Genomic DNA, 72089 nt, shown 5'->3' with positions numbered 1-72089 from the left:
AATGTCAGAGTTAGTTTTGCTAAATCAAGATTAAGCACAAAAGTCAGAGCTGGAATCTGTCCAGTAAGCACTCTAACTTAGGGTCTCAGGTGAGTTAAGAATGGGACTTTTATCAGAAAAGGATTGGGGGTTTTAAATACCTGACCACAAATGATAGCATCTTCTATTTTCATTCACCCAGATGCAAACAATGACTCCTAGTGCTCAGTCTAGAGGGTTGCTCTTCTAGAGGGTTCTGATACTTCTAGTAAATCACCAAATACTATTGTATACCTGCAATATCAGGCACCAATGATATAGCAATGAATAAAAGAGTGACCCTGCTCTAAGTAGAAGTTTATACACATAGGAGTTATAAGCCATATTTACAAATGATGTACTTGCTTGGAAAACCTAGTCCAAAGAGGGGATTGAGGAATGGGTGGAGGAGTTCCCATTGTGGTGCAGCAGAAATTAATCTGACTAGTAACCATGAGGTTGCAGGTTCTATCTCTGGCCTCACTTAGTGGGTTAAGGATCAGGTGTTGCCATGAGCTGTGGTGTAAGTCACAGACTTGGCTCAGATCTTGCGTTGCTGTGGCTGTGGCATAGGCAGCTGTAGCTCCAATTTGAGCACTAGCCTGGGAACCTCCATATGCCGAGGGTGCAGCCCTAAAAAGTAAAAAAAAAAAAAAAAAAAAAAAAAAAAGAGAGAGAGAGAAGTGGGTGGAGTGCCCCAAATCTTTTGCCTATTTGTCACTGACTTTGCTTGCTAAGTCAAACCCTAATCTGAAAGTGGAAACTTAATTCTTGAATATGATCTTTTCCTTTATCCAGACCTTAAAAAAAAAAGCACAATTCAAAGACCCAGAATTGCCAAAGCAATCCAGAGGGAAAAGAACAAAGCTGTAGGTATAATCCTCCCAGACTTCAGAAATACTACAAAGCTACAATAATTTAAAAATTGTTGTATTGTCATAAAAAAAAGCATATGGACAATGGAACAGAATAGAGAGTCCAGAAATAAACCCACACATTTATGGTCAACAATCTTTGACAAAGGAGGTGAGAATATGCAATTGATTCTCTGCAGCAAGTGGTGTTGGGAAAGTTTGACAACCACATGTAAATTAATGAAGTTAGAACACCCTCCCACATCATACACAAAAATAAACTCAAGATGGCTTAAAGACTTAAATATTAGACATGACACCATAAAACTCCTAGAAGAGCACTTAGGCAAAACATTCTCTAATATAAACTGCAGCAATGTTTTCTTAGGTCAGTCTCCCAAGGCAAGAGAAATAAAAGCCAAAATAAAAAATTGGACATAATCAAACTTACAAGCTTTTGCACAGAAAAGGAAACTCTAAAAAAAAAATAAAGGCAACCTACACAGTGGGAAAAAATATTTGCAAATGATGAGACACACAAGGGCTTAAATTCCAACATATACAAACAGCTCATACAACTTGATAACAACAAAAAAAAAAAAAAACAGCAACCCAACAAAATAAATGGGCTAAAGACCTAAACAGACATTTCTATTACAAATGGCCAATAGGCAAATGAAAAGATGCTTAACATCGCTAGTTATCAGAGAAATGCAAACTGAAACTATAATGAGGTACCACCTTACACTGGTCAGGATAGCCATCATTACACAAGTCTACAGATAGCAAATGCTGGAGAGGGTATGGAGAATAGAGAACTGTCTTACACTGTTGTTGAGAATGTAAATTGGTACATCCACTGTGGAAAACAGTATGGAGGTTCCTTAGAAAACTAAAAATAGAATTGCCACCTGATCCACCAATCCCATTCCTCGGCATATATCTGAATAAAACTATAAGTTAAAAAGGAATATGTACCCAAATGTTCATAGTATCACTATTCACAATAGCCAAGATATGGAAGTAACCTAAATGTCCATCAAGAGAGGAATAAATAAAGAAGATGTACATACATACCATGGAATATTACGGAGCCATAAAGTAGAATAAAACAATGCCATTTGCGGCAACATGGATGGACCTAGAGATTATCATACTAAGTGAAATAGATCAGAGAGAAAGGCAAATACTGTTATGATGTCACTTATATGTGGAATCTAAAATATCACATAAAAGAACTTATTTACAAAACAGAAACAGACTCACAGATGTAGAGCAAAGACTTGTGTTTGCCAAGTGGGAGGAGGGTGGGAAAGAGATGGATTGGGAGTTAGGGATTAACAGATGCAAACGATTACATTACAGAATGGATAAACAATAAGGTCCTACTGTATGGTAGAGAGAAATGCATTCATTATCCTGTAATAAAACATAATGGAAAAAAATAAGGACTATTTTTAATTGAATCTTTTGTTGCACATATAGAATTATTGCTTAGAACATGTTAAAATATTTACTGGTACATAGTTTAATTAGTTTTGCTTTGTTTTAGTAGATGATATAGGGTTGTAAAATATGTGTTTAACTTATTGCACTGTCAAATAATGTTTATTGTACAACCCAGTATTATCTCCCCTGTCCTTCATGCTATTCTTAGGATACATTTCACTTCTATATATATTTTAAGCTTTATAGTACATTGCTATTCATTTTACCCTCAAGCATCTATTATCTTTTAAAGGCATTGTTTAATTACAAAAATACCTTTATATTTATCTCCATATTTTCACTTCTGGTGCCCTTCATTCCTCTCATAATGAAATGATCTAATTATTCCACTTGGTAAAACTTTCCTTTTTCCCAGAGAAATTTAACACTTTTTTTTTTTTTCATAGTGAAGCTCTGCTAGTGAGGAGTTCTTTCAATTTTGGTTGTCAGACGGTGTCTTTATTTGACTTTCAATTTTGAAAGTTATTTTCACTGGATATAAAATTCTAGGCTGATCTTTTTCTTTAAGTGTTTTGGCGATGTGCTCTAGTGTCCTCTAATCAGCAATCTGTTATCAATCTTATCATTTTACCTTGTACACAATGTGTCTTTTTTTCTCTGGCTACATTTTTTCTTCTATGGTTTTTTTTGTTTGTTTGTTTTTTTAATTTTTTATTACTCAAATGAATTTATCACATCTGTAGTTGTATAATGATCACAACAATCTGATTTCACAGGATTTCCATCCCACAGCCCAAGCACATCCCCCCACCCCCCAAACTGTCTCCTCCAGAGATCATAAGTTTTTCAATGTCTGTGAGTCAGCATCTGTTCTGCAAAGAAGTTCAGTCTGTCCTTTTTTCAGATTCCACATGTCAGTGAAAGCATTGGATGTTGGTGTCTCATTGTATAGCTGACTTCACTTAGCATGATAGTTTCTGGGTCCATCCATGTTGCAAAAAATGCTGGTATTTCATTCTTTTTAATGGCTGAGTAATATTCCATTGTGTATATGTACCACATCTTCTGGATCCACTCCTCTGTCGATGGACGTTTAGGTTGTTTCCATGTCTTGGCTATTGTAAATAGTGCTGCAATGAACATTGGAGTACATGTGTCTTTGCGAGTCGTGGTTTTCTCTGGATAGATGCCCAGGAGTGGGATTGCTGGATCAAATGGTAGTTCTATGTTTAGTTTTCTGAGGAATCTCCATACTGTTTTCCACAGTGGTTGCACCAATTTACAATCCCACCAACAGTGTACTAGGTTTCCTTTTTCTCCACACCCTCTCTAGCACTTACTGTTTGTAGACTTTTGGATGATGGCCATTCTGGCTGGTGTAAGATGGTACCTCATCGTGGTTTTGATTTGCACTTCTCTAATAACTAGTGATGTTGAACATCTTTTCATATGATTTTGGCCATCTGTATGTCTTCTTTGGAGAACTGTCTGTTTAGATCTTCTGCCCATTTTTTGATAGGCTTGTTTGTTTTTTTGGTATGGAGCTGCAGAAGGTGTTTATAAATTTTGGAGATTAATCCCTTGTCAGTCAATTCATTTGCAAAGATTTTCTCCCATTCTGTGGGCTGTCTTTTTGTGTTGTTTAGGGTTTCCTTTGCTGTGCAGAAACTTTGAAGTTTGAGTAGGTCCCATTTGTTTGTTTTTGGTTTTGTTATCAATACTCTGATAGGTGGATCTGAGAAGATGTTGCTGTTGTTTATGTCAGAGAGTGTTTGGCCTATGTTTTCCTCTAAGAGTTTTACAGTGTCTGGTCTTATATCTAGGTCTTTAATCCATTTGGAGTTTATTTTTGTGTATGGTGTTAGGGAGTGCTCTAATTTCATTCTTTTCCATGTGGCTGTCCAGTTTTCCCAGCACCACTTATTGAACAAACTGTCCTTTCTCCATTGTATATTCTTGCCTCCTTTGTCATAGATTAGTTGGCTGTAGGTGCGTGGGTTGAATTCTGAGCTTTCTATCCTGTTCCACTGATCTATATTTCTGTCTTTGTGCCAGTACCACACGGTTTTGATGACTGTAGCTTTGTAGTGTAGTCTGAAGTCCGGGAGCCTGATTCCTCTAGCACCATTTTTCTTTTTCAGGACGTCTTTGGCTATTCTGGGTCTTTTGTGCTTCCAAACAAACTTTAAAAATTTTGTTCAAGTTCTGTGAATAATGTCCTTGGTAATTTGATAGGGATTGCATTGAATCTGTAGATTGTCTTAGGTAGTATAGTCATTTTGATAATATTAACTCTTCCAATCCACGAGCATGGTATATCTTTCCACCTATTTGTGTCATCTTTGATTTCTTTCATCAGTGGATTGTAGTTTTCAGAGTCTTTTGTTTCTTTAGGTAGGTTTACTCCTAGGTATTCTATTCTTTTGGATGCGATGGTAAACGGGATTGCTTCCCTAATTTTCTTTTCTGCTCTTTCATTGTTAGTATATAGAAATGCCATCGATTTCTGTGTATTGATTTTTGTATTCTGTGACTTTGCCAAATTCATGGATGAGCTCTAACAGTTTCCTGGTAGAGTCTTTAGGATTCTCTAGGTATAGTATCATGTCATCTGCAAATAGCAATAGTTTTACTTCTTCCTTTCCAATTTGGATTCCTTTTATTTCTTTTACTTCTCTGATTGCTGTGGCTAGGACTTCCAGAACTATGCTGAAGAGCAGTGGTGAGATCCGACATCCTTGTCTTGTTCCTGATCTCAGTGGGAATTCTTTCAGCTTTTCACCATTGAGAATGATGTTCACTGTGGGTTTGTCATATATGGCCTTTATCATGTTGAGGTAGGTTCCTGTTATGCCCACTTTCTGAAGGGTTTTTATCAGAAATGGGTGTTGGATTTTGTTAAGGGCTTTTTCCGCATCTATTGAGAGGATCATATGGTTTTTATTCTTCAGTTTGTTAAAGTGGTGTATCACACTGATGGATTTGCGGATATTGAAGAATCCTTGAATTCCTGGGATAAATCCCACTTGATTATGATGTACAATCCTTTTAATGTATTGTTGGATGCGGTTTGCTAGCATTTTGTTGAGGATTTTTGCATCAATGTTCATCAGTGAAATTGGCCTGTAGTTTTCTTTTTTTTGTGGAATCTTTGTCTGATTTTGATACCAGGGTGATGGTGGCCTCATAGAATGAGTTTGGGAGTACCCCTTCCTCTGAAATTTTTTGAAATAGTTTCAGAAGGAGAGGTGTTAGCTCTTCTCTAAGTGTTTGATAGAATTTGCCTGAGAAGCCATCTGGTCCTGGACTTTTGTTTGTTGGAAGTTTTTTAATCACAGTTTCAATTTCAGTTCTTGTGTCGGGTCCATTCATCTTTTCTATTTCATCTTGGTTTAGTCTAGGAAGATTGTACTTTCTTAGAATTTGTCCATTTCTTCTAGGTTTTCCATTTTATTGGCATATAGTTGCATGTAGTAGTCTCTTATGATCCTTTGTATTTCTGTGATGTCCATTGTTCCTTCTCCTTTTTCATTTCTAATTTCATTGATTTGAGTCCTCTTTTTTGCTTGATAAGTCTGGCTAGGGGGTTATCAATTTTGTTGATATTTTCAAAGAACCAGCTTTTTGTTTCATTGATCTTTTCTATGGTTTTCTTTGTTTCTATTTCATTGATTTCTGCTCTGATGTTCATGATTTCTTTCCTTCTACTAACTTTAGGTCTTGTTTGTTCTCTCTCTAGCTGCTTTAGATGTAAAGTTAGCTTGTTTATTTGAGCTTTTTCTTGTTTCCTGAGGTGGGCTTGTACTGCTATAAACTTTCCTCTTAGAACAGCTTTTGCTGCATCCCATAGGTTTTGGAGTGTTTTATCTTCGTTTTCACTTGCTGCCAGGTATTTTTTAATTTCTTCTTTGATTTCCTCAGTGATCCATTGGTTGTTTAGTAGCATGTTGTTGAGTCTCCACGTGTTTGTGTTTTTTGCAGTTTTTTTCTTGTTGTTGCTTTCCAGTCGTATAGCATTGTCATCAGAAAAGATGCTTGATATGATTTCAATTTTCTTAAAGTGACCGAGGTTGGATTTGTAGCCCAGGATATGATCAATCTTAGAGAATGTACCATGTGCACTTGAGAAGAATGTGTATTCTGTTGCTTTCGGATGAAATGTCCTATAAATAGCCATTAAGTCCATCTGGTTTAATGCTTCATTCAGGGCCTGTGTTTCCTCATTGATTTACTGTCTAGTTGATCTGTCCATTGCTGTAAGTGGGGTGTTAAAGTCCCCCACTATTATTGTGTTATCATCAATTTCTCCTTTTAAGGTCGTTATCAGTTGCCTTATATATTGTGGTGAACCTGTGGTGGGTGTGTAGATATTTAAAATTGTTATAACATCTTCTTGGATTGATCCTTTGATCATTATGTAATGTCCTTTTTGTCCCTTAAAATATTCTTCATTTTTAAGTCTATTTTGTCTGATATGAGTATTGCTAGTCCAGCTTTCTTTTGATCCCTGTTTGCATGAAATATTTTCTTCCATCCTCTCACTTTCAATTTGTATGTGTCCCTAGAAGTGAAGTGGGTCTCTTGAAGACAGCATATATACGGGTCTTGTTTTTGCATCCATTCAGCCAGTCTATGTCTTTTGGTTGGGGCGTTTAGTCCATTCACATTTAAGGTAATTATTGATATGTATGTTCTTATTGCCATTTTATTAATTACTTTGGATTTGTTTTTGCTGCTCTTTTTTCTTTCCTTCTTCTCTTGTTCTTTTCTGCCTAGAGAAGTTCCTTTAGTATTTGTTGTAAGGCTGGTTTAGTGTTGCTGAATTCTCTCAGCTTTTGTTTATCCGTGAAAGTTTTGATTTCTCCTTCAAATCTGAATGAGAGCCTTGATGGTTAGAGTAATCTTGGTTGGAGGTTTTTTCCTTTCATCACATTAAGTATATCATGCCACTCACTTCTGTCCTGCAGAGTTTCTGCTGAAAAATTTGCTGATAACCTTATCAGGGTTCCCTTTTATGTTATTTGTTTCTTTTCCCTAGCTGCTTTCAAGATTTTCTCTTTGCCTTTAATTTTGGTCAGTTTGATTAGTACGTGTCTCAGGGTGTTCCTCCTTGGGTTTATTTTATATGGTACTCGTTGTGCTTCCTGGATTTGAGTGAGTGATCCCATCCCCATATTAGGGAAGTTTTCGGCTATTATCTCTTGGAATATTTTTTCTGTCTCCTTCTCTCTCTCTTCTCCTGCTGGCACTCCTATGATACGGATGTTGGTGTGTTTAACGTTGTCCCAGAGTTCTCTGAGATTCTCTTCATTTGTTTTCAGTCTTTTTTCTCTTTTCTGTTCTTCATCCATAATTTCCACTAATCTGTCCTCCACCTCGCTTATTTGTACTTCTGCCTCCTGTATTCTGCTGTTAACTGCTTCTAGTGAGTTTTTTTATTTCAGTTATTGTATTTTGCATCTCTTTTTGTTTAAGTTTTATATCTTGTATCTCTTTGCTCAGTGTTTCCTGTAAGTTATCCATCTTTGCCTCCAGTTTATTTCCAATGTCTTGCATCATCTTCAGCATAAACAGTCTAAAATCTTTTTCCTGGAGGCTAAGAATCTCCTCCTCATTTAGCTGTTTTTCTGGGGTTTTTCCTTTCTCCCTCATCTGAGTTATAGTCCTCTGTCTTTTCATTTTTATAAGTTTTTGGTGTGGTGACTTTCTTACAGATAATAGAATTGTAGCCTCTTACTTCTGGTGTCTGCTCCCCTGTGACTGAAGTCAGTATGGGGGCTTGCTGTAGGCTTCCTGATGGGGGGGGGGCTGATGCCTGCCCCCTGTTAGGTGGAGCTGATTCGAATCCCTCTGGTGGGTGGGGCTTAGTCTCTGGATGGGATTAGAGGCAGCTGTGTGCCTGAGGGGTCTTTAGGTAGCCTGTTTACTGAGGGGTAGAGCTGTGATCTCACCTGGATTGTTGTTTGCCCTGGGGCTTCTGTTCTATTTTTTGGCTGGGCCCAAGGCATGTGGAAGTTCCCAGGCCAGGGATCAAACCCAGGTCACAGTAGTGACCCAACATGCTGTTCCATGAGAGAAATCCCTCTGGCTAATTTTTTTTTTTTTTGTCTTTTTGTTATTTCTTTGGGCTGCTTCTGCAGCATATGGAGGTTCCCAGGCTAGGGATTGAATCGGAGCTGTAACCACCGGCCTACACCAGAGTCACAGCAACACGGGATCCGAGCCGCCTCTGCAACCTACACCACAGCTCACGGCAACGCCAGATCCTTAACCCACTGAGCAAGGGCAGGGATTGAACCCAGAACCTCATGGTTCCTAGTCAGATTTGTTAACCACTGCGCCACGACAGGAACTCCCCTCTGGCTAATTTTTAATTTATTTTAATTTATTCCTGGTTTTCAGCAGTTTGATTATGATGTACCTAGATGAGTAGGTAAGTTTGCTTTAAGTTTTTTTCAATTTGGGGTTTATTGGGCTACTTGGATAATTGGGCTTAAAGTTGATATTAAATTTGAAATTTTCTGACCACTATTTCTTTACCTACATTTTCTGTCCTCTTCTCTTTCTTTTCAGTCTGAGACTCCAATTACATATATTATATTGCTTAATGTTTTCTCATAAATCATTGATACTTTGTTCATTTTTTCCTGTCATTTTTTCCCCTCCTTCCCTTATTTGGATAGTACTGCTATGCCTTCACTGATCAGTGAAAAAGAAATTCACTGATCTCTTTTTCTGCAGTATTTATTCTGCTATTAACCTCAAATATGCATTTTTCATTTCACATATTGTACTTTTCAACTGTAGAAATATCATTTGGGTCTTTTTTAGGTCTTCTGTTTCTTTTCTCATGCTTATGTTTTTCTCTACATTTTCTGCTATGATAGCTATTTAATTTTTTTCTTTATATCATCTCTCATTTTTGGCAAAAAATATTTAAAAAATTTTTCTCCTGATTATAGTTCTTATTTTCCTGCTTCTTAGTATTTCTGATAACTTTTTTTTTTCATACTGAACATTTAGAGTTTATGCTTCAGGCTAGGAGTTGAATTGGAGCCACAGCAGCTGGCCTATGCCACAGCCACAGTAATGCAGGATCCAAGCTGCATCTATGACCCATACCACAGCTTATGGCAATGCTGATTCCCGACATATTGAGTGAGGCCAGAGATCAAACTCACATCCTCATGGATACTAGTCAGATTCATTTCCACTGGGCCAAACAGAAACTCTTCAATTTAATTCTTTTGTGAAAAATTAAGTTTTGTCAAACTAAGTGCCTATACTGTTAGGACAGTGACTATTAGCTAGGCATCAAGAATATTAATGTACATAAGAAATGAAAGGCACAGTGCAATAGGAAGCCAGTACCAAAGAAAAATAACTCTACTTCATGAGAGCATGACGGTTTGGTCAGGTAGTAACATGCTGTTTCAACATCATCACACTATAGATGGGCAGCCAAGTGACACTGCCCTATTTGGACCTTGTTATATAAGGGCACTGTTATAGTCTAGCCATGGCTTGTCTCTTATTGAGTCATATATACCGCTAGGAACTCTGGTCCTAAAATATGCTACAAACACCCAAAACTTGAAAACCAGTGGCAAAGTTTTGGGCAATCTGACAATCTTAAGTTTCTAATAAGGTTTCCACAATGTGATAGTTGTGTGACCTTAAGGACCTGGGACAAGTTATTTAATCTTTCATCATATGAAAAATGGGCATAATAATACCGACCCCCAGAACTCTTGTGAGGTGTAATGACATACCAAGCATGGGGAAAGTGCCTACCTTTCAAAATATCTGTAACATAGTATCTGATAAATTATGTCTATTCTTTTAGAAATGATGTACATCTGTGGTACAGCTTAATAAAAATATTGATTTGGGATTCCTCCCTGGGGCATTCTGATTTAGTGAATGAATCCCAGAGAGATATTCACCATTTACTTATTTTAAGTACCTTATGATTCTGATGCTTGATTTAGTGAATTAATCCCAGAGAGATATTCACTATTTACTTATTTTAAGTACCTTATGATTCTGATGCTCAAATATGTTTGAAAACCATCAAAATAAATAAAGTAATAAAAAACTAAGGGTGTAGGTTATGTTCCATTTTTGACAGTATCTTTAAGTATAGCTTTTTATCTAAACCATATCATAATTCTATGATACAAGTATTCATATATTATCCTTCCTACTCTACAGATTTTTTAAAAGGAGGCAGTTCTCTAATTCACACAGGTGATAGCAAAAACTAGAAAGGTGAGAAATTCTTCTGACCTACATGATTCAGTTCTTTTTCTATGTGCAATGTTTCTAACTGTTTCATTTTGAATATTTACTTCTGTTGAAACAGATGGATTTAGCTGTCTTTAAGGAAAGAAGCATCATGTGACTATCAATTATCTATAAATGATAGTTAATATTATAGTCAAATGAACTATATACATGTGTGTATGTAAATTAATTACTTAGGATGTAACAAGAAAATTAGCTTCCCGTTTTTACCTTTCTGCACTCATTTCAGGAGGTCTCAAAGAAATTTTAAGATATCGATGTTGATTTTTAAGGATGGTACCTTCTCCATATCCCACAAAGTCACTAAAAAAAAAAAAAATCCCCTGGGTCACAGACTTTTTACCTTGCCTATTCTTAATTAATTATAGTAACCACATTAACCATTAAATAGGCTTACTAGCTTTAATTAACTGAAGAAATATTAGTGATGATTTTAAAGGGCTAAAATATTTAATAAGTTATTAAGATGCTTCATAATGTCACAATTCATTATCATGAAACAGAAGGCAAAAGTTCATTATATAAGCTTCCAATTTATTTTTCATTACCCATAAAGTAAAACTTGAGTCAGCACCTATGAACATGAATGTAGGAATTTGGGGTGGATTCAGTCCTTTGAATCCTCCCATAATTAGATGTACCATAAGCCATTTCAGAAGTTTGCATTTTGACTAAGGACATAAGCCAAGATCAGATGCTGGACACAAGACAGCTAGAGTGTTTTCTGTAGGCTCAACACGCTTATTAGTACTTTTATTCACCATGTGTCCTCAAACTTTTGATTTCTAAACTGTTTTGATATGCTTTCACCACAGTTTTAACCCCAAGTGGGTCCCTACTCAGTTGAAGGTCAAAACAACCCTAGGTCAGCACTCTTCCTGATTCTTTCTTTTCACCCAAGGAATTGCTTCCTTTGTTTTCTGTATTACACTTGCTGATACTTATTTTATTTCTAGGGCTTCTTTGTGGAGTGGAATATGGAATCATTAAATAAGTAAACAAAATTAAGAACAACAAACTTCCCATTTGCCTTTGCAGACTCCCTGTACCTAGACAAATCCTGCATGTAGTAGGCGCTGAATATATAACCTATTATAAGGGGTTTGACATGCTCATTGAAGTGGCTAACATTTTTTAAAAGAAAGTGATCAAGGGGTTGGGTTGGGATCTTCAGGAATTTTTGACCTCTCAAGAAATAGGCCTGATTGCCAAGATGATAGTTCAGGCTGTCTTTAAAATATTAAGGATACATATGTGGTAATTCTCTACTCACTAAAAAGCCTGAGTGTTTAATGTCCTTAACGTCAGCAAGTGTTGTCTTGTCTCTTTGTTTTAAATAATTTAATCATTGAGTAGTAATTTTCTATTAAAGTTTTTTCAGCATAAGCATAAGCATCAAGGGAAAGTTTCCTATTATATTTTTATATTTCCATCATAAAAATAATATAATATAAAAATTTTAGGCATGTGAGAAAAAAATCACACATGATCTTACCACTCTAGCTTAAAATTACAAGCATTTTAGTATTCTTATTTCAGTCTTTTTTCTTATGTATTTTTAACCTAGCTATAACCAAGGGATATATGGAGTTTTACATTCTGCTTTTTTCTTAATGTCATATCTAAGCATTTTTTAACATAATCACATAGTCCATTCAACCATTCCTTTAGGCCTCATAATTGTGATACTTAATTTTATGTGTCAACTTGGAAAGGCTATGTGATCAAACACTCATCTAGAGTTGCTGTGAAGCTGTGAAGGTATCTGTTTAATGTGATTAACATTTGCAGTCAATTGGCTTTAAATAAACATCTTCCTTTCTGTAAGGTGGGTGGTCTCATTCAATCAGTTGAAGGCCTTATGAATAAAGATTGAGGTTCCCCAAGAAAGGAGAAATCCTGCCTCAAGATGGCAAGATTGAAATCCTGCCTGAGTTTCCAGTCTACTGGTCTGCCCTATTGATTTTGGATTCAAGACTGCAACATCAATTCTTACTTGAATTTCCAAACTGCCAGCCTGCCCTATAGATTTCAAAGTTGCCAGATCCCACAAATGCATGAGCCAATCCCTTAAAACAAATTCCTCTCTCTCATTTCTCTCTCTCTCTCCGATAGAAGACTGCATATACATGTATATATGTATACATGTATATGTGTATTTGTATTTATATATGTATATAAAACAATCTCCTACTAGTTCTATTTATGTGGAAATATTTTTAAAATTTATTTTAAAGAGAACAGGGAGAATAGTCTGCATGGGTTATGAGAACCCCATGCAGGGTACTCACCTCACATTGAACTCACTTGGGTGCTGGTCATGAGTCTGTTCCAAGCTCTGGCTAAGGAGGCATTTGCTGGGCTCTTCCATACGGGCAAGGTCCATGGCCTCTCCTGCCCAGTCTGCCCTTGCTCAGAGCCCATTATCTCAGAACTCACCTCCTCGAAGCTCTGGGAAGACCCTGTTAGGGCCCCTTTTGGCCCTAGTCTTAAACCTTCCCAGGGGACACGGGATAGAGTGGCTAAATGCACTCAGCTCATGGCCTCACTGATAAGCTTCCCTCAGCCCCATGTGAAGAATCTGGCCTGACACAAGTATAGTCCCCTGAGTTGTTAAATTTACACTACTTTGGATATTTAATTTTTTTCCAAAGTCTGCTACTAGAAATAACACATTAATAAACATATTTATGTACTTCTTTACATTTTGGATTACTTGATCTTTGAAGATTCTTAGAAGTGGAATTATGCATCCTAATAGTACGCCTACATACTTCAGCCAACTATATAATCATCAACCCATTGATTACAACCTTTTAAAAAATGTGGGCCACGTCAATGAACATGTCAAACTTTTTACTATAGGTTATACATTCAGTCGGTGCCTACTACGTGCAGGCTTTGTCTAGGTACAGGGATCCTGAAAAGGTGAACAGATAATTGTTTTTACAAAAAGAATCTCCCCTCTGTATGCCAGGTAGAGAAACAGGAAGTGCAAAGGTAAGTCCTTAAGTAGAAATCAAGCTTTGCTTGATGAAAGAAGACCAGTCAGGCTGGCACAGAATGAACAATGGAGAGAGTTGCAGGAAATTGCCTGGATTGAAGGTCTCTGGTAAGGTTGTGTGGGTTATATTTCAGAAGCCATTGGAGAATTTCAAGCCCATGGTTCTGACATGATCAGACTTATACTTTTAATGACGACTATGGTTGCTGATTGAAGAAACAAGAGTGGAGGCAGGGAGGCCAGTTAGGAGGCTCTATAAGTAGGCAGGTAAGGGTGATAGTATTTAAAATAGAGGAGGAGAGATGAAGATGGCAAGAAGTGATCAGACTGGAAAAAAAATTTGAAGGTAGAGCTGAAAGAACTTGCTGTTGGATTGCATGGAAGTGATGGTAAAGGAAAGATAGGAAGTGCAGTCTGTAGATTTTTAGTCCTTACTCACCCCTGGGGGCTTGAAATGCCCATAAGCTGATCAACAACAGAAAAGTACTATCTCCCCACCCCCACAGACATACAGTGGAGATAATGACCAGCCTACTTTCTCCTGAATCAAGCACATACCTATCAGGCCCCAATGAAATTTCAAATAGTTTTTTAGTAAAGAGTTTACGTAGTTATTTTCAAGCTGTATAGATTTGGGAGACAGGAAAGACCTTATATCCATTATAGGGCCTGCTCTTTTATTAAATGACCACTGCCAAAGTCTTTTGCCTTGGATGCTGGTAAGGAATAAAGGCTGGGTTTTATGGGTATGCTTTTGTTTCCTGTCTCCTCATCTTTTCCTCTGTCCCTGAACTTTCTCTCTTTAGTATTTACTACAGCTTATGCTTTCCAACAAGATCTGCTGATCTTCATCCTAAAATCAATTCTCAACCCCAACAAACACTTCCTTATGTCTTAATCATTTAGCCATATTAGGCACAGACAACTTATCAGTGAATTTTTTGCCCAATTACTGCTATTTCACAAAGGGAAGATGATTGAATTTATCGTGAGTGAAGACTGAATTTTGGTCATTTGTATAGGTCTAGATGTGAAGGTAGAAATGAGGATGAGATTGTGGTAGTAATTTTATGTGTGTGTGTGTGTGTGACATGTAAAGGATGAATTAGTGACCCTTGCATTCTAGAATTAAGAAAATCTTATTCTTTCTTATTTGGGGCTATATTGCTAAGATTTCTGCATTATTTAACAGTGAATGGTATCATTCGCTTCTTTTTTTATGTCTTCTTTCTAATTACTTCTTTTTAATTAGTAATTTCTGCCCATCTAAGAGAAAAGGTGGACCACAAGTGTTTGGACATTTTACTGTGTATGACCCAGAGATTCTCACCTCTGCAGACATCACAAAATGCCATCTGCATATTGCAAACCGAAGAAACACTGTGAAGGCTATTTGGTGTCGCAAAGTCCATGATGACTGAAGTGAGCAAAAGTTTACATAGCATGAACCTAGATCAAGAAGGGGATTGAATACAACTTATATCTGTTCTTGGTGTAAGAGGAGTAGCTTCTTGAGCATCTCAGAGAAGAAATGACAAAGAGATAAAGCTGGAACTTTTCAATTCCAGTTCTATTGCCACTTCAACTCAGATAAAATATCACTGGAGTAATTTTGTATTTTTAAAAAAGGATTTTTTTCTTTTTTTTTGGTCTGAATCTTAAGAATTAAAATATTTTTTCTTAAAAATATTAGGCAGAAGGCATGTCTACTTAATTATAATCCAATACTCAGTGTGGCAGAGTCAGCTAGCTATTAACCAAAATTCATCTACTGGCTCACCTTTCAATATTATTCCCAAGTTTTAGATGGGTAAATTGATTATATAACTAAAGATTACATTTCCCAGCTTCCCTTGCAGGTAGATGTAGCCATTGGATTAAGTTCTGTCCAATGGATGTCAGTGGAAGTGATGGGTGCCACCTCCAGGTTGTATCCTTAAAGAGAATGAGCAGCTTGGCCTCAATTCTTCCCTTCTAACCACCTGGGACATAGATGAGCTTATGAGACCTATACAAAACACCCTAGAGCCAAAGAAGAAATCCATGTGTTGAGGGTGGTAGAGTTGCCCTACCAGCACTGGGTTGTCTGTTTCTCATTGTTGTATGAAAGAGATAGAATTCTACCTACTTAAGCAACCCTACTGCAAAAACCTAAAATTTGAAGGCATTGGCTAGATGATTGGGCAAAGATCAGTGATAACATAGGTACTGTGGCTGAAAAGCATATGATCTTTTAATACACATAAAAGCAAAATAGTTGTTAAAATTGTCATCTTTGATACCTTGGAAGGATGATCACATTCTTGACCTTTAGTTCTAGAGAAAATCATTGGAAAATGTAGGGGGTTATTTTTTTGGCTTTTATAATAAAAATTCTCCATTGTAAGAATTAGCTATTTTTCAAGCAAAAGGAAAAGATATACAGCTCTGCTAAAGGTGGCTCATACTACCTGGAGCCCAAAATGTAAATACTCCGTAATGTCAGCTTCGGGGTGGGAGGAAATGTTCTCTACCACCAACTTAGGACAAAAGACAATGTCATTCTCAAGACTGTGCCTCCTTCTAAACTCTGGGAGGCAAAGTGATCCAGCCCAGAGACACATTATCAGATTAAGGGTGTTTCCTTCCTGCTCAAGCCTGTTGTTGCAGGTAACTTCAAGATAGGCACCACCAAATTCAGTGAGAGAAGGATGGGTAAGGCACAAAAACCAGTGAATAAGAGGAGAGTCAGCAGGCTTAAGAAGGTTGTCTAGGGAAGCACATTGATTATGGTTATTTACATCCTTCTGTATATAAAATATGCCAGAAACTAATAAACTAAAAATTTATAAAGGTGTTGAAGAGATTATAATACCAAAGGAAATACAAACCTTATTTATAAAGGTCTGTGACTATTCAGACCTTTGTAGTGATGATAATGCATTCAAAGAACTAACTCTAAAACATCACCTGGGCTCCCAAACCTGTATCATCAGAAAGTGAGTTGTGAAATCTGAGAAGCCCCTTCAGAAAGTATATTCTTCAATGTCTACTCCAAATGTAGCTGTGGAGCACAATGGAGAAGAGAGTCCCACGAATTATAGAGGCATGGTCTAAGCAAGACACCTTTTCCAAACCTCCACCTAACTCATTTGTAGCATGGTCAGAAGGACAAGAATACTGGAGCTCTAATTGCTCCTATTCCCAGTTCCTGCTCACAGGGCAGAGATTTCATGCCATGAAGAGCAAATGCCAAAAAATGTGTCCATCATCATCTTGTATCTCCAGTTGGTAGGGTATGGTATTATTCTACAAGAAGTAGGCCACCAACTTATCCTTATTTCCACTTCCAACACAGCATCTGCCCGAGGAGAAAGACAAGACAAGAAGCTCCAGAGCTTTGCTGAAGGGGCTTTATCTGTTTTGGAACAGAGGGTAGAGGAATTCATGGAGAAATTAAGAGAAGGCTGACCACTTCATGAACCTAGTAGCAAAAAATAAAGTAGTAGACCAGCCAGAATTTTATACTTGTCCCTGGAAGAACATGGGAGACAAATCCATCAGAAAAGAGCATAAGCCTTGCTGACTCAAGGAGCTTAAGCATAACCTCCTGGCTGAAAATTAAGCTATCCTGAATCAGAAAGCTAGGCTTAAAATATAAAAGAAGGGGAAAAAATTGAGCAGTGACATCAGATATTGCACACTGAAGGGAAGATAGACTTCACAGAACTAGTTCACAGAAGCCACTGAACAAACAAAACTAATAAGAAAAACAGCAACATCAGTAAGCCCTGGAGTGGGAGTGGGGAACTAATCAGAATCCAGACTTATTACAATATATTACCTTAAATATCAAATTTTCAACGAGAAATCACGAGACATTTGGAGAGATAGGATAGTATGACGCTTGAGTGGGAAAAAAAATAGTTTGTGGTCACCCTCCCCACCTTTGAGGGAACAACAATGTCAGACATAGCAGATAAAGACTTCAGTGCAGTTATGATAAATTCATTCAAGGATCTAAATTAAACCATATTTAAAGGAGTTCCCACTGTGGCTCAGTGGTAACAAACCTATAATATCCATGAGGATGCAGTTTCAATCCCTAGCCTCACTCAGTGGGTTAAGGATCTGGTGTTGCCATGAGCTGTGGTGTAGTCTGCAGATGTGGCTTGGATCCTGTGTTGCTGTGTCTGTGACGTAAGCCAGCTGCTATAGCTCTGATTCCTAGCCTGGGAAATTTCATATGCTGTGGGTGTGGCCCTAAAAATTTTTTTAAAAATTTAAAAAGAATACTATTGAGGGGAGTTCCCGTTGTGGCTCAGTGGTTTAACGAATCCAACTAGGAACCATGAAGTTGCGGGTTCAGTCCCTGGCCTCACTCAGTGAGTGGGTCCAGCATTGCCATGAGCCGTGGTGTAGGTCACAGATGCATTGGATCTGGCGTTGTTGTGGCTGTGGTGTTGGCCAGCAGCTACAGCTCCAATTAGACCCCTAGCCTGAGAACCGCCACATGCCATGGGAGCAGCTCTAGAAAAGACAAAAAAAAAGAATATCATTGAGATAAAAATGCTAAAAATGAACAAAATAGAAATTTTATAGGTGAAAGTACAATAACTGAAATGAGAAATATACTAAAGGGCTCAGTACTATATTTGAGCCGGCTGAACACAAAGACAGTGAAAGAACGATCACTCAAGACAATATACCCTAAAGACAAGAAAGGAAAAAAAAGGAAGGGAAATAAACAAAGCCTCTGAGACCTCATTTAATGCACCAGCATTTATGTAATTAAAGTGTCAGAAGGATTGAAGAATGAGAAGGGGGTAAAAAAAGAATTCTAATAAATGACCAAAGATTTAACAAATATTATGAAAACACATTAATATACATTGCCAAGAAGTTCAACAAATACTAAGTAGGATAAACACAAAGAAGCCCATATCTAGACATACTATCATTAAAATGTTCAAAGTGAAAGCCAAAGAAAAAAATCTTGAAAGTGGCAAGACAAGACTGACTCATCACATATAATGGGACCCCAATAAGATTACTAGCCTATTTTTCATCAGAAATAATCAAACCTGGAGACAGTGGGGTAATACATTTAAAGTACTTAAATCGAACAAACAAAAAAAAAAACCCTGTCCACAAGAATCCTATGTTCAGTAAAACTATGTTTCAAAAATGAAGGTGAGGAGTTCCCATTGTGGCTCAGCAGTAATGAACCCAACATGTATCCATGAGGACACGGGTTTGATCCCTGCCCTTGTTCAGTGGGTTAAGGATCTGGCCTTGCCGTGAGCTGGGGCAGGCACACCTCAGATCCTGAGTTGCTGTATCTGTGGCGTAGGCTGGCAGCTGCAGCTCTGATTCAGCCCCTAGCCTGGGGAACTTCCTTACACCATGGGTGCAGCCCTAAAAAGACCAAAAAAAAAAAAAAAAAAAAAAAAAAAAGGTGAAATAGAGACTTTTTTTTTGCCTTTTCTAGGGCCACTCCTGTGGCATATGGAGGTTTCCAGGCTAGGGGTCTAATCAGAGCTGTAGCCACTGGCCTACATCAGAGCCACAGCAATGCCAGATCTGAGCTGTGTCTGCAACCTACACCACAGCTCATGGCAACGCCGGATCGTTAACCCACTGAGCAAGGCCAGGGATCGAACCTGCAACCTCATGTTTCCTAGTCAGATTCGTTAACCACTGTGCCACAACGGGAACTCCTAATTGTTTTTTTAATAAAGACATTTTTAAACAAGGACTGAGGAAAAAAAATCACTAGCAGATAAATCACCTTAGAAGAAATACTATAAGAATTTCTTCAAACTGAAAGGAAGTAATATTAGACAGTGAATCTACATTAAAAAATACAAAGAGTGCCTCTATAGGAAATTATGTTAAAATAATAAAGATAATATTAAAAAAAGTGAGTGAAGAGAATGAAGCTATAGAGGAGTAAAGAAACAATAATAATAACTTGAATCCACACAAAGAAATGAAGAGTACTAGGAATGATAAAAAGATCAATATGAAAACTTTCTAAAGCTATCTTTTCTTAGTTTCTTTAAAAGATATGATTATATAAAACAACAATTATAACATTGTATTTTTGTGTTTGGAACATGTGTAGACATAATATATATGACAATAATAGCACAAAGGGACAGGGAATGGCAATATAGTAGGATAAATTTTCTATATTTTACTGGAATTAAGGAAATGTAAAATCTCAAGCAGCTTCTAAGGTTTTTAGTTTTGCTTTAAAAAAATTTTTTTTGTCTTTTAAGGGACACACCTGACTTATATGGAGGTTCCCAAGCTAGGGATCAAATCGGAGCTGTAGCCACTGGACCATAACACAGCCACATTGACACCAGATCCGAGGTGCAGCTGTGATTGACACCACAGCTCACAGCAATGCCTGATCCTTAACCCACTGAGCAAGGTCAGGGATCAAACCTGCATCCTCCTGGAAACTAGTCAAATTCATTTCTGCTGAGCCACAACAGGAATTCCTTTTTTCCTTTTTTTTTTTTAAAAAAGGGCTGCACCCAAGGCATATGAAGATTCCCAGGCTAGAGGTCAAATGGGAGCTGTAGCTGCTGGCCTACACCACAGCCACAGTAATGCCAGATCCAAGCCACATCTTCGACCTATACCCAGCTCACAGCAACGCTGGATACCAGACTCACTGAGCGAGCCCAGGGCTGAAAACTGCATCTTCATAAATACTAGTCAGGTTCATTTCTGCTGTGGCACAACAGGAATTCTCTTTAATAAGATTTTTGTTGTAATCCCTATAGTACCCTTTATGAAAATAACTCAAAAATATCATTAACAAATAATAAATGAACTAAAATGTTTATTAGAAAATATTCCCTTACTAGAAAAGAAGTCATTAAAGGAGAAACAGTGAAAAATTAAATAAGGTATGTGGAAAACAAAGTAAAATTGTAGACATAAAATCAATTACACTAAAATAACATTAAAAGTGAATGAATTAAACAATTCAATCAAAAGGAAGAGGTTGTCAGAAAAGAAATAAGATCCAAAAAAAAATAACAAGATCCAACTGTATGCTGTCTGTATTTTAATGCTTTACATTAAAAAATACAATAGTCTAAAAGACAAAAAAGGATAAGATATACCATGAAAATAACAGCTATAAGAAAGCTAGAGTAACTATACTGATACCATAATACCAAACAAAATAGAATTTTAAGACAAAAATGTTGAGACAAAAAGGAGTCTATTTATCAGGAAGATATAATAAGTATATGTGTATATAACAACAGGGCCTAAATATACTTTAAGCAAAAACTGACAGAATTGAAGGGAGATATAGAAAATTCAATATTAATAGTTGGCAACATCAATATACCATTCTTAGTGGTAAACAGAACAACTAGAGAAGACATCAACAAGGATATAGAAGACTTCAACACTAGTAAGAAATCAGACATAATCAACATTGGTAGAACATTCATTCCACTCAACAATAGAATACATAGGCTCCAGAACACAAGGAACATTCTCCAGTATAGACAAAAGTCTGGCTATCAAAGAAATATCAACAATTATAAAATAACTGAAATCATACAAACTGTATTTTCTTCTGGCAATATAATTAAATTAAAAATCAACATGAAACAGAAATTTGGCAAATTCACAAACATGTTGAAATTGAAAAACATACTTTTAAGTAATTAATGGGTCAAAGAAGAAACTAAAAAATGTTTTGCGATGAATGAAATTGAAAATACAGCATTCCAAAATATTTGGGATATACCAAAAACAATGTTTAGAGAAAAATTTATAGCCATAAAGTCCATATTAGAAATAAGGAAAATAAATAACTTCCCGCCTTAGGAACTTAAAAAAAAGAAGGGCAAGGTAAATACAAAGCAAGCAGAAATATGGGAATAGTAAAGATTAGAGTAAAAATGGATGTAATAGAATATAGAAAAACAATAAAGAAAGTCAATGAATCAAAGTATTTTTTGAAAAGATCAACATAACATACCTTTAGGTAGACTTTAGGTAGAAAAAAAAAGACTGAAATTACTGAAATCAGGAATGAAAGAGGGGACATTACTACCAAACTTAAAGAATTTTGAAAAGATTATAAAAGGATACCATAAATAACTTACGCAAACAAATTTGAAAATTATTTTAAAAGGAAAATTTCCCAGAAAAAATTAAAATTACCAAAATTGACTCAGTAAGAAATTGAAAATCTTAATAGAGCTTTAACAAAAAAAAGATTAAGTTAGCCATTGAAAATCTTTCCACAAAGATAATTCTAGGCCCACATAGCTTCAGTGATGAATACAAATTATCTAAAGAATTAACAGTAATTAAATTAATAAATAAAAACTCTTGCAGAAAATAAGGAGGAAGATTTCTAATCATTTTATGAAGCCACTATTACCCTAATATCAAAAGCAGGCAGAGATATCATAATAAAAAAATGACAAGCCAATGTCCCATATGAATATAGACATAAAAATCTTCAACAAAATATTAGAAAATTGAATCCAACAACATATAAAGAAAGTTTATACATCATAAGCAAGTGAAATTTTTCATAGGCACAAAACATTGTTTCAATTTCTCAAAACTAATGTAATTCATTATAATAGTAGAATTAAGAACAAAAACTATAATCTTCTTTACAGATACAGAGATATCTTTAACAAAACATGACACACCATGATAAAACTTTATGTAACTATGATTAAAATTCCTCAACCTGATATTTTTTCTGAAAAAACCTACAATCAATATCATAATACTTAATGTAGAAAAACCATGTTTTTCCTCTGTTACCACTTTTATTCAACATTGTATTGAAGAATATGTTTGGAGCAATTAGACAAGAAAAAGAAATAAAAGGCACTAAAACTTCTGGAATTAATAAATTTGGCAATATTGTGGGATAGAAGATCAACATACAAAATTTAATTGTATTTTTACACAATAGGAATAAATACACTGAAAATGAGATTAAGAATTCCATTAACTCTTGTATTAAGAAAAATAAACTACTTAGGAAACAAATTGAATGAAGTGGAAGACATAGATTGAAAACTATGAAATATTGTTGAAAAGAAATTTAGGAAGATAAAATAAATGACAAACATTCCATTTTGCATGGACTTAACTGTATTGGAAGACTTATTATTGTCAATACAGTTCTATTTCCTAAATTATTGTACAGATTCAACACAATCCCAACGAAAATCACGGGTGTTTATTTTTTATTTTTTTTTTCCAGAAATTGACAAGTTGATCCTAAAATTCGTACAGAAAGGCAAGGGATACAGAATTACCAGAACAACATGAAAAAGAAGTGAAAAAGTTGGAGGACTTAACACTTCCCAATGTCAAAACTTACAACAAAGCAACAGTCATGAAGTCAGTAACAGTATCTTACTAGCATTAAGTACAAACATATAAATTGAGAGTCCAGAAATAATCCCTTACATTTACAGTCAGCTGATTTTCAACAGAGGCCAATAAAATTCAAATGAAAAGTAGTCTTTTCAATAAAAAAAAATGGGACAATTGGATATTCACAGGCAACAATATGAATTTCAGTCTCTACCTCATACCATACGCAAAAATTAATTCATAATGCTTTACAGACCTAAAATTACAAAACTCTTCCAAAAATATAGGAGTGGATATTCATGTCATACGTTGGGCGATAATTTCTTAGCTATGACACCAAAAAGCACAAGTAATTAAAGAAGAAACTAGTAAGTTAGGCAATAAAAATGTGAAATGTTTGCATTTCAAAAGGCAATGTCAAGAAAAAGAGGGAGCTTCCCTGACTCAGTGGAAACAAATCTGACTGTCTCCATGAGGACACAGGTTTGATCCCTGGTCTCACTCAGTGGGTTAAGGCTCCAAAGTTGCTGTGGGCTGTGGTGTAGTTTGCAGATGCAGCTTGGATCCTGCTGTGGCATAGGCCAGTGGCTACAGCTCCATTCACTCCCTAGTCTGGGAACCTCCATAGGCCATGGGTGTGGCCTCAAAAAGGAAAAAAAAAGTGAGAAAGATATCTATATTGAATTTATTGAGGTGTATACTAATCAGGAATGCTTGCTTATGCTCATTATGAATATATGTAAGAATATTTATGCCAACATTATTCATAGAAGTCACAAACTGGACACATAATAATGAAAGAAGCCATACACAAAATAATACTATTTAATTTCATTTATTATTTGGTCACAGTTGTAGAGACTAACATGTGGTCACTGTTGGGGGAAAAGGTGAATAGAGATTGAAAGTGCATGAAAGGAGCTTCTGTCCTCTGAAAATCTTTTATTCCTTGACTTGGATAGTAATTATAAGGGTATTTGCTTTGATATAATTCATCATCTTATAATGTATATTTTCAGCACCCTTTTGTGTGTTTATTTACTTCAATTAAAACAAAGCTGACTTCAAAATATATATCAGCCAAAATAAGAACGAAAGTATAGGGAAAACATGGTACAGATGAATTATTAGCAAATAGTGAAACAATTCATATAGTCCAACCTTCATAATTGTTCTAAATACAGTCTCAAAAAATATGAAAATGGCATTAATTATTTTAAGAGATGATTATATAAAGGAATTATAATTTGTTTAAACAACTAGTCTGAAAAAAAATCTAAATGAATATTAGGAAAAGCAGTGGAAAATGCAAAAAAGTGAAATTGTGCCCATAGATTCAGCCTGTCTAGTTGAGAAGGTCAGTAGAGAATTATAGATTATGTTTTATTTTGTTTTGCTCTTGAGGTATTTAAAAGCAACATATACTTTTAAAGAAAATCTAGCCATATATTCCTTTTAAGAGATATACTATAACGTAGGGCCAGGGAGGCACCAGCTACTGCACGGGTAGGAGGCCCAGGCCGCTGCTTGAGGGAGACCCTGGCCCCTCTGCGCCTGTCTGGCGGAGCTGGTGACGAAGAGACAATTCTTCTCAGCTGCCCAGATAATCAAGAGTTTGGGCCAGACCTTTGAGCACACACCTAGACAGTGAGGAGCCAGATGAAAAGCACAGACTATGGCGCTGAAACGTATTGATAAGGAACTTAGCGCCCGTGACCCTCCAGCACAATGTTCTGCAGGTCCAGTTGGGGATGCTATGTTTCATTGGCAAGCCACAGTTATGGGACCTAATGGCAGCCCACAACGAGGTTGTGTATTCTTTTTGACAATTCATTTTCCTACAGACTACCCTTTCAAACCACCTGAGGTTGCATTTACAACAAGAATTTATCATCTGAATATTAACAGTAATGGCAGCATTTGTCTTGATATTCTAAGATCACAGTGGTCTCCTGCTTTAACTATTTCTAAAGTTCTTTCATCCATTTGTTCACTGATATGTGATCCAAACCCAGATGACCCCCTAGTGCCAGAGGTTACATGGATCTATAAAACAGACAGAGATAAGTACAACAGAATATCTTGGGAATGGACTCAGAAGTATGTCATGTGATGCTACCTTCAATAGTTGCTACCTTCAATAGAATAACCTGCATTATAGTTGGAATAAACTTTAAATTACTGTTCTTTTTTTGATTTTCTTATCCAGCTGCTCCCCTATTAGACCTCATCTTTTTTAATTTTATTTTTTGTTTATCTCCATATTCATTCGCATGCTCATCTGAGAAGACTTAAGTCCTTCCAGCTATGGACGATAACTGCTTTTAGAAACTGTAAAGTAGTTATAAGAGAACAGTTGCCCAAGATTCAGAATTTTTTAAAAAATGGAGCATGTGTATTAAGTGGCCAATGTCTTCATTCTAACTTGGTTATGAGACCAAAATCATTCCTCACTGCTCTAACATGCTGAAGAATCATCTGAGGGGGAGGGAGATGGCTGCTCAGTTGTCACATCAAAGGAAGCAGCGTTATTCTAGCATCATCCATTCATGTTTAAACCTTCCACTGTTAGAGATTTGAGGTTACATGATATACTTTACGCTCATAACTGATGTGGCTGGAGAAGCGGTATTGAATTTATAGCATCAGCAGAACAGAAAATGTGATGTATGCATGTCAAGAAAGGAATGACCTGTTTAAAAAAAAGAGAGAGATACTATAATAAAATGACTCAGGTAAAGTATAAAGACTTACGTAAAACATGTGAACAAATGTAAACAAAATCAATTTCAAAAGAATAAGTAGAGTGGAGTGCATGCAAAAATATAAAGGATTCATAAGTCATTTTGTACACAATGAAGAGCTTGATCCACAATGGAGGTGTATTAGAATTGTGTGCTAAATAACAGAATCAAAATATGTGAGGCAAATCTAATTAAAAATATACTACTAACCTGCCAATAAATATTTTATTTATTAACAGATAATAGGGATAAATTAAATAAGAACACTAAAGAAAAGAAACATATACTGAGTTCAATCCCTAGAAAAAACTACCTTTGTTTTAGAGCTCATAATATATATAATGTATATACTATAACTTAATTATAAGTTATATTATAATTTATAACATGTCATGTATTAAAGTATCAATAAATCAGTCAATTGCAATTATTTAGGCAATATTTTTGATAACTGCGCAAGTGCAATTAGAATTTAAGAGCAAAAGTGCAAAAAAATAAAATGAAACAAAATTTTAAAAAATGAGCTGGCAAATAATTCAAGTTAAAGGTGAGAAATTTGACCAGAATTACACACCACTTAGAAAATAATGAACTAACGAATATTATATCTTAACAACTTAAGAGGGGACATGCCTAATTAAAGGAAAATTTATAAACAGAAAGAAAAAAAGGATACTAAAAATAAATAAGGTAAATATATCTTATGGATAAGCAATGGGATCCTGCTGTAAAGCACTGAGAACTATGTCTAGTCACATATGATGGGGCATGATAATGTGAGAAAAAAGAAAGTATGCATGTATGTGTAACTGGGTCATCTTGCTGTGCTGTAGAAAACTGACAGAACACTATAAACCAGCTATAATAGAAAAAATAAAAAAATCATTATAAATAAAAAAAGGAGAAAAAATAAGATAAATAAAAACAAATCAAGAAGTTAGAAAATAAGATAAACCTAAGGAAAATATAAAAGAAATAAAAATAAAAGCAGCAAATGAATTAATAAATCAAGAATTGTAGACTTGATGAATTAATTGAAAAGCTGATTCTGTATGGAATGCAAAGTAAAATAAAATAAACGAGGTTCTAGCTCAGTGTGGTTGTATTCGCAAACTGATTGTAATTTATCTACTATGAGACAAGGAGTTCTGCAAAAGTGTAAATTGACTAAGTCACCAAAGACACTGATGATGTTCCCTAACATTTTTGATGGTGTTGTAATTCTCTCTTGAAACCAACCATGCATTGATTTATATCCTTGTGCAAGCTTCTTATCTCACTGTGGACTGGTTGGATAAGTTCTATTAGTTCAAAGTAAAATTAAGCTAACACGCAATATACAAAATTAATAAAGAACAACATAGGGATATTTATAAATTAACAGAATGGTAAAAGTCATAATGGTATACATAATAGCAGGTGAAACCTTTGAAAATCATATAAATGAATAATCTTCAACAAAAAGAATAATTAACAGCATTGGTACATGAAAAATATATAAATCCTATAAAATGCAGAGTTTAAAGAAGTAAAAGGAAATAACCGGGCTCAGTTACCCAGGAAAATGAATGTTATTCTTCAACATATAGATGATTATTATACTATAGAAACCGTGCAAAGTATAAAGTAAATACAAAAGCTTTTTCATAACCTTGATAACAAAGATAGCATAATCATGATGAATATAGCACAAAAAAGTAGTAATAGGCCAATCTTATGTATAATTTTAAATGCAAAAACTCTTACTAAAGTTCTGAGAAATAGAATACAACATTTCCTTTTTTTATTTTTTATTTCTTTTGGTCTTTTTAGGGCCACACTGGTAGCATATGGAAGTTCCCAGGCTAGGGGTGGAATTGGAGCTATAGCTGCCTGTCTATACCACAGCCACAGCAATGTGGGATCCAAGCCACATCTGTGACCTACACCACAGCTTACAGCAATGCTGGATCCTTAACCCTCTGAGCGAGGCCAGGGATCAAACCTGCATCCTCATCCTCAAGTTTGCTACTGCTGAGCTACAGTGAGAACTCTCAACATTTTTAAATATTAGGATATCAAGACCAAGTAAGATTTAATGTAGAAATAACATGATTCAAGTGGGGAAATCTATTAATAAAATCCATTACAGAAATAGATGAAATGAAAAAAACTGTATGATTATTTTAACAGATGCAGAAATATACTCAATAAAATCAATACTGTTTTCTGATTAAACACAGACAAATGTACACATGCATGTGTGTGTACAGACACACACAACACACACACACACACACACACACACAGAGCTATCTAGAAAGAGAAGAATAGTTCCTTAGTATGACATAACGAATGTTCTTCAGACCAAGAACCAGCATCATACTCAAGGGTGAAACACACAAGAGAACATGTTCAGTATCGCCTCTGTTGGAAATTGTTCTGAAAATTCTAGGCAACTCAGGAAATGAGAGGGAAAATACAGTTATCAGAAATACCGGAGTTCCCGTAGTGGCACGCACAGTGGTTAACGAATCCGACTAGGAACCATGAGGTTGCAGGTTCGGTCCCTGCCCTTGCTCAGTGGGTTAACGATCCGGCGTTGCCGTGAGCTGTGGTGTAGGTTGCAGACGCTGCTCGGATCCTGCGTTGCTGTGGCTCTGGCGTAGGCTGGCGGCCACAGCTCCGATTCGACCCCTAGCCTGGGAACCTCCATATGCCACGGGAGTGGCCCAAAGAAATAGACAAAAAAAAAAAAAAAAAAAAAAAAAAAGAAATACCTATCAAAAAGGGAGAAACTAAATTATATTATCATTTTGATTCTTTGATTTTTTTATGGGGTCTGACATGAGAATTTATGAAATACTTAGAATGAATGAGAGTTTGAAATTACTGAAATTATGTTTGTACATATGAATTATTAAAAGAATATATATAGTTTTCTATATAATATATACATACCTTATATATATATAACTACTAATTAATATGCCAGCAGTAAGTTTAAATATATAATGGAAAAATTAACATTACCAATAATAATAAGATATGTAGCTAGAAAGCAACAGTAAAATTTGTGAGCTCATGTAAAGAAAATTTTACAATAGGATACCAAAAAATATGAATAAATGGAGATGTCTTATAAAGATGTCAATTATACCATAATTAGCTGATAAATTTAATAAATATTTTATTAATATTTATTAAATGAAAAATTAATACAAGTTTGGTTCATTTAGAAAAATAAACAATAGAAAAGTCAAGAAAATATCAAAAAAAGAAGTAACAATTTGATGCTGCACCGGGAAATATCACACATCCTTTAAAACAGCAGTAACTAAAGAGTGTGATTTTGATATCTGAATGTAAAGAAGTACCAGTGGAGCAAAAACTAAAGACCTACAATAAAACCAAATGTATAAATATTGAATATATTATAAAAATGGCATTTCTAGTATGCTAGGGAAAGGATGATTTGTTCAATAACATGGGCAGAGACACCCAGTGAACAACTGAAAAAAAGGATTGAGTTGAAGTATTGACTTAAACCATATGTCAACAGTGAACTCTGGAAATACCAAAGAGTTAAATAAAAGCATAAAACCATAAGAAGAAAACTAATATAGATGAAAAATTTTACAATCCCGAGATAGAAAAGACTATGAGTATGACACAATATCCACTAACTCTAAAGGAAAAAATATGTATCACTTGATCAAAACGGAGGAAAAATCTTATAATTTTTAAAAGCTAATGACAAAAATGAGAGAAAATAATTTGGGAAATGTATGAGAGGAAAAAGGGTTTCTATTTATGACATAAGGTGTCCTTTAAACAAAAAGAATAGAAAATGTAGAAATGGTATTCATCTAATTCACCAAAGAAATACAAATGGACAAAAAATATATGTGCAGAGTTTAGGCTTACTGATATTCAAAGAACGGCAGGTTTCATTAAGAAAATGGAATATTTTGTAATTAACAAGGAGAAGTAAAGGTATTTTCAAACATTTTTATTCATAATGAAACTGCCTTAATTTAATCTGTATAGGAAACGATATACTGAATATCAGAACAACTGTTCCTCAAATGCCTTTTGATTCAGCCCTGGAAGTTGCAGAAATTCACCGTAAAGAAATCAGAATCATACAAAATGTTATGTACAAGGATGCTTTTGTTCAGTTGCTCCCATTTCCTATTATAGCTTTGGTGAAAATGCTCTATCAATTGAAATGTATTTACTTTCATTTTTCTATCACTTCAGGAGGTAAAATATTTCCCCATATTTTCCAAGTTTCATTATAGATCGATTCATTAGCTATGCACTGTCTTAAGGAAATTCTTTCTGGGCTTCATCATACCTTGATTTAATTAGAATTTATGAGACCAACAAAATTACTGTTCAGCAAAATGTAGAGTTCCTATCGTGGCTCAGCGGTGATGAACCCAACCAGTATCCATGAGGATGCAAGTTTGATCCCTGGCCTTGCTCAGTGGGTTAAGGATCTGGTGTTGCTGTGGGCTGTAGTGTAGGTTGCAGATGTGGCTCGGATCCTGTGTTGCTGTGGTGGTGGCGTGGGCTGGCAGCTACAGCTCCAATTTGATCCCTTACCTGAGAACTTCAATATGCCGCTGGTGTGGCCCTAAAAAGACAAAAAGAAAAACAAAGAAAAATGTGATGACACGCCAGTTTCTTTACCCCAGTTTTAAAAGCCAGGTGAAAAGGAAAGAGGCACTGGGAGGAGTTTCCCAAATCAGCCATCATATAAAACACCTTGGTAGACTATCATCATAGCAGAGAGCGAAGAAGAAAGCAGTGGTCTCTTTAGGAGATAAGTACACTGTTGCTCATTTCTTACCTCGGAACCTGGAGACTTCAAGAGAAAAATCTGCTTTTGTTTTTCTTCTTGCTACAGGTTAGATATATGACTTTTATTTCCTCAAATACCCTGGAGCTTAAAGAGTTTTTTTTTTTTAATTTTATGCCATATAATTGCATGATTAGAAAAATATCTGTGTATTCTATATATGCAATGGAAAGAAAAAAGGTAACTAAAAGGAATATTGACAAGGGAAAGAAAAAAACAGACCAAGAATTCATCAGAAGAGCAACCTAGTATCATTTCTTCCGCCATTTCTAGGCAGAAGACAGGCCAGAGGTAGTGACGGCTGCATATATGGAGAAGGAGTTGGCCCGCCAGGTTTTATTTGGGTTTGTTCCGAATGAGAGGATAAGTGGACAAATTTGATGGAAAACTAGAGTTTAAGGGGAGCTGCTTGAAGGATTGAGGGGATATAAATGATCAAGGACATACCTATAATATACTAAACACAAGTCATATGCGCTAATAGCTTTTCATTTCAACAGCCAAGAAATCTAAATACTCTTAAGAAAAGTATTTGACTACATAGTTTTGACATTTGAAAGATGATATTTCAAACAAACTCATTTATTTTAACGGGAATGTAAAAGGCTTGGCATTTAAAAATGGACAATATTTGGCTCTACTTTTCAAATTAATAAATGCAATATCCTTTATCCATGCATTTCTGTGATTCATTTTCCTTGTTTATATAGGCTCATTCTGCTATTGCGTGGTCCAGGGTGTTGGCTGAGTAATTCTGCTGAGTACTTGGAACTCCTGTGCTATATGATTAACTGCTGTACTGTGCTATGACAACTGCTGTTGTCATTAGGCAAATTCATTGCTTATAGCCCTCCGGATACATCTTCAAGTAGTAGCAAAACATCAATGGTACAGGGTTATGTTAATAAGCCTTTTTTTTTTTTGTCTTTTCCTAGCCCACACTGCAGCATATGGAGGTTCCCAGGCTAGGGGTCTATATACTACTATATATGGAATGGCTGAGTAACAAGCACCTATAGTATAGCACAGGGAAATCCACTCAAATCTGTAGTGACCTATATGGGAAAAGAATCTGAAAATGCATGGCTATATGTACATGTATAATTGATTCATGTAGCTATACAGCCTGAAATTAACACAACATTGTAGGTCAACTATACTCCAATAAAATTTTTTTAAAAAGTCAACTTTGTACTTGAAAATAAGAAAGCCTATGTGAGCTAGGATTTTCTGTCACTTGATGTGCCTACAAATGGCATAACAGCTTTGAGTGGGATATTCCTTAAGTGAATTAACTAGCAATTTTAGGAAAAAGGCTAATCTTGCATGATAGAAGAAAGTTACATGGAAATAAAAATCTGATTTTATGATAGTGTTTCCTGATACAAGACACAATGCCAGGAAAAAGAATTGCAGTGATTGGTGCTGGTATCAGTGGATTAGGTGCCATTAAGATCTGTCTGGAGGAGGGACTGGAGCCCATCTGTTTTGAAGGAAGCAATGACATTGGAGGCCTGTGGAGATATGAGGTAAGTTCAAATGGATTTATGCTTCAATATATATAATGGCATTTTTCTGTATCTGGGAAATAGGAATGCAAGGAATACAGCACTAATTTGTCTTCAACTACCAGCGTAATAGTTATTTTTTTAATAGTTGTTATTTTTATTAGAACCTACCCCTGTGCTTTGAATCCCACTCCTTCCTTCCCCCACCCCCACCCCCCCACCCAGGATGATGTTCAGTCCTTCTTCTTTTCAGAGCCTAGCTCCTTGAAGGAGAATTGTACACTACATGATAGACATCCCAGCCCTTCCCCAAAACTGCTGTCATTGCTTTTAACAATAAAAGTTGACAAACTGAGTGGACTTTCTGCCCAGAATTGTATTGCTTTCTCAACAGGATCCAATAATGTTAAAAATCAACTCCTTTTAAAAACATTTGTCCCTAGCTTCTGTGATTTCACTCTCTTGCTGATTTTCCTTCTCAGTATTTTTCCACTTGGCCTCTAAATGTGGCTGATTATAGCTTTATTCTCTGTCTCTGGTCTTTTAACTTCTTACAAATTCTTTAGAATACCTCCTTAGCTTATTACATATACAGTAATATATGAATTTGGATTTTTATCTTCAGTTCAATAGAATATATATTTCAGTCAAGATAACTAACACTTACTCTGAAATCTCAAGACAAAACTCTATAAAAATCTCAGGGGCTTAGCATAATGTTCATTTTGGCCTGCATCACAGTCAGATGTGATTAAGTGACCCTTACCCAACTTATAGTATGCCACTGGACCACACAGCCTGCAAGGCTGCCATGGAGAGGAAAAGAAGGAAGGTGGAAACATACCAACTCTTAGCTACCAAGATCTAGCCTAGAGGTGTTGCTGGCTGCCCACTTTTGCTAATCTCTGAGATGTCTCACCAATGCCTCAATGGCTTTTCAGGTCTTTCACTACCTAGGCAACCTATTTTCTGCATTACATTTCCTGTTTCAAGTGTTGACAGAGTAGTTTCCACATTCCTGGTTGGACCCTGACTGATACAGACATGTCTCCAGAAAACTTTCTCCAATCTCCCAACCTGATGCCCACTGAACCCTGTGCATACAACCGCAATTGGTCCTATAACACTTGCATGCAATTGTTGTTTTCCTGCATGAGGTTCTTAAAGCATTTTATTTGCCTTATTTGGTCTCCACAACAACTCTGTGAGGTAGGTGAGCACTTATTTATAGGTGAAGAAATAGATTCAGAGAAACTATTTGATGGCAGTTTCCTGGACCAAGCCATGCAATGATACATCTCAACAACCAAAGTAAAATGCACCCAAATACTGTATTATGTCATCTGGTTTCACTAGGTGACACCCATAAAGCTTTCATTTATAGGAAAGGCTGGTCATATTTGCAGAGATTGTACTTATCATTAGGGGTATTTTTGTATATGAATGCATCACTATCATGGGCTTTGTTAATATAACAATGGCTATTCATTTTGAAGAAGAAAACCATACTTTGATCTGTTCTTAAAGTTGATATACTTTAGCAGGTGTCCCTTATTTTCTTGGTAGGAGAAGACTGAAAGTGGCAGGCCAACGGTCTATAAATCTACCATCTGCAACACTTCAAAGGAGATGACAGCTTATAGTGATTACCCTTTCCCTGATCATTTTCCCAACTACTTACACAATTCAAAAATCATAGAGTATCTCCAGATGTATGCCAAACACTTTCATCTTTTGAAGCACATCCAGTTTCTGGTAAGTAGGGCAGAGAACACTCAGCATATGTGGAACCCTCATGGTAGAGCCAAGAGCCAGACCAGAGCAAAAGGCAGTAAGGCATCCACTCAGTCTTGGAGGTGAGATTTATGCATTTTTAGGGAAGTCGGCAAGAGCTTCACTCCTCACTTCATTCAGGAAAAATTGTGGTGGATTGGCTGAAAAGCCAGACTATGCAGCTGGTATTGACTCACCACTAGCTGCATTCAGGACTGCAGTTGGAACAAACTGGGCTACATCTCCACCTAAAAGGCCTTGGTAGGGAGACCAGTTAGAAAGGAACTTTTGCATGAGCACTCAGAAGAGAGTAGCTGTAACCAAACTTTATCCATTGAGTCCAAGAGTTCTTGGACAGGAGGGCAGCAGGGAAGAGTGGTCACAAATATGATGTTATCTCATCCCCAGTCAAAGGTGTGCAGCGTGAGGAAGCGCTCTGACTTCTCTTGCACAGGACAGTGGGATGTTGTGGTCCAGACTGAAGGGAAGCAGGAATCCTATGTCTTTGATGGGATTATGGTGTGTAGCGGCCTTTATACTGATCCCTTGCTGCCACTCCAGGACTTTCCAGGTATGTCTTACTAAATGCTAAGGTACTGGGTTTGTGGGGTTTTGTCATTATTGCTCTTGTTATTTTTGAAGAAAGTTTATAATTCTGTAAGTGACTTTATTTCCCAAATGAATATGATATTTATTTTCTGATTATAAAGTAATGCATGTTCTTTCAGGTTTCATTCAAGTAATACATGTTATAAAATTGAAAATGTAAATTACTTCTATCTTATCACCACTAGTTCTGGTCTATTTTAAGAGGAGGTGCTATATTTTACCACAGTTGGAAAGTAAAATGTGGGAACTCGGTTTTTGTGGGATTTTTTTTAGTAATAGTTTGGTGTAAGTTGTAAGATCAAAACTACAGAAAATGTATTAATACTTAGCTTTATTCTTGAATGTGTATGTATATGCATAGCACTGTGAATTTAAACAGCTATGTGCTAGTGTCACTGTACATCTTAAAGAGACTGCAGTGCTATTTTTTTTTCTATTTGGAAGCTTAAGCACCCTGCACAGAAGGAACAATGCAAGAAGATTTATCTGCACAAGATCTCCTTGTTTATCTCTAGGAGTAGGGCGTACACTCAGTCTTCTCAAAGAGGGCTGAACCTGGAAACTCCTCAGGAGATGCTAGAGTGCCCTCACTTCCATTGTTAGGAATATTTGTTTCCCAGTGCATGAGAAGATAGAAAAAGTTAAAACTGGTCAAAAGAGGTCTATTAGTTAGTTCATTAGAGGTTTAAATATTCCTGTATTGATTTATTCAGCTTTCATTCAAGAATTATCTTCTGAGCACAGGCTGTGTGCCAGAGGCTCAGCAGAGAGTAAAACGGACAAAATTTCTGTCCCCAAGAAGTGTGCAGGGAGTAGATGGAGAGAGACACAAAAAGGATAAACATGTTTGAGGCAATAACTGTGAAGAGAAATATTAACCAGAAAGTGCAAGGGTGTGTGTAGTTGGGGATAGGGGCTTGTGATACAAGATTAGCTAAAGTGGCCAGGTAAGGCTTCAGTGAGAAGGGGACATTTGAACACTATCCCCAAGGAGCTGAGGGAGTGAGGCAGATATCTGAGGAAAGCATGTGGTACAGAAGGAAGAGCAAACTACAAAGGCCTTGAGGTGGGAGTGTACCTGACCATTGCATCAGATCAAGAAGGGCCTTAAAAGCCATCATTTGGATGGTGGCTTTGACTTTGAGGTGGGAGTTGTTGGGAGGTTTTGAACAGAGGAGTGGCATGCTCCAGTCACTTTGGCTGCCATATTGAAGATCTGGGGGAAGGAACTGGTAAAGATGGAAGCAGGGAGACCAGGAAGGAGACTCTTGCTAACTCAGTTGAGAAATGATGTTGGTTTGGACCAGGATGGTGGCAGTGGAAATAGAAAGTCATGCTTCAATTGTGAATATAGTTTGAATACAGAGATCACAGAATTTGCTGATAGATCAGATGTGAGATGTGATTAAATAAAAAGGGGCATCAATGATAACTCTAAAGTTGTCCTGAGCCATGGAGTTGCCCTTTCCTGAGATAGAGGAAGTTGTGGGAAGAGCTGATTCTGCCTGTATGGTGGGGGAAAAAATGTACAGGCTGCAAGGTTACAAAGTCTCAGAGATGTTTATCGAAAGTCGGAGAGGATGGGATAGGATTGAAGACATTCAATGAAGAGCATTCAACTAATTTTTCAGGTACTTACTACATTATAAGAGCATTTAAAGGGATCCTTACACTATTCCTATGAGCTAGGTGAAACAATTTCCAATTTACACATTACAAATGCCATTAGTGGTGAAAGAGCTGAGATTTAGCCCAAGTTTTTTTGACCTCAAGGTCTCCTCCCACAATAAGCTACAGGGCAAAGGGTTCATTTTCAACAGAAGAGAAACTTTTCTCATGGGGAAAGGAGACAGAGGAAGGAGAGATGAAAACATAGTACCTTTTAGGTGTTGAGGAACTCACCTAAGATCTTCAGTGATCTTAGGTGAGTTCCATAAAAATGAAGCAGACAAAAATTCTCTTCAGGGAATGAGAGGAATTGTCGCAGGGCCAAGAGTAGGGGAAATAATAAAAATACCTGCAGTCAGAAATTTGGTGGAAGATTGAATTGGGCAAAGATTGAGTTCAGGAATATTTAGATCTGTGCCAGGAGTTCACTGGGTGAGCATCAGTGAACTGCTTCCAGGGGAAAGTTGGAGTTTGGGAGCAGATTCTCTAGAGAAAAAGAACAGGATGCAGAATGGATCACAATTAGGATGAAGTGGGACTGTCTAGGGTTATAGGAGGAGCAGTGAAGCCCATATGGTCACGCCCAATGCTGCTACAAAATCAACCAGATATGATGGCTTTGCCATGTGAGATTTCTGCTTAAGTCAGAGCACATTTTAAAGCAAAAATAAGAAGCTCTTACATGCTCACAGATTCAGAGTCTGTGAGGGTTTGTCCCAGTAGGAGAGCAGAATGAATACTGTGGCAGGAAGAGTGTATTGAGCCTAAGAAGAGGTGGGAACAACCCAGCTTGGGTTGGGAAAGCAAGGCAGGGTTGGGTCCAGGCAGTGGTTTTAAATAACAATAAGGGTACATAAATAGGAGCCAGGCCCTTTCTGAAGGTGTGGCAGGGTATGAATAAGAAAAAAGGAAATAAAAAATTGCCATATCTGACTTTATTATAAACCTGAGAGTTTGTTTGAACATAGAATGTTTGATCTAGGACAACACTGTAGGAGAATTTGCTCTGTCTAACGTTAGGCAAGCACAATTCACAGACCAGGAACAGTAGACCAGAAAATAAGAAGTTTAAATAGGATAGCCTTTAAGTTTATCAATAAGCTTTAGAATACGCCAGCAGTATTCTAAAAATAAAATAAAATAATGGTCAATGCTTGAGCAATTCTGTTCTTGCCAACAGGAATCACAAGTTTCAAAGGTCAGTGTATCCACAGTTGGGAATATAAGAGTCCAGAGAAATTTCAGGGCAAGAAAATTGTTGTGATCGGCATTGGAAATTCTGGAGTTGATGTGGCGAGTGAGCTCAGTCACATGGCTGCACAGGTTGGTTTTCTATATTCTCTTTCCTGAGACGCAACTTGCCCACTACCTTCTGAGATGTGAGCATTGCATGAAATGTGTGTAGTATTTACCCATACCCTGCTTCAGTGCTGATTGTTAATTACTCCTCACACCTCTTTCCTTAATAGCTGTTTTGATAATCCATTCCAGGAAAAAAAAAAAAAGAAGAGAATGGAATAAAAATAAACATTTCAGACTTTAGTGAATGCCATATTGTTTATATCTACCAGAGTGTGGAGGCTTTACTGACTTATCCAAGAGTTACCAAAAAAAAAAATGAATTTAGCAAGAAACCATTTTTTAAATCCCTTTATTTTTCATTGACATGACACTTGACAACATCTTCCTACTGTAATTCTTTCAAAATTTATATTTCTAGGAATACGGATTAACTAAGTGTTCTAGATACTATAACACAGTAATTAGAAGATGGATGGGATTCCTTGTGTCAACCCGTTGATCTCAAGTCTTTTTGCATCATCTTGTTTTTCCAGAATTTGGAATTTAAGAGCTTGCAAGCACCAAACACTGTTTTGGAGAAGGTTAAAAAGGGTTGTGGGTAAAATCCAGAGGAAGGCTTAAGGAGATTTCTGGGGCTATGAGCAACAAGTCAGATGTGTCTGAATGTATGAGACTGTATCTGTTGGGCTACCTGTCTTTGAAAACAGAAGAACTTTTCAAGCTAAAAAGCCAGGAGAGTTCTTATCCATTTCCTCTCATGAACCAAATGAGAGATATCTGAAGAACCGAGAAAATGATCCAGTGAAAGGAAACTGTCATATCGTGAAGCATCTATTTTACATTTCTTTGCATTCTCTCCTAGGTGTTTCTCAGCACAAGGCGGGGTGCATGGATTTGGAACCGTGTCTGGGATTATGGGATGCCTATAGACACTGTTCTCTTCACTCGTTTTAACGCCATCCTCAACAAAGTTTACCCTACATTCTTAATCAACAGTTTGATAGAGAAGAAATTAAATGCTCGCTTTAACCATGACACTTATGGTTTGCTACCTCAACACAGGTATGTATGCTCTAGGATGTTTAACAATTTTGTTCCTATCTTTTGGAGTCAGCAGGTCAAACTTGGAACATAAGGATGATTTAGATTTCATGTTTTGAAAATAGACTTCGCCTTAAAAACAGACTTCAGCTATCTTAGGAGAATGTAGTCATCCTTTCTTTTTTCATGTCTCCATTCTATTCACTGAACTTAGAGGAAAGAAACTGAATTTTCAGGACACTCTGGTAGTTTCATCTGCCTCTACCCTGCATGTTCTTGGGCTACTATGCACTTAGGGCTTTGAGACCTTCAGATGGTGGATAAGCAGATGATATATTGTGTCAGAAAAATAAACTCCATTTTTCCAGGCCAAAAAAAAAAAAAATCAGGAATCTTTTAAGATTCTATCAATAAGCTGGGAGACTTGGGGTAGAGTTCTTTGAAATCCAAAACATCCTTTTTTTTTATTAAATTATAGTTGATTTACAGTGTTGTGCCAATTTCTGCTGTATAGCATAGTGACCCAGTCATACATATATACATTCTTCCTCTCATACTATCTTCCATCATGTTCTATCCCAAGAGATTGGATATAGTTCCCTGTGCTGAAACGCAATAAATTCTTTGTCTTGAATAGAACTCTGAATCCATACAGCTATGTTTGAATCCTGGCTTCTCCACTTTCTAGCTATGTGATATTGATCAGATTTACTTAACTATTTGTGCCTCACCTTTCTTATATATAAAATTGGGATAAAAGGAACTCAACTCAGAGGGTTTTTTGTGCATTAGAGAAAAAAAAAAATCCATGTGTAGTTTTTACTAGTCCTTAGCACATAATGAATGCCCAACAATTTTGTGTTGTTTTATCATGCTATTAATTTTCTGACTATATTAAAATTATACTCATGGGATCTTAATTTATGGAGGTAACTGAGTGACAACATGAAGAGGTCAATACCACTTAAAGAATTATTACTTATATTTCCTAAGAGAAGAAAACACGCCAGATCATGGCAAGGCCACATGAAAACACTATGTTTGGTCAGAGAGAAATAGGAATAAAGGAAAAGCTGAGGCCAGAGACTTGTTAGGGTTCCCATGGAACTTGCAAGGCAGAGCAGAATAAACCGTTTAGGATTGGTTAGTTTAAATAATTGTGGTGAACTTTTGAATATAGAGATGGCCTCTAGTTAGCCTGGTTCCTGGCCCTGGGATGATTTAGAGCAGGGGGAATATTGGCTCGGGGTATGAGAATGAGACAAGCAGTTGGTTGGGGCTGCAGACTAGAGGGAATTGGTTGAAGTTCAGACTTGGGAGTGGCTGGTTCACATATGAAAGATGTGCTTCTGGCAGGGTCCTTTGCTATCTTTAAGACAGGCTAGCCCTCTCCCTGGCCAACAAGCTTTTTATAATGTCAAGACATCATAAAATACAAAGAATATAAGCATGATTATCCACAAATACAAGTTTCTAGCTTGAATGATAGAGTAGGAAGTGTACCATCCTACAAAGGTAAGGAGTTCAGGAGGAAAGCAACATTGGGAGATATAAGGAGGCTGGTTGACGATTTAAGCTTTAGAAAACTGTATTTGGGATACTTGTGAGGTATCCCAACAGAGCTACGTGGCAGGCATTAGGATAGATGATTATGAAAATCAAAGTAGAGATTAGGCGTGGAGTCATCAGCCCTGAAGATGTATGGCAGGGTCCCAGGGGGGATTATGTGATTGTCAGGATTAGGAAGAGGGAGACTAGTAAAATTCGAACAGGCACTTCTGGTGTTCTCCCTTGGGCGCGTGCATGTGCACACACGCTCCTCTTCTCATGCTGCCTTAAGAAGCAATGATCTGGGGTGAAGAGTGGGGAGGAAAAGGGTCTTGATAAGAAGCTAACAGATCCCAAATGTTAAAGAAAAATCTAAAGAAGAGTATCAGGAGTTCCCATTGTGGTTCAGTGAAATGATCCCAACTAGCATCCATGAGGATACGGGTTTGATCCCTGGACTTGGCTCAGTGGGTTAAGGATCCAGCTGTGGTGTAGGTCACAGAGGTGGGCTCGGATCCTGCATTGCTGTGACTGTAGCATAGGATGGCAGCTGTAGCTCAGATTCAACCCCTAGCCTGGAAGCTTCAATATGCCACAGGTGTGGCCCTAAAAAAAAAGGAAGAAGAAAAAGAGTAGCAATCAAAAACACTGAGAGGGAAAGTACAAGTGGAGAAGTAGGAGAATCAGTAGTCAGGACACAGCGATGAGAAGGAGAAAATATCAAGAAGGGAATGGTCAACAGCATCAAGAGTAGTAAGTTAACAAATATTTTCTGAGCCCCATTGTGTGTTCATTACTATATAGGTAACAGGTATGTGAGTTAGCAGAATGGACTAATCAACTCCCATACCCCCAAACTCACAAAAGCTAAGACTCATTCAGGAAGTTTGCTGGAAATAAACAGGAAAGATTACCCAACTTTTGTATGAAAACATGACTTGTATGCATCTGAAATGTAGAGTGGTATATTCTGGACATTTACCTTGAGATACATAATACAACCAGAAAAGTCTTCTGAGAAGCACAATGAAAATGATGAAGGTGGACTGAAGGTCTGCCCCATAAAGACATATTAGAAATCTGCATATGTAATGGGTATGGAGAAAGGGTGAGTATGGATTTCACTGAACACAAACTGATAAGAGATATCCATGAAGTTGAAAAGAATAAAATCTGGGACAAATATAAACATATACACCATATGATTAATACAATATGATATTAATACAATAAAATTTTGCTTGAAAATTTTAGGAAAGATAAAAGAAAACGTATGGTGAATATATATTCACCCAACTGTTAGGAATATAAATATATTTCAGTTAAAATATGTTATTAAAATTATAGATGACAAATCAATTTTGTCTTCACTAGTGAAGAAGATATTTTAGTTTTAGTTTAATACGTGTATTATATTAGTATATTAGCATACTAATACATGTATTAGTATATGATATATATATGTTATGGATATATAATCTTACAAATCTCTAGTACTTATCTTCCATATGGCCTTGGGGATGATTATATATTTTCTCAGGCTTTTTTTTTATGTTGGTGAATTGCAATCCCTATTTGCCTATCTTTTGTAAATTATAAATGGGGAAACCCATGAAATTGACAATCTGTAGAGCCTAGATAAATTCGATGAATATATTTGAGTTTCTACCATAGTCAAGCAAGATTCTGGATATTGAGGTAGAATGATGATACTCCTGGATAGAGTCCAAGTTCTTACTAGGCATCCTAGAAAGTAAGAGAGATACCAACAAATCAAAATATAATGCAACTATGTGGAGTAATGTGTGCCATGAAGAAACATTAAGCAGGGTTCAGGAGAGAGATCTCTTTTTAGATGAGGTGCTTGTGGAATGTTTATATCACGAGAGAGCATTTCAACTGGGGTCTGAAGGAAGTAAGAGGTCAGGTCCTGAGAGAATAACATTCCAGGCAGAAGAAATACCAAGACCAAAGGCAGGAATGAGCATAATGTACTCCAGGAAGAGAAAAGAACCCAGTGTAACCAGAGTACTGGTGGAGGCCGAAAGTGGTGGGAAAAAGTTCAGAGAGGTAGGCAGGCACCAGGTTACATAGGGAATTTTAGGACCAGGGAGTGGCAATAACTTTGGATTATATTTTCAGTGACATAGCAACACATCAGGGAATAATTTTACATTTAAAAAGATTACTCAGGTTGCTCAGTGGAGGAACACTCGTATGAAGTCAAGGGTGGAAGCAGAACTACTAAAAATTAAATAACTAAAAGTTAATAACTGGTAAAATTTTTTAAATGGCATGTAGTTTCTAAAAATAAAAGGAAAATCAAAATATAATCAGATTTTTCTGTTCCATTATAAGCATTTTTCCAATGCTTTAAAAAAATCCTTCCCCAAAAAAATTTATTTTAAGGAAGTTAGATATCAACATATAAACTTATACTGTATAGCACAGGAAAATTTACTCAATAGCTCGTAATAACCTACATGGGAAAAAATAATGGATATATTTATATGTATGACTGATTCACTTTGCTTTATACCTGAAACTAACATAACATTGTAAATTAACTATACTTCAATAAAATTAAATTTAAAAAGGAAAAACAAATAAAATATATCCAAATTGGGAAAGAAAAAACCTTATGAACATTTCCAAATTTTTTCTCTGCCTATGGTAGGCATTAAATAATTGTTGGTATTCTTATAAATACAGAATGCTTATTCAGTAAATAATTCATAAGAAGTATTGAGGGAAAAAAAATCTTCTGTAAAACAAAAATGTAGGTTTTTCGATTTTTTTTAGCTTGACCAAAAATTAAATATTTTCTTAGCTGAACTCCTTTCCAAAAAAACATATTAATTTTCCTGGATTCATATTTTTATTCTTCAGATTTCTGAGCCATCAAGCTACTTTCAGTGATGACCTACCCAACCACATAATTACTGGAAGAGTGATGATAAAACCAAATGTTAGAAAGTTCACAAAGACATCAGCCATCTTTGAGGATGGCACAGAAGAGGATGTTGACGTTGTTGTCTTTGCCACAGGATACACTTTTTCCTTCCCCTTTTTAGAAAATAATTCAACAGTTCTGGACAGCCAGTGCTCCATGTTTAAATTTGTCTTCCCTCCTCAGCTAGAGAAGCCAACACTAGCTTTCATAGGCATCCTCCAGCCAGTTGGAGCCATTATGCCCGTATCAGAACTCCAGAGCCGCTGGGCTGCACGTGTATTCAAGGGTATGTGCTGACCTTATGCATGTTTAGAAAAGATAACCATCTACCTTTTCAAACATGATTTCAAAGGCACTGCAAAAAGTCTTCTGCTACAAAACATATCTGAAGTTAACTGTCTCTGAAATTCTACCACTGGAAATTTTGTCTTCAGTGTTTGACATCTATTTAAACTTTAGAATTCCTGTATGAAAATTAAGATTAAAAAAATTACTTCCGGAGTTCCTGTTGTGGGTCAGTGGTTAACGAATCCGACTAAGAACATGAGGTTGCGGGTTTGATCCCTGCCCTTGCTCAGTGGGTTAAGGATCCGGCATTGCTGTGAGCTGTGGTGTAGGTAGCAGATGTGGCTCGGATTCCACGTTGCTGTGGCCCTGGTGTAGGCCAGTGACTACAGCTCCGATTGGACCCCTAGCCTGGGAACCTCCATATGCCGCGGGAACGGCCCCAGAAAAGGCAAAAAGACCAAAAAAAAAAAAAAAAAAAAAAAAAAAACTACTTCCTTAAGATATCATTAAGTAGCAACTTATTGGCAAATAATTCTTTTGGGTTGGGGGCATGGGTGTGGCATATGGAAGTTCCCAGGCTAGGAGTCGAACTGAAGCTACAGCTGCCAGCCACAGCCACAGCCACAGCCACACCAGATGCGAGCTGTATCTACATTCTGGAATGAGCCTAAATTAAAGAGACATTTTTGGCCTGTCTTTCAAATTCAATATAAAAAGGACCAGCAGAGTCACAGCATTATGAGCTGTGAGTTATGTGAATTATGAAAATTATGGCAAAGATATAGAGTAACTGAAATAACACCATAGCACCACTATGAGAGCAAGCGCTTGGAACCAAATGAACTCAAGATTTAAACCCAGTTCCTCCACCACATACTGACTGAATGGTCTTGAACTATTACTTGACCTCCACAATTTCCTCACTTAGAAAAATGGAAATATTGACATGTACTTTGCAGGGTGGTGAGCATTAACAGTTAAGCAACTGACTTTTGTAGGCATTCAATAAATAATGATCAAATGAATGAAGATTAGTAATTCTTTATTACTGTGGTTGTAATTCTTTATTATTATTCTTTATTACATCATTAATTCCAAAGTTGAGAAGAAATCGATCAGGACAGATTCAAACCTAGCTTTATGGAATGATGTCAATCAGATTATAATAATCCTGCTCATTCATTCACTTCTCCTTTAAAATGTTTCCCATTATTTTCCTAGAACATTCTGTGTGTCTCAACATATGTCATCCTTCAAAGAAATGAAGAATTATAGGAAAGTGCCTTTCCTGAGTTGAGATGGAAAATTAAATCTCTACCCAATGAAAACAATCAGGAGACATTGAGTCACCATTAGCAGCTACAATATGTATTAGAAAACTAAGTGAAAACATAAATGAATGAATGAATGAATAGTGAGCTTATTCATTTAAACTCACTATTTAAAGCAGAGCCAGAGTGAATATTCTGGTAATAGGACTATACACACCCTACCTTGTGCCTTGTTAGTTGGATGAAGCTCCCTTCAGTCCGTCCTTCTCTGTGGGCTTTGAGGCCTTCTGGTCAAGATCTGAACTCGTTAGAGGACATGGCTTTGCATCTTGTAAGGCATGTGATTCTGATAAAAACAATGAATTGAGGGCATTTCTGAGCAATTTCTGGATCCATCTCCCCACTCCCATCCACCTCACTCATGATGTTCTCTTCCACATTAACTCTCGTAATATCCATTTCTTCCTGAATTCATATCTTTTCAATAAGAAAATTATGTTCATATTTGAAATTTCTTTCCTAGGATTGAACAAATTACCTTCAGTGAGTGGCATGATGGCTGACATAGAAAAGAAGAGAAAAAAATTTGCAAAAGAGTAAGAGACTTTCTTCTTGATGAAAATCAATTGAACGCGTTTAAAGGGGGGAGTTTCCTATCGTGGCACACCAGAGCTGAATCCAACTAATATCCATGAGGATGCATGTTCAATCCTTGGTCTCGCTCAGTGGGTCGGGAATCCGGCATTGCTGTGAGCTGTGGTGTAGGTCACAGACACGGTTTGGATCCCCCTCGTTGCTGTGGCTGTGTTGCAGGCTGGCAGCTGTAGTTCCAGTTTGACCCCTAGCCTGAATTTCTATACGCTGCATGTGTGGCCCTAAAAAAGCAAAAAACAAAAAACAAAAAAACAAAAAAACCTGCAATGTTTAAAGGGGAGCTGTTTGCCTATATGCTTAAGTGAGATCTCAAATTGTCAATGTTTTCATTTCCTCTTAACCAAGCATGAATATCACATGTAGAATATTTACAGAACAGAATGGATACAGAATGGTCCAACATGGAAACTTCAGAATTTTGTTTAAAGTTCGAGGAACACTAGATATGCCATACAATTATAAATTTATGTCATATCATACCTGTAGGGATGTAAAGAATACTAAAATGTATGATGAAATGAAGGACTGTTTCACTCTTTAAATTGTTGAAAAGAAGCCAAGATCGGAAATGAGACAGCAAATCATTACAGAGTCTTAGGATTCCAGTGTGAGTTCAGAAGCTTACAGGTTGTGCCACATCTTCTTAATGGAAAATTTTCAACTATCGGGGTTGGGAATGTAATTTCTTTCTTTTTTTTTTTTTTTTTTTTGTCTTTTTGCTATTTCTTGGGCCGCTCCCGCGGCATATGGAGGTTCCCAGGCTAGGGGTCCAATCGGAGCTGCAGCCGCCAGCCTACACCAGAGCCACAGCAACACAGGATCCCAGCCGCGTCTGCAACCTACACCACAGCTCACGGCATTGCCGGATCGTTAACCCACTGAGCGAGGGCAGGGACCGAACCCGCAACCTCATGGTTCCTAGTCGGATTCGTTAACCACTGCGCCACGATGGGAACTCTGGGAATGTAATTTATTTCTATTCAGCAAATATCTCTTGAGAGTCTACAACGTGAATGTTACAGCATGTTCTCTATGAGCAAAAGATTTTATCCTAAAAACAGTCAGTTATCTAGTAATTTTCATTTAAGAAGGGGCCAGGAATTGCATTTCAATAATACTTAAAACCAAATTAATGTCACATCTAAATAACTGATCTTTATGATTCATATAGCATATTCTCTACCACCAATGTACCAAAATGAGACTATATCCTAATTGAGAATTAAATTAATGGACAAAGTACAGGAATTAGGAAAAGAATATTATGAATAAGACAAAAATCTGAAACCCACCTATTAGCATCCAAGACTCTTGGAAGGATCTGATGGGGAAAAACACACCACATGAGTATTTTGTTAGAAACCACTGAGACCATGCTCAATGAAAACAAGAAAACTCATTTTCTCTCTTACTTTTTGGAGAAATCATCAACATGTAAAGAAGATGTGCTTGGAGGGATAAAGGTTGTCACTGGATTTGAGGTTTCTGTTTTATTTTTCCCCTTCTGTTTTCAGATACCGGAATAATTCCCGTGACACTCGCAGAGTGCAGTATGTGGATTACATGGATGAAATTGCCTCGGAAATAGGAGTGAAACCCAACCTGTTCTCATTTTTCTTGTGGGATCCAAAGCTGGCCCTGGAAATTTTCTTTGGGCCATGCACACCTTACCAGTACCGCTTGCAGGGCCCAGGGAAGTGGGCTGGGGCCCGGAGAACCATCCTGACCCAGAGAGAGCGGATCATCAAGCCCCTGAAGACACGCACCCTCACCCTTGTCCAGCCTCTGAACTCTGTGCCATTTTGGCTTAAAAGTTTCTGTGCAGCCCTTCTCCTCTTTGTCCTCACTCTGGTCATTATTAAAGCATAATCCTATGATCATTATTACATTATAGGCTAACAGGAACACACACTGATGAAGAGACAGGGCATGTGCAAGTGTTTATCCCCCAATTCAGACTAGACCAGTGCAGTGAATTGTCTAATAATTCCAAAATCTCCCGTGTATATTTGGGCAAAACTGGAGATTTCAGAAGTCCAAAGGGATGGAACAACCACTTGAACTAAAGCTTATCCCCAAATTGGGGCTTTCAAATGAAACAGTTTATATAAATCTTGCTCTGGAAAAGTATTTTTAATTTCTATACTATGACAAATGTTCTAAATTACCAAGTTCTCCTAGCCTCCTTTTATGTAAACATACAATTTGTTGGCTATTTATAATTGGCAAATTCTTGGTTTTGCATATAAAGCACAGGCTGGGGAAAAGTATCTCCTCAGATGATTTAGAAAAATTAGCAATGAACAAATGTCTTCACCAGAAACTCTTTCCACTAGGGTCATATTCTGTAGAACCATGGGTATTGGGGTAACAGGTTATTTCAGTATTATTTAGGGTATTTGCAGGGTGTGGAGGGTGCCAAGGGGAGAAAGAGAGGGGATAATGGAATCAGGAAATATACATAATTTTATTTTCTGTTAATACTGCCAAAAACATATGAATAAATTCTACAATAAACATACCACATTCTATATAAAATACTGAGAATAAAATGAAACTGGGAAAAAGAGCAAATATTTACATTTGCATAGACTTTTACAATTAATGAGATGCAATATTTTAATCTCTGATTCAGGCACTCATATCTCTGTCTATGCCTGAGCTTAGTGCTGATATTCTGTAAAACAGGTTTTTTCCCCTAGATTTCTTGAGGTATGATTGAAAATAAAAAATTGCACATATTTAAATTGTACAATGTGATGTTTTAATATACACATATAGTGAAGTGGTTACCAAAATCAAACTAATTAATATTAATCACCTCATAGTTACCTTTGTGTGTGTGATGAGAACACTTAAGATCTACCCTCTTAGCAAATACCAAGTATCCAAACAGTATTATTAACTATGGTCACCATACTGTATATTATGTCTCCAGAACTTATTCACTTTATTAATGAACCTTTGACAACATCTCTCCATTTCCTCTAACCACCAGACCCCCGTAACTACTCTTCTACTTGCTGTTTCTAAGAGTTAAAATTTGCACACCACCACATGTAAGTGAAAGCAGGCAGTATTCACCTTTAATATTTGGCTTATTTCATTTAGCATAATATCCTCCAGTTTCATCCACTATACTGCAAATGGCAGGATAGCCTTCTTTTCTGAGTACTATTCCATTGTATGTGTGTGTGTGATATGTATGTGTGTGTGGGGGGGGCACATTTTCTTTATCCCTTCATCCCTTGATGGACACTTAGGTTGCTTCCATACCTTAGCTATGTGATTAACACTTCATTGAACATAGACATGCAGATATCTGTTCCAGTTCCTGTTCTTATTTCCTTTGGATATATGCCCAGAAGTGGGATTGCTGTACCCTATGATAATTATGTTTTTAATTTTTTGAGGAGCCACCGTACTATATCCCTTAATAGATATACCAGTTTACATTTTCACCAACAGTGTACAGGAAAATGTCTTCACCAATACTTATATTTTGACTTTTTTTTTATCTTTTTTTTTTTCCTTTTCTTGGGCCACACCTGTGGCATGTGGAGGTTCCCAGGCTAGGGGTCTAATCAGAGCTGTAGCCACCAGCCTACGCCAGAGCCACAACAACAAGGGATCCAAGCCGTGTCTGCAAACTACACCACAGCTCATGGCAATGCCGGATCCTTAACCCACTGAGCAAGGTGAGGGATCAAACCTGAAACCACATGGTTCCTAATTGGATTCGTTAACCACTGCTCCATGACGGGAACTCTGTGACTTTTTTATAATAGCCTTCTTAACATGTGTGAAGTGATATTTCATTTTAAGTTTGCATTTTTCGCTAATGACTAGTGATGTTGAGGATCTTTTCATGTACCTGTTGACCATTTATATCTTCTTTGGGAAAATGCCTATTCAACATTTTGCCCACTTTTAATTTTTTTTTCTATTGATGTGTATGGGTTCCTAATGTATTTTGGACATTAATTACTTATTAAATATATGGTATGCAAATGTTTTCTTCTGTACCATATGCTCCCTCTTCAATTTGTTGATTTTTTCCTTTGCTCCACAGAAAATGTTTACTTTGATACAGTTGCATGTGTTTATTTATGCTTTTATTGCCTGCTTTTTTTGTCATATGCAAAAAATAATTGCCAATACCAATGTTGAGGAGCTTTTCCACTATGTCTTCTTCTAGGACTTTTATGGTTTAAGATCTCACATTTAAGTCTTTAACACATTTGAGTTGACTTTTGCATATGGCATGGGGTAATAGTTCAATTTCATCCTTTTGCATATGGATAGCCAGTTTTCCCAGTATGATTTATTAAAAAAATATTATCCTTTTCCATTTGTGAGATCCTAGTATCTTTGTCAAAGATTAGTTGACTGTATATACTCCAGTTTATTTCTAAGCTATGTATTCTGTCCTATTGGTATATGTGCTTGTTTTTATGGCAGTACCATACTATTTTGATTATGATAGCTTTATGATATATTTTGAAATTAGGAAGTATGGCAGCTCATTTTGTTATTCCTTTGTTCTTTTTTTCCTCTTTTGCTGTTTTCCTTTGTGATTGGATAATTTTCTGTAGTGGTATGCTTTGATCCTTTTCTCTTTACCCTTTGTGACTCTAGGTGTTTTTACTTTTTGGTTACTATGTGGCTCACATATAATATCTTATAATAACAAGTCTATTTTAAGTTTTTAGCAATTTAACTTTGATTGCATAGGAAAGTTACATTTTCTTGCCTCCCCCCCTTCTTGCCCCTAAGAGTTAGGTCTTTTTTAGAGCCTCACCCTTAACGTATGGAAGTTCTCAGGCGAGGGGTTGGATTGGAGCTGTAGCTGCCAGCCTACAGCAATGCTGAATCCAAGCCACATCTGCAACCTACATCACAGCTCATGGCAATGCTCTATCTTTACCCCACTGAGCAAGGCCAGGGATTGAACCAATGTTCTCATGGATACTAGTTGGATTCATTACTGCTGAGCCAACATGGGAACTCCACCCTCATTTTGTTTTTAATATTACAATTGACATTTTTGTTTTGGATATTACATACAGTCAGAACTGAGATGAGCAGGCCTGCCGCTTTGGGCTTGGATAGGATGCCTCCCACAAGTTCCCTGGTCAGGACAGGCCTCTGAACCATGGCAGGTGATGGTGGAACCAAGTTTCAGGGCTGCTTCAAGCTCTATAGCCAGGACTGACACCAGAAGGCCTACTACCAGGGGAATAGATGGGAGTTAATAGAGTCCTTAAGCAGGCAGGATGGAGAGCAGGACTAGAGCTGGGTCACAGGCCCACTTCAGGATCTGTAGTTGGGACTGAGGTCAGTGGACACGTAACTGAGGCACAGATGGCTGTGTCTCCCACCAGTCCCTGTGCTGGCAGGACTGACTGCAGACTGGCAATAGAGTGGGACTTATAGGTCACAGAGCCCTCCAGGATCTGAAATTGGGTCTGCAGCTTGTGGTCCTGTTACAGGCATGGTTCCTCCCAGGTAACTTGGCAGAGGAGCTGTTTTCCAGGCCATGGCCAATTGGGGCTGAAACCAGATCCATAGAAGGACAAGGCTCTTCTGGTTCTGTAGATGGAACCACCTTTGGAGAGCCTGCCACCAGGGTACAGACCTACCTTCTCAAAGCTGTTCTCCTCTGTCTTGGGCTTCACTAGGGTCTTGCAACATCCTCCCTGGATCCCAAAGCTCCCACAAATGCAATTTTGTCTGTGCATAGCTTCCAGACCATTACGTGGGAGAGTGCAAGCTGGGGACTTCCTATCCCACCACCTTGCTAACATCACTTCAGCTGTTTGTTTATTTTGTCTGAACTATTCATTCTTTCATTTACTCAAAAAAGATATTTATTGAGCATATTCTGTGTCAGACATTGTGCTAAGCACTGGAAATAAGCTGATGCATTGTAGAGCATCCAGTCACATGGATGTAATGCCATTAATGCACTGATGGTGCCCAATCACATGTCTCCAGCTCTGATTTCTCCCTAAACCTTGGACTCTCCTTACCACATACCTCTTCAGCCTATTCAAACTTAACTAAACCAAACTTAGGCAGTTTAACCCTCAAAATAGTCTTCCCCATCTCAACAAGTGGAAACTCCATTTTTGCAGTCTTAAACCCCAAAGTTTCAAGTCTCTTGAGTCCTCTCTTTCATATCCCATGTCCATTCTAACGACAAATCTCATCACTTTCAAATTAAGTCCAGAATCTCACCACTTCCCATGGCCTCCCCTGCTACCACCTAACTTACTTCCTGCCACCATTTTCATTTGTATTATTGTAATAGTCTCCTCCCAAGACTCCTTGCTTCACTCTTAATCTATGTGGTCTATTCTCATTATAGCAGACAAATAACACTTTTTTAAATATAAATCATATTATGACAGGTTATGTCCAAAACTGACATTGGTTCTCATTTCACTTAGAGTAAAGGCTAATCCTAACAATGCCTTGCCAGTCCTTTCATGATTAATTTTCCCACTATTCCACTGACTTCATCTACTACTGATCTATTCTGTGTTCATTCCTGGAACAAGCCAAGCCTATTCCCACTTCAGGGCCATTGCACTTGCTGGAAAACTCTGCTTTCTGTATAGCCACCAATCTCACTCTGTCATCCCTTCAAGTTTTTGCTCAAATGTTACATTTTTAAGTGAGATCTTTCTTGACCATATTAAATAGCACTTCTCACCCTTATGTATCTTTTCACTTTAATAATACATATTAACTGTTATTCTGTTATTTATTTGGTTTTCTATCTCCATCTTCAAAGTATCAGAGACATTTACTGTTTTGTCTATAATAGTTCCTGACACATTTAGGTTCTTAAAAAATATTTGTTGCACAAACAAACAAGTAGATATTGACCCTCTTCTCAAAGAGCTCAAAATTTAGCAAGAAAAAGTAGCCACATAAGCAGATATATAAATATTGAACATTGGCACATCTGTCTATAGCAAATATATCAATAAGTACTATTGGAACACAGAGGAGAGAGCAAAGGACTTGCAAAAGGGGAAGTGAGGAAGGAATTATAGCGATAAGGAAAATAGATCTTTTAAAGAAGTTTGGGAGTTTTCCTTGGAAAAATAGAAGGACATCAAATATGCAATGTGTGGGTGAGCAGACCAGCCTGGAATTATAGAATATTCAGGAAGTGACCATAGCACACGTATGTGGGAATGAGTGACAGAGGTGAACCTGCAGAGGTGGTCTGAGGACAGACTTGGAAGAATTCCTACCCTCCCCACCTATACCCACTCCCTGAGTATATTTGAATCAGAACCAGAACCAGAGCCTCCTACATCTCCACCTTCCTTCTCCCTGCATTCAGACTCTCTCCCTCATCATATCATCTCTTAAACTGCCACCAGAGTTGGATTTCTAAAAGCCAAATCTAGACATATTGCTCTCCTGCTTAAAACCAGTTTGACTCTTTATTTTCTGTGGAACAAAGCTAAAACCCCCTGGCTTACATATAAAGGTTTTTGTTTTTTTTTTTTTTTTAATAGGTTTCAAGTAAAGTGAAAATTTCCACTTTTATTAGAAGTTTTCTTTACTTTAGATGCTCCTTGGTGGTCTAGTTAGGATTCAATTCTCTGTTTACTTTAGTTATTTACTTACTTATTGCTTTTTAGGGCCGCACAGGTGCCATATGGAAGTTCCTGGGGTAGGAGTTGAATCGGAACTGTAGCTGCCAGCCCACGCCAGAGCCACAGCAATGCGGGATCTGAGCCGTGTCTGCAACCTACACCACAGCTCACAGTGACGCTGAATCCTTAACCTACTGCTCGAGGCCAGGGATCAAACCCACATCCTCATGGATGCTAGTCAGATTCGTTACCACTGAGCCATGACGGGAACTCCTCTCTTTACTTTTTAATCCAGAAATGCAATATTGAAATTCAGCTTTACATCTGATACCTATTTCAATTGTCCCCACATTAGTATGTCCCCTGACCATGCATCTTAGGAGATTCATCATATAAACATCATCAAGTAAGGGTAATTGCTAGCATAGAAGTTTTTCATGTTTGTTTTCATTTTTTAATAGCTTTGGTCTGACCTCTTACTGACAAATGATCCTCTTCAACAATGGTTCTCAAATTTCAGTGTGCAGCTGAATCCTTTAGAGAAGTTAAAACATGGATTGTCGCACTTTATTCCTAGAGATTATAATTTCATAGGTCTGGAGTGGGACCCAAGAATTGGCATCTCAAGCAAGTTCCAAGGTGATGTTGCTGCTGCCCTATGGGGAATCACGCTTTGAGAACGATTGTCCTATCATAGTTGTAACCATGCGGCTGAGATTACTTATGAACTTATTTTAAATGTCCATGGGAAGTGAATTCAGCAGAGAATGTCACCGCACAGAGGTTTTAGAAAAATGACAGATTCTGCTCTCACTCTGGAGCAAATGCACAGACGTTAGATAGCAGACCCTCTGGCACCATGAAGAGCCAGCTGAGCACCCTCTGTAAGTGAGCGAGAGGTCTTCTCCATCAGAAAGACTAGAGAGGGTCTCCCTCTGTCACAGCCAGTCCTGCCTGAGCCTGGCCCTGCCCGTGGGTCCATGAATGGAAAAAACCCCCAACTCTGTCAGCTTCTACGCACACACAACACCTACCACAGAACTCACATCAGCGGGAGCACACAAGAAATACTTAGACCTGAATGATCAAGTTCCATTGAACCCAAATACGCTGAAGGGATTCAGTGCAAGTGGAAAGTGGTTTTGAAAGGTGTTTCTTGCTATAGACTTGTCCTGGATCTTTGATGGTGTCTATTTCAAAGAAACAAAAATTGCATGTATATTATAATGTTTGACATCAGGTAATATTTTGTACAAAATCCCTCAGAGGTCAGAAAGCTTTAGTATCCTTTCATCCTCTACAAAAGAAACAGATATATTAAGCCATCTGGCCTGAGGCTGCTCACTGGGTCACTGCCAGTTTAGAGATGAAAAACCTAGGAAATCTTTAGAGCTACATGTAGTGCCTGAAATAATACAGCTGCCCAGTCACAGTTCCTTCACTTTTCTTGAAGAAATTATTCAAAGAACAGAAGACAGTTAAGAGTGCAAAAATAGAGAAATCACAAGATTGGAATTATTCGCTGAAACCAACTAAACATGGAAATGTCCAAGAATTATTTCAGTTCTGAATACAATACTGAACACAAATGCCAATGTTATTTTCTGGAAAAACAAATTACATAATGACCCTTAGTTTTTGTTTTTTTTTTTTAAATAAATAAATAACAATGGAAACCTAGATCTAAAAATCTCAAATGAGTAGTTCCGCTTGTGGCTCAGTGGTAACGAATATGACTAGTATCCATGAGGATATGGGTTTATTCCCTGGCCTGGCTCAGTGGCTTAAGGATCTGTTGTTGCTGTGAGCTGTGGCGTAGGTCACCAGTGCTGCTCAGATCCCGGTTTGCTGTAGCTGTGGTGTAGGCTGGCAGCTGCAGCTCCACGTCAACCCCCAGCTGGGAACCTCCATATGCCTCTGGTACGGCCCTAAAAAAAGAGAAAAAAAAATCTCAAATTATGTGAACACAAGTTGGGATGGAGATGAAGGGAGGTTAAACGTGTGTTACGTTCCCAGTCTTGCAAGGGTTACTGAAAATATGCCATTTACCCGTGCCCACACTATAGTAATTCTGAGATACTGTACTGGGGTTGGGTAATGTGTCTGATTCGGTCCTAATTCCACTTTCTGGAAGTTCAGTATTCTCTGTGCCCCTAGCTCCACTCCCTGGCAGTTCTGCTTGTGCAGTTATCCTCCTTGGCCACCCCTGAAGTAGATTTTATGGACTCAGCCCTCCTTCCTAAGCAGCTATTCCTGTCTATTGTCTATATTCATGGATGTCTGGGAGCTCAAGGATCATTTTCAGTCTCAAAAGGTTATGTCTATTTTAGTCTCGGCCGATGGTTCTTGTGACAGTACAGCTCTCTCAAAAACTTAGCTTCCTGTCTATTCAGTTTCAATCAGCTTCAAATATCAATAGCAAGGACCACAGCCTTCCCTATATGTACTTTCCATATTGCTGCATTTCTTTCTTCTCCCAACTATGCTTCTCCTCCTGCCTCCACTGACACCTATACACTCCGACCTCTTCTTTTTCTCTCTCTTCCCCACCCCTGTCTTGAGTGAACTGCAAATTCTTTGGCCCTGTCATATATCAATGGGAGAACAAACCCAGAGGGTTTTTTGCCCAGTTGAATAGATATATTGGGCACCAGTGCCCTGGCTGGACCTTGGCGCCTTAATCCACTAGGGGCTATAACAATAGGTGTGGTGCTGCAACCCTTATTTTGATGCTGATTTGAAGGCTGAGTTTTAATCAAACTTTGTCACTCAAAAGATTTCCCAGTTTCGTATTTTATTTATTGGGTTAAGAATCAGTTGCCTTGGAGTTCCCATTGCAGTGCAGCAGAAACAAAGCGGACTAGGCACCATGAGGTTGCTCAGTGGGTTAAGAATCCAGCATTGCCATGAGCTGTGGTGTAGGTCACAGACACAGCTCAGATCTGGCATTGCTGTGGCTGTGGCGTAGGCCAGCAGCTGTAGCTCCTATTCGACCCCTAGCCTCAGGTGCGGCCCTAAAAAGCAAAAAAATAATAATTTTTAAAAAGTATCAGTTACTCTCTTCCAGTCCTGCAAGCAAGCCCTCAAATTTTGGATTCTCAGTATTCCTTTCTCTGGATTTTTTTTTTTTTTTTTGGCAGCTTCCCACTTCAGAATGTCGGTTTCTCTATCACTCATGATAAGGTAGATTTTGTTGTGCTTTAAACAGCCCCCAAGCCTCATAGCTCAGAATCACAAGTGTTTATTTCTATAAGTCAGCAGGAGGGCTCCACATGTCATAGTCAATCAGGACCCCAGGTGGAAGCCCCATCTCTATTGAGGCTTCCAAAATTGTTAAGAAATGAAAAAGCAAACATGATAAATTATGTACTCACCCTTCAATCACCTCCTCAAAGTGTTGCTGTGGCTGTGGCATAGGCTGGCAGCTACAGCTCCAATTTGACCCCTGGTCTGGGAACTTCATATGCCAGAAGTGCAGCTATAAAAAGAAAAAAAAAAATCAAAGCCATAAAACACAATGCTAGAAATAAAGGTATCACAGGAGTTCCTGTCATGGCACAGTGGTTAACGAATCCAACTAGGAGCCATGAGGTTGTGGTTCAATCCCTGGCCTTGCTCAGTGGATTAAGCATCCAGCGTTGCCATGAGCTGTGGTGTAGGTCGAAGACGAGGCTCAGATCCCGAGTTGCTGTGGCTCTGGCGTAGGCCGGTGGCTACAGCTCCAATTAGACCCCTAGCCTGGGAATCTCCATGTGCGCAGGAGCGGCCCTAGAAAGGCAAAAAGACAAAAAAAAAGAAAGAAAGGTATCACTTTTGAAAATATGAACATGCAAACAGGTTAAACTCTCAAATTGATTGAATAAGACAAAGTCTTATCTTCTATAAGATACAAGAAAGTTAGCACCAAAGGTTAGAACAAGAGGCAGAAAATTACGACCCACAGGCCAAATCTTGGCCAGTCTACAGCCTATTTTTGTTGTGAGCCACAGGGAAGTCTTCCACTGCCTATTTTTGTAAATAAAGTTTTATTGGAACACAGCCATGCCCATCTGTTTATATACTGTTCCCGCCTGTTTTCTGTTGAGTAGTTACCACAGAGACCATATGGCCCACAAAGCCTAAAATATTTATTTGCCTCTTTACAAAAACAGTTTACTGACACTAGGTTAGACAGTAAAAGACAGACTAAGATATGTATTACAAATAGGAATAAATCGGTGGTTATAATATTAATAATAAAGTAGAATAAAATGTCAATCTTTATTAAGTGTCTAAAAAAAAATCCCTGAGTGTTAAAGGGGAAAAGGAGCTCAGAGTAGAACAACCTTTACTTTTCAATTTCATTTTGAACTGTACTATAATTTCCTTTAGTAGAGACTTATTTAATTTCCCAAATCATAGTTCTTCCTTTATAATCAATAAAGGTTAAATAATAGTCTATCTTTCTATCTAAATCAATTCTTCAGTTTCTAATATACCTCTCTCAGAGAATGGTATTTGGTGAACCCAGTAATACAAGACTGTGAGCACTGTGTTTGATGATAGAGAAATGACTTTTGGTTAAATATATGAAGAATTATAGGAAATTATGCATAGCATGCATTTATAACATACGCACAAACTTTAAAAATTCATTAAATCAAGATGCCTTGGATAAAACAGTTTTTTAAATTAGATAAATGTAATGTTTCTCTATCTTTATTCTTACATTGGATGACATTTTCTAAACTGCAAACTGTATACACCATAGCTCACTTCTATGCAATATATGATCCTCTCTTTTAATAGCTTGGAGGGCTCTGTCCTAGTTTAAAAAGAATTCTCCACTAGAGCTGGCGTGGGCTTACATGCCAAGATCCAAGACAGTCCCACTCTAGAAGAAACCAGTTCCTTAAACATTTTTGAGTCATCAAAGCAGAGAACGCACATATCCATTATGTATATTTTAATACACTGATTAGTGTTTGAACATCAATGAAAGGCAGTGTATATATCAAAGCATTCTTCAGGTAATAACTCACGAGACAGTGTCTTTTTCTAGCCACAACCACAGCATGTGAAATTTCCCAGGCTAAGGATGGAACCTGCACCATAGTAGTGACTGGAGCTACTGCAGTGCCAACAACAGATCCCACTGCACCACAAGAGAACTCCCATGAAATAGTGTCTTTTGATTTTGTTTTTGTTTTTGCTTTTTAGGGTCACATCTGGAGCATATGGAAGTTCCCAGGCTAGGGGAGAATTGGAGCTGCAACTGCCAGCCTACTCCACAGCCACAGCCACATGGGATCCAAGCTGCATCTGTGACCTACACCATAGCTCACAAACACCAGATCCTTAACCCACTTAGTGGGGCTAGGGATCAAACCTATGTCCTCATGGATACTAGTCGGGTTCATTACCACTGAGCCATAGTGGGAATTCCTATGAAATAGTGTCTTCATATGGAATACCCTGCTCTAACACTCCTGGGCAATATGTTTATTTGGAACAAGCATAGTTGTGTCACATCCCCACTCTCCCTCTTATTTATTCATCTCACAAATATTTATTGAATGTCCACTGGGCGTATTAGCCAGCATTCTCCAGAGAAACAGAACCAATCAGATAAATACAAAGAAATAAGTATATAGATAGAGATAGTTAGATATCTATACATTGAAAGAACCAGATATAGAGAAAGAGAGAGGGAGAAAGGGAAAGAAAGAGAGAGAAACTTTTTGTAAGGAACTGGCTCTGTGATTATGGAAGTTAGCAAGTCTGCAATTTGCAGAACAAGCCAGCAGCCTGGAAATTGGGAGAAGAGTTAATGTTGCAGTCTTGAGACTGTAGGCAGAATACCTTCTTCTCTAGGGATCTGTCTTTTCTCTTAAGGCTTCCAACTGATTAGATGAGGCCCACCTATACGATGAAGAGTAATCTGCTTTACTCAAAGTCTGTTGATTTAAACACTAATCACATCTAAAAATACCTTCAGGAGTTCCCATTGAGACTCAGAACTTGACTAATGAACTTGACTAATATCCATGAGGACACAGGTTTGATCCCTGGCCTTACTCAGTGGGTTAAAGATCTGGTGTTGCCATGAGCAGTAGTGTAGGTTGCAGATGTAGCTCCAGTCTGGTGTTGCTGTGGCTGTGGTGTAGGCCTGTGGCTACAGCTCCAATTCAACCCCTGGTCTGGTAATTTCCATATGTTGTGGGTGAGGTCCTAAAAAAGACAAAAACAAACAAACAAACAAAAATCCAGAGATGAATAAGGCTAACAAATGATTTAAAGCACATGTAAAACAAACACAGGATAACAGAACAAAACTGAATTAGCACAAAACATATAGAGAAAAAAAAAGTATATCCAGACATTTCACATGGAGATACCAGAAAGACTTGGTGAGTTTAGTAAGGTAAACTTGGCCTTATGATCACTGAGGTGGGACAGGTGTGCTGTTCTGAGAGTCAATTATTACATCTTCCCCAGTAAGTCCATCACTGTAGGCCCCTGAAACATTTTTCTAGGGTCATCTTTATTGCTTGCACTGCTCCTGGGTTACTAAAAGTTGACTCTCACACACTGTACATGTATGTGGGAAAAATGCTCAGAATAGTGGCTGCTGTGCTTTTTCTGCCTTTCCCTACTGTGTCTCCACTTTCCTTCTGCTTCCATTTTTTTTCAGGAATCTATGAGAACACAGGACAAAATGCACACTTTGGGGAAGTAGCATTCAGCTCAGCCATCAAGACTTGACCAGTATTCCCTATGGTGACATTCCAAACATTGTCCTGAGTTGCATGTTGTCTCTTTCACTTCGCTGGAGTCTTATGTGATGTTTTGCATTACTGCCATTCCCTTTTACAAAGGATGTTAGTCTCATATGACAAGAAAGTGGTTTTTGTAATTGCATAATCTCCTCAGGTCTTTTCCTAGATATGTCATCATTCATTTATGATCTGGAAAGAGACAGAAGGGCTATATTAACCAACAGTTGAGTGAAAGTTAACAAATAATGCAAGAGTCAAGAGGAACTGGCAACCGTTAGTTTTGAGAGGGAAAAGGGTTTGTCAAAATAATCTGATCTTGTCAAGACCCTGCAAGTCCCACAGCTAAGAGGTAATTCCACCATGTGGGTCCAGCTATTTTAAGTCCAGAGCACTTTAATCTGGGATTTGCTTTCTGTCTTTTGTTTCTCTTATGACCCTATAGTTCCTCTTCTCCTAGTGTTAAGCACCTGAGTTCTCATCCTTATTTCTTACTGGTTTTGTCTGCTGCTTCTCAATACCATCCTCTAGTCTCTCAACCTGGTAAATTCCTTCTGATTTCCTAATGGCTTTTGTGTTTCAATTTTCTGTTCAAAAGGGATTGTATCTGACTTGCTTAAACACAGTAATTCAATACAAAAAAACCCCAAGCTTTTGGAGTTCCCACTGTGGTGCAGCAGAAGCAAATCCAGCTAGTATCTATGAGGATGCGGGTTCAGTCCCTGGCCTTGCTCAGTGGGTTAAGAATTCGACATTGCCATGAGCTGTGGTGTAGGTCACAGATACCACTCGGCTCTCGCATTGCTGTGACTGTGGTGTGAGGCCAGCGCTGCAGCGCCCATTCTACCCATAGCCTGGGAATTTCCATATGCCATGGGTTTGACCCTAGAAAGCAAAAAAACAAAAACAAAAAAGACAAAAAACAAAACCAAAAACCAAAAACCACCACAAACAAAAAAACACAAGCTTTTCCTCCAAACAAATCTCTTAAGGACAAAATACTGAAACTTGTACAAAAAAGAAAGAAGAAATACATTTTGTATTGATTTTTAAATAAAATATCTTATTCTGCCCCACACAATATGCTTATTGTTATAGTAGGTAAACCCTCTTTAAATCATAAAATTATTTTATGTGCTTAATTTTGAAAATTTTCTTCCTCTTCATATTACCATTACCTTAAAATATTTAATTACTATGATGACTAGGTATTGCATATTAGATCCAAGTAATAAAGCAGTCAGAGGGAAAGTCAGCAGGAAGAAAATTGTCCAGAAGTTCCTGAAGTGACTCACATCAAATCATAGGTGACTATGGTACAGGCCTTGAACCAATGCATTACTCAGTCTACAGAGATGCTTTTAAAAGGATAAATTAAACACTATTGGGTTAAATATAAAGGCTCTTGAAGGCATTATACTAAGAGAAACAGGTCAGACAAAGAATGACAAATAAGGTGTGATCTAATTTCTATGTGGAATCTATAAAAAATAAAATAAAATAAAAAAGCTCAGGGAGTTGCCTTCATGGCTCAATGGTTAATGATCCAACTAGGATCCATGAGGATGTGGGTTCAATCCCTGACCTCACTCAGTGGGCTAAGGATCTGGTGTTTCTGTAGGTTGCAGATGCAGCTCAGAACCTGCATTGCTGTGGCTGTGGCATAGGCCAGCAGCTGCAGGTGCCATTCAACCCCTAGCTCAGGAACTTCCATATGCTGCAGGTGTGGCCCTAAAAAACAAGGAAGAAAAAAAAAAAAGCTCATAGATTTAAAGAACAGATTGGTGGTTGCCAGAGGCAGGGGGTGGGAGGTCAGTGAAATGGGTGAAGGAGGTGAAAATGTACAAAAATCCAGTCATAAAATAAATAAATCCTGAGGACATAATGCACAGCATGGTGACTGTAATAATACTCTATTGCATATTTGAAAGTTAAGAGAGTAGATCTTAAAAGTCTTCATCACAAGAAAAAAAATTTTATAACTATGTATGGTGGTGATAAATGTTAACTAGACATATTGCAGTGATCATTTTGCAATATATCCAAATATTGAATCATATGTTGTACACCTGAAACTAATATAATGTTTTATGCCAGTTATAACGCAATTTTTAAAAAATTTAACCTAAAAATACTGAAGTTAACAGAGTTCCATTGTGGCTCAGCAAGTTAAGAACCTGGTGTTGTCTCTGTGAAGATGGGTGTTCAATCCCTGGCCTCACTCAGTGGGTTAAGGATCTCACGTTACCACAAGCTGTAGTGTAGGTCACAGATACAGCTCAGAGATCAGGTGTTGCCTTGGCTGTGGCATAGGCCCCAGCTGCAGCTCTGATGCATTGCTTGGCCTGGGAACATCCATATGCTGCAGATGCGGCTGTAAAAATAAAATAAAATAAAAATAAAAATACCAGCAAGAGGGAGTCCCCGTTGTGGCTCAGCAGAAACGCATCTGACTAGAATCCATGAGCACCCAGGTTCGATCCCTGGCTTCACTCAGTGTGTTAAGGATCTGACATTGCTGTGACCTGTGGTGTCTGTCGTAGATGTGACTCAGATCCCACGTTGTTGTGGCTGTGGCGTAGGCCGGCAGCAACAGCTCCAATTCGACTCCTAGCCCAGGAATTTCCATATGCCATGGGTGAGGCCCTAAAAAGAAAAAAAAAAAAAAGAAAGAAAGAAAGAAAGAAAAACTAGCAAGAAGTTGCTAGTTTTTTTCCAAGAACCATGCTAGTGAAAGATCTTTTTAGTGGATAGTTCCAGCACATTTTCCCTTGGCAAGATAAATAGCATTTATTTACACCATTTAATGAAAGAAATAAAAATTTAAAGGAAGATTGCTGGAACATAAATGGGAGAACATGGGGAGTTCCTTTCATGGCGCAGTGGAAACGAATACAACTAGGAACCATGAGGTTGCGGGTTCGAACCCCGACCTCACTCAGTGGGTTAAGGATCCGATGTTGCCGTGAGCTCTGGCATAGGCCCATGGTTACTACAGCTCTGATTAGACCCCTAGTCTGGGACCCTCCAAATGCCGTGGGTGGGGCCCAGAAAAGACAAAAAAGACAAAAAACAAATAAACAAAAAGAAATGGTGAGAACATCAAATTTTATGAGTATGTCTTCCCACATGTAAATACTTCAAATATTGGAATTATATCTTCTGCTTTTATTTTCTTTCCTGCTCTTTTATTTTCTTCATCTGTTATTGTATCCTTGTTGATACTTAGCAGATAGCAGATTGCCATACTTAGAATGTACTCAGTAAGCTTTGAATGAGGGGGTGACAAATAAGGAGAGAGAGGTACTCTGAGAAGACAAAGCGGAGTGGAGAAAACTTTTCCAGATTGGACACAGATGACCACAGCAACATCATCATCACCTGTTTCCATGTTTGCCATTGACATTAGAATGACTCTTAAAGAATGGTCTTAAACACAATTATATGTGATTAAAATAAAGCGAAGAACATGACTAGTGAGTGAGAGCCAGCAGAGTAGCTTGGCTGGTAGGTCAGCTACTATTATGGAGATGATGGTACAACAGGATGGTGTGGAAAACAATACTTATTTCTACTTAATCTCATTGGAAAAGTACTGACTTGTGCCCAGGGTCCAACTTAGAGGATTATGTACATTATCTGCCAAGGAGCTTCCCCATCTTTGGAACTGGGTTTCTGTTTCTGGAAATATTAGTTCCAAGGATTACAACATTTTATCTGTATTTCTTTTTCCAGCAACTCAGAGAAACACATAAGACTTATAGCCCATTAATTCATTTTGCATCCCATCACTTATTTTGATTCAGAAAATACTTAAAGTTGGTGATTGGTCCTGTATTTACAAAAGAAGTTGGAGGGTAAAATGATAATAAGTTACTAAGTTTAGGGAAACAAACTAAAGAATAAGTCACTTCCTCCCCCTACTCTATCAGCTATATTCCCAATCCTCTCTACCTTTCTTTTTCCTTAGCACTTACCATCTTCTAACATGCCCTATATTTTACTTATTTATCATGTTGATTGGTTTTTGGCAGGTTCTTCCTGCAGGAGGTTAAGTTGTGCAAGGACAGGCAACTTCATTTTCCTGACTCATGCACTCCAGGCAACTAGAACAGTGTCTGTCACTTACTAATGGATGAGATCAATTTCATATAACAATCCTGCAATGAGACTTTTTAAAAATTTATATTGAGATTTTTATTTCACATATCATGAGTTCTACAATATGTGTATATAAGACAAGATGTGTCAAACTTTTTCTGTAAAGGACCAGATAATAAATATTCTCAGTTTTGCAAACTATACAGTTTCTGTTGCAACTATTCAACTCAGATATTGTAGTGCAAAGCAGCCATAGATATTATATAATATAATAATAATGATAATAATAATAATAGGTTGTGTTCCAATACAACTTTATCCATGGGTGTTGAAATTTGAATTTCATGTAATTTTCACATCTCATGAAATATCCTTTTTTTCTCCTATTTAAAATGTAAAGACCATTCTTGTTGGCCGAAATTGGCCCATGGGGCCATAGTTCGACAGTCTCTGTTATAAATTACCCTTCACAAATCAAATCATATTGTAAATGAAAAAGGTGAGTCACTAATGGATTTTAGGAGAAGTATATTAAGGGTAGGAAATTCTGGTATATGGCACTTGAGTACTTTTCCACACTGACTAAACAAAAGAAGTTGATGAATCTGATGATATCATCATTATTTTTTAGCTCTAATGAGTCAGATGAAGAGCTTATACTTGGAATAGGATAAACATCAGCTCAGACATTCTTGTTAAATGATTATTAACAATTATTACTATACTAATAATATTATTAATATTATCTTCAATCAAGGGTTCTTAGCAGTAATCTTTTTTAAGCTATATGTTCCTTTCTGTAGGTTAGTTTGGTTGAACTGAAATGATAAAATCTATAACCCCACATAAACTGCCACAGGCCACAAGATGCTGAGAACATCAGACCAAGTGAGGGCACCATGGCCAGCCCCTCCAGATCCCTCAGAGTCACTACAAACGGCATGTGCCACCACCTTTTGACACAGATATATGTCAATATCAATGCACACATTAAATAAGGCTTAATGTAGTTCTTACATTTAGAATAAAAGTACAGTAAAAGTCTAATATGTTTTTCTTGGTCCCCAGTGGATGGTTTCACTCACTGACTTCTCTTTGAAGACCACTAAACTGGCATATGACTTTTTTTTAAACTTGCATTTGAAGTTTTAATTGAGCATACATAAGACTACACTAAGTACTTGAACATGTACTTTCCTGCCTCTTGTCAGCCTTCCCTGCTTAGTGGTAGTCATTAAAGGCCTTCATTTTAAGGCGCAGCCCTTCCCAGGCTCTAAGTCAACCTTGAAGGGATAAAGTACGTTAAACCCTAGTGCCAGCAATGAGTGGTGTCTGGAATGTGTTGTTTGTGAATATTGGACTGAGTTGACCTTCCACCATCTGGTCCCATTTATACCCATAGCCTGCCTAAGACAAATTATTTCCTGAATGCTTTCACACCCTTGCATCCTCCTCTCCTGCAACATCTGCTAACTCCAATGGTTTCACAGCATGGCTTTAGATCCCTATATACCACTGCTGTCTGGAAACGGGCTGATATCATGATGGCCAGAGGAAATACTGGGAGAAAGAGATATTATGGTTTATGGGCTAGAATTTGAAAACTTGACTAAGTATAAGGAATACATGACTTAGACATTTCAAAGGATGACTCCTGCATAGAATAAGTTTAGAGAGCTACCCTCTGAATAAAATAGAGTCAAGAAGAATTTTAACCTTTATCACAGGGAAGAATTAAGGAGATTTATTTTGTATGGGTTTTTGGAATGGGAAAATATGTTCCAATGAGAAATAGAAACTTCAGGCCTATTACATATACGAGTGTGGTGTCCAAACTTACACTAAGTACAATGTTTGGATTCCCAAAACAAGAAATTGACAGACCATAATATAGCTAGAGTACACCACAAAAGCAGTTGTAAAATTGCTCTTACATCAAGTTGCATGGGATTCCCAGAAGAAAAGAAAATCTCCACTGAAGGTGAAATCAAAAATTTCAACGGCAGCAGTTCTCCTGTGGTGTAGAAGGTTAAGAACCCATCATTGTCATTGCAGCGGCCCAGGCTGCTGCTGTGGCATGGGTTTGGCCTCTGGCCCAGGAACTTCCACATGCCATGGATGTCATCCACAAAAAATTTCAATGACATAAATAGAAATTGTCCCAGTTGATACTGTCCCACACATTTTTCTGTGTCTCCCTACACACATAAAAATAGGATAATTAGTCTCTGAAATATTTGAGATAATAGGACATTTGAGACGACAAGTTCAAATGCGAGAAAATGAAACAATCTCAGAAAAACATCATGATATCAAAGACATATAAATGAGTTTAAAATTATAAAGGAGACAAAAGAATGACTATAACTCACAAAAAGGAACTATGAAAAAACATAGAATTTAATATATATATGTATATATATAATCATAGAAATTAGACTAGACATAGCTGAAGGAGGAATCAGAGAACGAGAAGATATATTCAAGGAATTATCCAGCATACAATGTGAGAAATAAAGTAGTAGAATAAAAATAAAGACAAAATTAGGACACATTGGGCTAGTGTGAGAAAGCTGATTATATGGCTAATCAGAAGTCTAGAAGGAAGGAATCAAGAAAATGGAAGATAGACAATAATCAAAGAGGCAATGACTGAGATTTTTTAGAATTCATTATTAGCATTAACCCTCCTATTGAATAGTTTTGAGCAGGCTAAGCTTTAAAATAAATTCCAACTCAGAAATATTGTTATGAAGCTACATAATGCTAAAGACAAAAAAAACCCTGAAATACATGCATAAAGAGGAAGAAAACTATCTGGACATCATTACCATCAAAGGAACAAAATTATATTAACAACTTTTTTATCAGCAAGAAAAGAGAGAAAACAATTCAAAAGGCTAAAGGAAAAACAACTCCAAGGTTAAAATTATATACCCAGCAAGACTATAATTCAGGAAGGCAAAATAAAGCTAAGTTTTTTCCCAGAGACTGAGAATTTACTATCATTAACACTTAATTAAAGAACTCTGAAGCATATTCTTCAAAGTAAAGGAAATTTAACATAAAAGGAAATAATGAGGTGCAAGATGAAACAGTGTACAAAACACTAATCAAGAAATTAGTGCAGTTCTGGTCCAAGAAGATGACATAGGAGCCTTTGAATTCACTTCTTCACATGGATACATTAAATCCATAGCTAAACATGGAGGAATTTCTTAAGAAAGAAACCCAGAAACTAGCTGAATAACTCCTACACATCAGGGAAATGAGCAAAGGCATACATCACCCACACGGAAATGGGTAGAAAAGGCTAAAGCACACTCCCCATCCATGGCACAGCATCATAAAAACAAGAGAATTTCCAATCCCAAATTCTCCCTGAGGAGAAAAACCTTTGGACCCACTGCAACTTCTAGGGCTCCTACCTGAGATGGGAGCTTAGCTCCAAAGACTCCAAAGAGCTTGCATCCCCTGAGATCCACAAAACTATGGAAACCAAAAAAAATAGGTCCTTATGGGTTCACAGGACCCTCCAGAGCTACCCCCTTCCCAGGACTCAGTGCAGAGGAATGAGGTTAAAAAACAAGCATTTTCCAGTATTTCCTTGAAAGAGGCCTATTTGCATATGTTAAAAGATGGAAAAAACCTAAATGTCCATCAACAAATGAATAGATAAAGATGCAGTACAGGATGGCTGCAGTGTGAGCCAGGGGCTGTTATGTTCCAGGCCCTCCCCTTTCCCCTCCTTGGGGAGTGGAGGTTGCCTAAGCAGTTCTGGACTTGTTCCCCTTCCTCTTCTGCTGCCTCCCCTTGCCCCCACCTGATGCTTAGTTTCTCCCACACAGGACTGTCCCAGTATGGATATGGCTCATAGACTGCAGAAAATTCAGTCTCATCAGAAAAAAAAGGCCAAAAAGCAAACTGGACAAAAGAAGAAACAAGGACATGACAAAAAGACTGTTGCCAAAGCTACCTTAATATATACCTGCACTGTTTGTAGGACACAAATGCCAGACCCTAAGACCTTCAAGCAGCTCTTTGAGAGCATGCATCCTAAGACTTTGCTTCCTCCAGAATTAGCTGATGTTCAGGCATAAAGTTGTTTGCAGGTGAATTCATGACACCTTTGATTCTTGTACTGTCTCAGACCTTATGTAACAAAACTGAAGCTGCCTTTCTAAAAAACTGTTGATCATCAAAAATAAAGGGTCTACAGAAACACTCGTTTTTATGCTGTTCCCTCTTCAGCTTCAAGGAAAGACAATTCTGTGTAAATGAACAGTTGACTCATTTAGAAATTTGAAAATAAGTCCATCCTTGTTATAAAAATGTTTTTAATTGTAAGTAAACTGATAGTCATATTGTGTAAAATAATTCATTTAATAACACAGTACTTTGATTTCACAATAATACAGGATAAATAGTTCTAGAAATTGTGTTCTAATGCTCCACATTATTTGCCTTATAAAAATCTAATGAATTCATCAGCTAGAATTGCAAGAGTAATTCTTATCTCCCTTTCTCAGTTCAGTGGCAGTTTCATTAGTTAAACTAGAGCAGATTCATTTATTAAATTTGTGCACATGATTTTACTGGCGACTGCTGACCTAGGTGAAGAATGACTTACCTTAGTACTTTGTACATTGCAGTCTTGTTTCAGTTTTCCCTCTGATTGCTTCCTGTGTTTGAGGTTAGAATACGTCATCTTGCTGTGTCCTAGATATACTTACCAGCCACATCTAGCCTGTAGATAAATGATAAATTCTTTAAAGTGGTTGGATTGTCAGTGAGCCCTTCTGAAAAATTATGTTCTGAAATATGTGCCACAATGAAATAACCAGTAAGCCTATATGATGGAATATGAACTGGTAAATAGCTACCTTTTATAAATTATATAGGGTTCTTTGAAAATTCTTCTAGTTCTTTGATTTGAAATTGAAACTCATAATTTTTGAAGGAGTTTGGGGAATTCATTCATGATTTGGCCAATTCGTGAATGGATTTTACATTAATAGGAAGATTGAAATGACTTGTGGCTGAATTAATTCCTAGAACTTTCTTTTTTGAGTCTTTTTTTTTTTTTTTTTTAAGGAGTTTTCTTCAGGCTAGTTCCTAAAAGCAAAGACTGAGTATAGTAAAATTTCCATCTGAACTCGAAAAGTATTAAAAACAGGCCAATATCCACATTATTTTGGTTCTAAGGATGGGGAAGTGGATTGGTTTTGATGAAGTAAATTACACCCATTTTAAAAAAGACTAATTTTAGAGTTCTTCTAATTTGCTTTGCCGGCTATTAACTTTGTAAGTGAAGTAGCTATAATTCAGTTTAAATTTTAAAGTTGAGATAATAGGAAAGACTCTCAAATATTTACTGGTAGTTGCCACAAATCTGATCCTGTGGATTACAAAATGCATTCCATTCCTCTTCTGTTAACTCATCAAAGCATTTGTATTGTAGCTGTGCATATGGAAAGAAAAGGACAGAGTTTCAGGAGACCCACCTTGTTTATCTTCACTGTAAGTTTAAAACATCTCTAAGGAAAAGCTTCAGTGGTGATAGTTTCCTAGCAACTCCTATTCTTTACTCTTACTTGTCATGTATTTAATTTCCTAAATTTCAGATTTAATATCTATTAATTCCTAGTATGTTGGTTACCAGAAAATTAGAATTTGCCTAATAGCTTATAGTAGGTGTTATAGAAGTTCTGGTAAAAATTACAATTGAAAAGTTTTTAAAAGTGCTTTCAGCATATGTATGTTTACATTAGTAACAAAGAATTTTTAAAAGATTTCATAAGTTTTAATTTAGTTTTTTTTCATTTGTTTTATTGACTGTAGTTCAAAATAAAGGCTTTTTGTTCTTAAAAAATGCAAATACTACTCAGTCATTGAAAAGAACAAAACAATGTCATTTGCAGCAACACAGATGGAACTAGGGATTATCATACTAAGTGAAGTAAGTCAGATAGAGAAAGGCAAATATCATGATATCACTTATATGAGGAATCTAAAAAAGGATACAAATGAACTTATTTACAGAACAGAAATAGACACACAAACATAGAAAATAAACCTATGATTATGAAGGATAGAGGTGGAGAGGGATAAATAAGGACACTGGGATTAAAATATACATGTTACTATGTATAAAATAGATAACCAACAAGGACCTACTATATAGCACAGGGAACTATATCCAATATCTTCTAATAACCTACAATGAGAGGGAATGTTAAAAGAAAGAATATATATATATATATCTGAATCACTTTATTGTATACCTGAAACTAACACAATGTTGTAAATCAACTATACTTCAGTAAAAATTTTTAAATAAAGGAGTTCCCATAGTGGTGCAGTGGAAATGAATCCAACTAGGAGCCATGAGGTTGCGGGTTCGATCCCTGGCCTTGCTCAGTGGGTAAAGGATCCAGCATTGCCATGAACTGTGGTGTAGGTCACAGACATGGCTTGGATCCAGCATTGCTATGCATCTGGTGTAGGCTGGCAGCTATAGCTCCAATTCGACCCCTAGCCTGGGAACCTCCACATGCCATGGGTGTGACCCTAAAAAATAAATAAATAAATAAATAAACCAAAAAAGTGAGTGTAATGTAGTACATATATGATGGAATAAAACAGTTTTGAAAAGTGCTGGAAAAAAAGAATAACTATAACTGCACAAACTTAAAGGATACACTAAGTAAAAAAAATAAATTGTGATATCAATAACTTGGGAGGAGGTAAAAGTATAGACACTTGTAAGTAAAGTTACTATGAGCTTAATAAATTGTTATAAATATAAAATGGCTTATATAAGGCCTATTATAGTTACAAAGGAAAATCTTTAGTAGATACACGAAAGATAAAGGAATTAAAGGATACTACTATAGAAAATCATTACATCAAAAAGGAAAACAACAAGAGAGGAAGAAGGAAACAAAAGAACTAAAACACAGATGGAAAATAATTAACAAATGCAATAGTAAGTCCTTACATAACAATAATTACATTAAATGTAAATGGATTAAATTTCCCCAATCGGAAGACATAAATTGGCTGAATGAATTAAAAAAAAAAGCCAACCAGATGCAGTCTACAAGAGATTCAATTTAGCTTTAAGGACACACATAGGCTGGAAGTGAAAGGATGGAAAGATATATTCCATGCAAAAGGTCATGATAGGTCTACTTATAGAGATAAAAAAAAAAAACTTTGAAGGCAAAAACTGTCACAAGAGAAAAAGGTCATTATATAATAATAAAAGTATCAATTCATCAGGAAGATATAACAATTATAAACATATATGTATCCAATATCAAAGAATCTAAATGTATAAAGCATATGTTAACAGAATTGAAGGAAGAAATAGTAATGCTATTATTATACTATTTATAGTAGGGGACCGCAGTATCCCAATCTCAACAATGAAGAGCTCGTCAATACAGAAATAGTGGATATGAACAATACCATAGACCAAATAAATCTAATAGAGACACAGAGACCATTCCATCCCATGACAACAGAAAATACATTTTTCCCAAGTGCATATAGATCATTCTCAATGATAGCATGTTAGGCCACAAAACCATCTTTAACAAATTTAAGAAGGATGAAATCATATTGAGAATCTTTTGGAGTTCCCACTGTGGCACAATAGGATCAGTGGCATCTTGGGAGCACTAGGATACTGGTTCAATCCCTTGCCTTGCACAGTGGGTTAAAGATCTGGCATTGCTGCAGCTGCAGCTTAGTTCACAACTACAACTCAGATCTGATCCCTGGCCTAGTAACTCCATATGCTGTAGGGGAGCCAAAAAAGAGAAAAAAAGAAAAAAAAATTTTTTCCAACCACATCATAATGAAACTGAAAATCAATAACAAAAGGAATTATAGGAGTTCCTGTCATGGAGCAGTGGAAATGAATCTGACTAGGAACCATGAGGTTGTGGGTTCCATCCCTGGCCTTGCTCAGTGTGTTAAGGATCTGGCATTGCAGTGAGCTGAGGTGTAGGTCACAGACATGCTCAGATCTGGCATTGCTGTGGCTGTGGCATAGGCCGGCAGCTATAGCTCCTATTAGACCCCTAGCCTGGAACCTCCATATGCCGCAGGTGTGGTGCTAAAATGACAAGAGACCAAAAAAAACAAAAAAAAAAAAAAAAAAGGAATTGTAAAAATATAAGGCCTAGAGATTAAGCCCTTGTCAGTTGCATGGTTTGAAACTATTTTCTCCCATTCTGTAAGTTGTCTTTTTGTTTTCTTTTTGGTTTCCTTTGCTGTGTAAAATCTTGTCAGTTTGATTAGGTCCCACTGGTTTATTTTTGCTTTTATTTCTGTTGCTTTGGGAGACTGACCTGAAAAAATATTCATGATGTTGATGTCAGAGAGTGTTTTGCCTATGT

General features: G+C 37.2%; 1 protein-coding gene and 2 pseudogenes across 1 annotated transcript; all 3 read left to right on the top strand.

The window, feature by feature from the left end:
• On the top strand, positions 24677–25129 carry LOC100155452 (annotated as a pseudogene).
• On the top strand, positions 31976–47075 carry LOC100151788 (dimethylaniline monooxygenase [N-oxide-forming] 5-like). Its single transcript, XM_001924642.2, has 8 exons — positions 31976–32120; positions 33666–33854; positions 34281–34443; positions 37330–37472; positions 38314–38513; positions 42930–43279; positions 45076–45148; positions 46721–47075. Exons 1-8 carry the CDS (start codon positions 31986–31988, stop codon positions 47073–47075), a joined length of 1608 nt encoding a protein of 535 aa, XP_001924677.1. The 5' UTR covers positions 31976–31985.
• On the top strand, positions 67548–67781 carry LOC100511877 (annotated as a pseudogene).

This window comes from Sus scrofa, chromosome 4 (genome assembly GCF_000003025.6).
Source record: "Sus scrofa isolate TJ Tabasco breed Duroc chromosome 4, Sscrofa11.1, whole genome shotgun sequence".
In the NCBI taxonomy this organism is placed as follows: Eukaryota; Metazoa; Chordata; class Mammalia; order Artiodactyla; family Suidae; genus Sus; species Sus scrofa.
The sequence above is the reverse complement of the archived record's forward strand: the minus strand, read 5'-3'. Positions and strand labels throughout refer to the sequence as shown.

Bases quoted from the DNA above. Each gene is read 5' to 3' on its own strand.
- LOC100151788 (XM_001924642.2), top strand. From the start codon at position 31,986: ATGCCAGGAAAAAGAATTGCAGTGATTGGTGCTGGTATCAGTGGATTA. The intron at 33,855-34,280 runs GTAAGTAGGGCA...TCTCATCCCCAG, and splicing joins TGAAGCACATCCAGTTTCTG to TCAAAGGTGTGCAGCGTGAG. The intron at 43,280-45,075 runs GTATGTGCTGAC...TTTCTTTCCTAG, and splicing joins GGCTGCACGTGTATTCAAGG to GATTGAACAAATTACCTTCA.